The sequence below is a fragment of the Capsicum annuum genome, chromosome 2 (assembly GCF_002878395.1).
Source record: "Capsicum annuum cultivar UCD-10X-F1 chromosome 2, UCD10Xv1.1, whole genome shotgun sequence".
In the NCBI taxonomy this organism is placed as follows: Eukaryota; Viridiplantae; Streptophyta; class Magnoliopsida; order Solanales; family Solanaceae; genus Capsicum; species Capsicum annuum.
Genome location: NC_061112.1, coordinates 9,555,693 through 9,627,781, shown reverse-complemented (window position 1 = coordinate 9,627,781; position 72,089 = coordinate 9,555,693).

The following is a 72,089-nucleotide window of genomic DNA, read 5'->3' as shown; positions in this document are numbered from 1 at the left end:
ACAATTGATGAACCTTGCTATCCAAGATCTCAACTGGGACTTCTTCATAAGATAAAGAATTCGTGATACTCAGTCCTTCAGAAGGAACAACTGAAGATGGATCACTAATGCACTTCCTCAATATGGAAACATGAAAGACTGGATGAACTAAACTCAAACTAGAAGGCAACTCCAGCTCATAAGAAACAATACCAACTCTCTGTAAGATCTCATAAGGACCAATATATCTGGGACTGAGCTTTCGCTTCTTACCAAATCGCACTACCCCTCATGGGAGATACCTTGAGAAAAACCTTATCTCCAAACTCAAACTCCAAGTTTCTATGCCTAACATTCATATAGGACTTTTGGCGACTTTGGGAAACCTTAAGCATCTCCCGAATAAACTTCACCTTTTCCATGCCCTGGTAAACCAAGTAAGACAAAACATATCTGCCTCAACAACCTCAAACCAACCAATATGAGATTTACATCTCCTACCATATAGTGCTTCAAAAGGGGCTATACCAATACTAGAATGATAGCTATTGTTGTAAGAGAAATCTACCAAAGGTAAATGCGCAACCCAATTGCCACCATAATCAATCACACAGTCCCGAAGCATGTCAGAATAGTTCTCCCCACTTGCCCATCCACCTGTGGGTGGAAAGAAGTACCCAGACTAACCTTAGTCCCTAACCCTTTCTGAAAAGATCGCCAGAAGTAAGATGTAAATTATGTGCCACGATCAGAAATAATCAAAACAAACACCCCATGCAGCTTCACAATCACCTGAAGATATAGCTTTGCATAATCCTCCACCGAGAAAGTAGTCTGCACTAGCAAAAAGTGAGAAGACTTAGTCATCCTATCCACGATGACCCAAATCGAATTATATTTATTTTGAGACCGAGGAAGATTGGTAACAAAGTCTATATTGATCACTTCGCATTTTCATTCGGGTAAATCAATTTCTTGATACAACTTTCCTAGCCATATGTGCTCAACCTTACCCTATTGACATACCATGCACATAGCCACAAAATTAGCCGCATCCCTCTGCATGCCATTCCACCAATAGATCTCCTTGAGAACACGATACACCTTAGTCAAGCCGGGATGAACAACATAGATAATTCATGCGCCTCAGCCAAAATCATTTTTGTAAATTGTCAACATCAGGAACATACAAACTCCCTTGGTATCGTAAAGTAACATTACACCAATCTCAAACACCACTACCTTTTTCCCACCAACATTATCCTTGATTTTCAAGATAGGATCTAGCCCTTATTTCTCCTTAATCTCCACACCAAGAAATGATCAAACCATTTCTTGCACCATTGTACCACCATCCTTGGAGTCCAAGAGGCGAACTCCAAGATTAGCCAAGCAGTGAATATCCTTTATAAATTCCTACTTTTCTTCCTCCACATGAGCCAAAATCCCTATGGATAACCTGCTAAGAGCATCAGCAACCACGTTATTCTTACCTAGGTGGTAGTGAAGACTCATATCATAGTCTTTTAAAAGCTCAATTTATCTCATCTACCTATGGTTAAGCTTTCTCTGAGTGAACACATACTGTAGACTCTTATGATCATAAAAGATACCCACACGCACACCATATAAATAATGATGCCATTTTTTTAAAGCAAACACAATCCCCAATAGCTCTAAATCACGAATAGGATAATTCCTCTCATGCACTTTCAACTACTTGGAAGCATAGATAATTAACTTCTTATGTTGCATCAACACACAACCAATACCTACCCGTGATACATCACAATAAATCACAAACCCATCATTGCCTTTTGGAAAAGTCAGAATTGGTGCCAAAGTTAACTTATTGTTCAACTTCTCAAAACTCCCTTCACAAGTATCTGACCAAGAAATTTGAACTTCTTCTGAGTCAACTTAGTAAAAGGAGCAGCTATCGATGAAAAGCTTTCCACAAACCACCTATAATAACCGGCTAAACCTAAGAAGCTCTAAATGTCAGATGGATTTATGGGTCTAGGACACCTCTTTACCAGAGCAACCTTTTGCGGATCCACCCTAATTCCTTTACTAGAAATAATATGACCCAAGAAATTTATAGCATTCCAAAAAAACTCATATTTAGAGATCCTGGCATATAACTGTTACTCATTTTAGGTCTACAACACCACATGAGGGTGATTAACATGATCCACCTCACTCTTTGAATAATCTAGAATGTCATCAATAATCACAACAATGAAGAGATCCAAATACTGATAAAAAACCCTATTCATCAGATCCATAAATGCCACCGGAGCATTAGTCAACCCAAATAAAATTACCAAAAATTCAAAGTTCCCATACCGAGTAAGAAAAGTCATATTAGGGATATCCACCTCCCTAATCTTTAGCTAATGGTACCCAAACTAAAGATCTATCTTAAAAAAGAACTTGATACCATGCAACTGATCAAACAGATCATCTATCCTTGAAAGGGGATACTTGTTCTTGACTATAACATTATTCAACTGCCTATAGTCAACGCACATCCAAAGGGAACACTCCTTCTTGAGCACAAACAACACTGGTGCACCCCATGGAGATACACTAGGATGAAAACATGCTTACAGGTATTTTGTCAAACACATTAAGGCATAATATAACCAAAACCAATTCCAACTACCATTAAACCATTCCCATGCAATCCAATTATCCAAAACCACTATTAACACACATAAAACATAGTTAAAACCATGAAAAATCATAATCAACCATTTAATATTCAAACCCCCAATTCATATTTGAAAACCAAAATCATACAATCAATAAAGTCATGAAAACATTCATAAAAACATGATTCTAGTTAGAATTTACAATGAGGGAAGATGTAACGACCCAAAATTGTCTCTCGGGACGTCACACGGTGCTTAAGGCTAAAAGTAGCCCCAAGCTAACCCTTAGATCTAGTTTTTACCAATAACACTCAATTCCAGATGAAATAGACTCAACACTCGCATAGTCATATCACATGAAAAGAAATACAGGAAAGATACTCAATTCATATGACCACAATACAGAGAAACCTCAACAAAACCACCATACCGAACCCTCAACACATCACAAGAATGATACTAGTCTGACAAAACCTCTATGAATCGAAAACTAGAGAGTCATTCGGACAGGTCCCCAACTGACTCAAAATGAACTGAAGATAAAATATAGTCTTTGAAATACAGAAAATATTTGAAGATCAATCCTCGAACCATGAGGACTCACCACTGCAGAAAACGTACGCAAGGTACTCGAAGAATCACAGATGAGGCTGGGACTGAGCACCTGAACCTACATTATAAGACAATGTAACACATAGACATATTTGTGAATCAGTACTTTGGAATGTACTGAGTATGCGGGGGTGAATGCATATGTATAAAAATAGTACCGATCTTCTTTAATCAAATCATGTATGCAAAATGAGATGACTCACATGGCTTGAACAGGTATAAAATATAAAGCTCATAAATTATATAGAATGAGGCATGCAACACAAATCTCGTGAGTCATCACTCTTTAACCTTAAAAATCAGAAATCTTCTCTTATTCTCAATACCCAAAGGCTAAGGGGCTTTGAACAATACTTCAACTCATGCATATGTCTCATGGAGAGTAAAACCTCTTTAATTCTCAACATTTCATAATTATTTAGAATTCATATACTTGGAATTCGGAATCATATGACTTGGAAACATATTTGAAGGCATTTTATTCATCTTAGGAAAATATCTGATTTCTAGCTTTAGGAAAATCATTCTATCTCAAATGGAAAAGTACTCTAGCTCAAGGAAATAACTTATCTCAAAGCTTTATGAAAAGTAATATATCAAGGTAAGATACTTTTATTTAGAATAATAACCCACCTCAAGAAAGCACTTTAATTAGGGAACAACTTTGCAATTCCACCATTTAGGAAAATAACTCATAGGAAGAGAAAATAAGTATCAAATTTTGAAGTTTAAAAGGGCAAGGAATATTCTCGTAACTGACATAAACCATGCAAGCTACATGGAGTCCAACGTTTTGTCCTCCTAAGGAGGAGACCCCACGTTGGGGAGGAGCGTCATACTCTTTCCAGGGAGTATAACCTAGGTCTAGTGATCACTAAACAAAACTCAGCCTCAGGAACAATCATAATCATCATAAACTCGACCACAGGCCCAACCTACGGTGGCACATAGTTTTGGGGTAAGAAACCGTAGTGGCTTACCCGCTTGGTGCTAAGTACTACTCCCTTTCGATTATCTGCACTCATCTCATAAAAATACACTTTTAGAATAATATCATGGTTCACCATGAACCCAATAATCAAATAAATAATCTCATATGATAATGTAGATTTCAAAGCTTTCGGACCATCAGGTTAATTCATTTCTCAATAATCTTAAAATACTCAAAACATAGGTGCTTATAGCACAAGAGTTCATACTTACAAGTCTCAAATAAGGCTTACTAACCCATAGTTCAATCTCAAGTTAAAGCTTATCAAAAGCATAATATATATATATATAGCATATATATTCATAATCATGTAGAAATCTACGAATTTCAGCAATATATCTGAAAATCTCAATTTAGTCATATGCTTCACCACCTTAAATATTGCAAATATTAACTTATCAAGGAGTAAAATAATAGAGTTTATACCCAGCTATAAAAACTTAAGAAAACATATAGAAATCATGCCATTTAACTCTCAATTTATGGGAAAGATCAAGGTAATGCATTCCATAATAATGGGTGAAAAACACCAATTCAAATTCATATAAAAACCCCATAGATTTCAGAAAAATCATGATGTAAATAAGCTTTTTGGGCACAAGGGCGAAAGGGTTACCCTTGTTCAAAACCCCACATACCATGAATTAGAAGCTTTGGATGAACTCTCACTTTTGGAACTCTATTCTTACTCTTGAATGAGGGTTCTTGAGGCCCTTGACTTGGGAACCTTGAATCTTAACTCAATTTAGAAAATCCATGGTGGATTCTTGAGATTCTTGGAAGAGGTTTTGGATACTTAGGGCTTTTGATGAGAGAAAACTTGAGAAAAAACTCATAGGATGCTTGGAAATGACTTTGATTTGTTGTTTCCATGGTTGTATAGGCTTGGAAAAAGTCCAAAATGCCCCTTTTAACATCTGTACAAAGCTAGAAAAATTAAACTGGGAACCTGATTTAAGGGGTCACCGCGATGCGCCACTTATTGCGATGGCTCACTAGAAATTGACCATTGGCATTATGGGAGTCACCGCGATGCGGAGCCATCGTATTTTCCCACTGGTTGGGACCTGGAACCTCAGCGCGACGCGCCAACATCGCGAAGTTCCACTGGAATTTGAGAATTGTCAAATTGACCCTCTCCGCGATGTACTAAGCACTAAAATGATGCAGTTTTACGACTAGGTCTTAAATTAGCCATAACTTTTTACCCGGGTATCGGATTTGGGCAAATCTTATATCGATGAAAAGCTTATCAGATTTCCCACATGATAGAAGGTCGAAATTAGTGAAATTTTATATGGTTAACACGATACTCACTTAGAAAGATACTTCTCAATTTTTTAGGGCTGAAATCACACCTCACTCGACATGCTCTAAGGCTCAAACTACGAGAAAAATTTGCGGGACCTTACAATATCTCCCCCTTGGGAACATTCATCCTCAAATGTTGCAATTTAGGCTAGGAATATAGGAGAAATAGAGTACACATAGCTGAAACAATTACTAAATGGTTCAAGATCTTTCTAAACTCATGAATACTCCAGGAAAGGCAAGAACTCATACAAGAATAGATGCATAGCTGAACTTTAGATTAGAAGATCTGAATCAAGGAAGAATAGTACCTTTGAATTGATCTAAACTCATGGAAAAGAGGTGTGGGATCTTGGATCGAATGTCTGCTTCTGCCTCCCAAGTAGCACCCTCAAGAGACTGTTCTGCCACAACACTTTGACCAAGAGAACTTCTTTGTTCCTTAGCCTATGGACTTGAAAGTCTAGGATCTCAATAGGAATTTCATCGAAGAAAAGACTATCTTGAATCTCAACACTCTCTAAAGGATCAACAACAACAGAATCACCAATATGCTTCTTAAGCATAGAGACATAAAAGATAGGATGAACGGCTGACAATTTTGAGGGCAACTCAACCTCATAGGCCACTTTACCAACACGGCTCAAGACTCTATATGGTCTAACATAAGGAGGACTAAGCTTTACCTTCTTACCAAACCTTTTCACCCCTTTCATGGGTGAAATCTTCAAGTATACCAAATCACCTAGTTGAAACTCAAGATCTCTCCTCCTCACATTGGCATAAGACTTTTGACGACTTTGAGCTGTCTTCAACCTCTCTATAATCAACTTAACTTTCTCCATAGCTTTAAATACTGCATCTAGCCTAATTATGGCAGCTTCACCCACTTCAAACCAACCTATGGGTGTTCTATACCTCCTACCATACAAGGCCTCGAAACGGTACCATCTCAATGCTAGCATGGAAACAATTGTTATAGGCAAACTCAATCAATGAAATTGCTCATCCCAACTACCTTTGAAATCGAGGGAACATGCTCTCAACATATCCTCCAGGGTCTGAATGGTCCTCTCAGCCTGACCATCTATTTGCGGGTGAAATACGGAACTCAGAAGAACTTGGGTACCAAGACCCTGCTGAAACGCCCTCCAAAACAATCTAGCATAATCCTCAGCCGTATAAGATGTGTGCACGGGCAAGAAGTGTGCGGACTTAGTCAGCCTATCCACAACAACCCAAATAGAATCATAATGATGGCTCGAAAGAGGCAACCCAATCACGAAGTTCATATTCACCATCTCCCACTTCTAAGTAGGTATACCAAACTCTTGCATCACACCACTCGGCCTTTGGTGCTCTACCTTAACCTGTTGACACATTGCACACCTTGCTACAAACTCGGATATATCCTTCTTCATACCATTCCACCAATAGAATTCCCACAAATTGTGGTACATCTTGGTAGTGCCAGGATGAATGGAATAACGTGCGCCATGCACTTCAGCCATAATCCTCTGCCTCAATTCATAAACACACGGGACACATGACCTACCATATAATCTCAACACACCATCTCCCCTTTGGGAGAAAACCTCTAATTTTTGGTCCTTAACTGAATCCTTTAATTTGACCAAACTAGGGTCTCTATCTTGCTTCTCCTTCACTTTCAAAATTAAAGAGGATTCAGAACTACTCTACACCAACGTGCTCCCCTCCGCTGAATCAAGAAATCTAACTCCCAACCTAGCTAGACAGTGTACATCATGAGCTAACTCTCTCTTACCCTCCTCTATATGTGCAAAACTATCCATAGATAATCTGCTAAGGGTATCCGTCACTACATTGGCCTTACCCGGGTGATACAACACACTTATATCATAATCTTTCAACAACTCCAACCACCTCCTCTGCCTAAGATTCAACTCCTTCTGGGTAAACACATACTGCAGGCTCTTATAATCAGTAAACACATTAACGTGGACACCATAAAGATAGTGTCTCCAGATTTTCAAAGCAAAGACCACAGAAGCTAACTCAAGCTTATGGTTCGGGTAGTTTTTTTCATGTGGCTTCAACTGTCTAGGGGCATAGGCTATAACCTTACCTCTCTACATTAACACACAACCCAAACTAACTCTAGAGGCATCACAATACACCATAAAACCATCAGTACATCAGGCAAAGTCAATACAGGGGCAAAAGTAAGTCGAGTTTTCAACTCCTAAAAACTCTTCTGACAGGAATCAAACCACTGGAATTTAACTTTCTTTTGGGTCAATCGGGTCATAGGAGATGCAATGGAAGAGAAACCCTCAACAAAACGATGGTAATATCCTGCTAGATCCAAGAAACTCCTAATGTCGGATGGAGAGATAGTTCTAGGCCAATTTTCATAGCTTCTGTCTTTAGGGGATTGACTCTAATACCTTCGGCCAAAAAAACATGACCCATAAAGGCTACAAACCTTAGCCAGAATTCACACTTACAGAATTTGGCGAACAATTGGTGATCTCTACGAGTTTGCAAGACAATTCTAAGATAATTTGCATGGTCATTCTCATCACGGGAGTACACAAAGATATCATCTATGAATACAATGACAAACATATCAAGGTACTACTTCAACACTCGATTCATAAGGTTCATGAAAGCTATTGGAGAATTGGTTATCCCAAAAGACATGACTAGAACCTCAAAGTGACCTAGCGAGTTTGGAAGGCCATTTTTGGAATATCACATTCCCTCACCTTAAGTTGATAATAGCCGGATCTAAGGTCTATCTTAGAGAAATAACTTGCACCTTGCAACTGATCGAACAGGTCATCAATTCTTGAAAGATGATACTTATTTTTTACTGTGACCTTGTTCAGTTGACGGTAATCCAAGCACATATGCAAAGATCTGCCCTTCTTCCATACGAACAACACAGGTGCGCCCCAAGGAGAAATACTAGGTCTAATGAAACCTTTATCTAAGAGATCTTTAAGTTGATCCTTCAACTCCTTAAGATCTGCAGGTGCCATACGGTATGGCAAAATTGAAAAAGGTCGAGTGTCGGGAAGAAGGTCAATTCAGAACTCCATCTCTCTATCGGGAGGTACCCTTGGGAGATCTTTTGGAAAGACATCTGGAAACTCATTAACAATATTGATTGACTGAATAGTTGGAGCCTCAGACTGAGTGTCTTTGACTCTAACTAGGTGGTAAATGAAACCTTTGGATATTAGTTTTTTGGCTTTGATATAAGAGATAAAATTACTCTTGGGAGATACCGAACTCCCGAACCACTCAATCACTGGTTCATCAGGAAAATGGAACTTGACTACACGGGCACGACAATGTATAGATGCGTAGCAAGAATGAACCAAATCCATACCCAGAATAAGGTCAAAATCTACCATGTCTAACTCTATCAAATCAGCAGGTATGACTCTATATAGCACAGTAATAGGGAAACCTCTATACACTTATTTAGCGATAACTGACTCTCCGAATGGAGTAGAAACTAGGAAAGGCTCGAGAATCTTTTTAGGACTCATTTTGAAATTTACAGCTACAAGTGGGGTCACATAAAAGAGATTTGACCCAGGGTCCAACAACTCATAAACATCAAGACAAAAGACACAGAGCATACCAGTAACAAAATTAGGAGATTCCTCATGGTCACAATGGGGTGGCAAGGCATAGAACCAATTCTAGCGCTAACCGCTAATGGTGCTAGAAGAAGCACCCTGAGCAAGGGCGGAAAGGAGTACCGAAGCTGGTGCACTAGCAGCCTGTGCCTGAGGTCGGGCATCTCTGTTCTCCTGTTTAGAATGAGGATAATCTCTATATCTGTGACCTTGTTTGACTCATCCAAAACAACCTCTCATATCCCCAAAACACTCCCCAAGGTGATTCCTACCATATTTAGCACACGGAGGATAATGGGGCCAGTTACCAACACTGTTCTGTGACCTAGACATGAAAGACCTGCTCCCTTTCTTTGGCTTACCTCTAGGCGCGGGAGCATTAGCTAATGAAGGCACTGGAATAGACGGTCGTCTCTGAAACTAGGGGTGGTTCCCTCCATGGAACCTAGGCTGGCTGAACTCATGCTGCTCAGATCTATCCCTCTTGCTACCCATTATTCTATCTCTTTCTCTAAGTTTATCTACCTCTATCTGTTGGGCATGCATCATCAACCTAGCCAGATCTATATCCTTATGCAAGATCACAGCTCTACACTCCTTCAGTACCATCCCAGAAACACCGATCACAAACTTACTCATACTAGCCCGGGTGCCAGAAATCAAATCAGGAGCGTACTTGGCCAACTGATTGAACTTCAAGCAGTACTCCTTTATAGTCATGGAGCCCTGCCTCAAGTTTATGAACTCCTCAATCTTTGCCTCTCTCATCTCAAGTAGAAAGAACTAGTCCAAAAAGGCATCTTGGAATACTTGCCAAGTCATAAGAGCGGTATTCTCACCTCTACCCTTCTTCCACAATACAACCCAATCATAAGAAATGTCCTTCAGTCTATAGGATGTGAACACAACACTTTCTTTTTTTGAAATCTGCATCACATCAATGATCTGCCTCAGCTCCTCCAAGTATAACTGGGGGTCCTCGTCTACCTTGGACCCATAGAACTCAGGCAGGTTCATTTGCATAAAGTCACGAATCCTAGCTATGGCTACATCACCACCCTACTGATTAGAAACTGGGGCCTGGTTATTGGCCCGAACATTTATGGTGACCGCTTGGGCTAACGCCTGAAAGGCTACCCTAAACTCAGCATGGGACACCATCTCATTCAAAGGATCAACAGGTGGGGGTTTCTCATCTTTATCTCTATGGACATTCGCTCTTCGAGGAGGAATTTTTGAAAAATAAAAGAACATGGATCATTAGATAAGAGGGACAACTATAGGCACGATAGAATCTAAAATAAGAAACAACTTTTTCCTAAAACGTCTTGTAGCCTCTTGCTCATAGATATGGCGCGCTACACACCGATGATCAAGACTCTACTCAATGCGGCTAGTCAGACTCCCTAGGATTCCTTAGAAACCATAGGCTCTTATACCAAGTTTGTAACGACCCAAAATCGTCTCCTAGGATGTCACACGGTGCTTAAGGCTACATGTAGCCCCAAGCTAACCCTTAGAGCTGGTTTCTACCAATAACACTCAATTCAAGATAAAATAGACTTAACACTCGCATTGTCATATCACTTGAAAGGAAATACGGGAAAGATACTCGGTCCATATGACCACAATATAGAGAAACCTCAACAAAACCATAATACCAAACCCTCGACACATCACAGGTATGATACTACTCTAACAAAACCTCTATGAATCAAAAACTAGAGAGCCATTGGGGCAGGTCCCCAACTGACTCGAAATGAACTGAAGATAAAACATAGTCTCTCAAATATAGAAAATATCTGAAGATTGGTCCTCGAACCAGGAGGACTCACCACTGCAGAAAATGTAGGCAAGATACTCAAAGAATCACGGATGAGGCTGGGATTGAGCACCTAAACCTACATTATAAGACAATGTAGCACATAGACATATATGTGAATCAGTACTTTGGAATATACTGAGTATGCGGGGGTGAATGCATATGTACAAAAATAGTACCGATCTTCTTCAATCAAATCATGTATGCAAAATGAGATGACTCATATAGCTTAAACATGTATAAAATATAAAGCTCATAAATCATGTAGAATGAGGCATGCCACACAAATCTTGTGAGTCATCGCTCTTTAACCGTAAAAATTAGAAATCTTCTATTATTCTCATTATCCAAAGGCTAAGGGACTTTGAACAATACTTTCAACTCATGCATATGTCTCATTGAGAGTAAAACCTCTTCAATGCTCAACATTTCATAATTATTTAGAACTCATATACTTGGAATTCGGAATCATATGACTTGGAAACATATTTGAAGGCATTTCATTCACCTTAGGAAAATATCTCATTTTAACCTTTAGGAAAATCATTCTATCTCAAATGGAAAAGTACTCTAGCTCAAGGAAATAACTTATCTCAAAGCTTTATGAAAAGTACTATATCAAGGAAAAATACTTTCATTTACGGAAATAAGCCACCTCAAGGAAGCACTTTAATTAGGGAACAACTTTGCAATTCCTCCATTCAGGAAAATAACTCATAGAAAGGGAAAATAAGTATCAAATTTCAAAGTTTCAAATGGGAAGGGATATTCTTGTAATCGACATAAACCATGTGAGCTATATGGAATACAATATTTTGTCCTAAGGAGGATACCCCACGTTAGAGAGGAGCATCATACTCTTGCCAAGGAGTATAACCTAGTTCTAGTGATCACTAAAAGAAACTCGACCTCAGGCCCTATCATAATCATCACAAACTTGGTATCAGGACTAACCTACGGTGGCACATAGTTTTGGGGTAAGATATCGAAGTGACTTGCCCGCTCGGTACTAAGTACTACTCTCTTTAGATTATTTGCGCTCATCTCATAAAACTCCACTTTTAGAATAATCTTATGGTTCACCACGAACCCAATAATCAAACCGATAATCTGAAATGATAAAGTGGATTTCAAAGCTTTCAGACTATTAGGTCAATTCATTTCTCAATCATCTCAAAATACTCAAAACATAGGTGCTTATAGCACAAGAGTTCATAATTTCACAAGTCTCAAATAGGTCTTACTAACCCATAGCTCAATCTCAAGTTAAATCTTATCAAAAGCATAATATATAAAGCATAAAGATTCATAAATCATATAGAAATCTGGGGATTTCAGCAATATATCTCAAAATCTCAATTTAATCATATGCTTCACCACCTCAAGCATTGCAAAAATTAACTTATCAAGGAGTAAAATCATGGGGCTTATACCCAGCTATAAACACTCAAGAAAACATGTAGAAATCATGTCATTTAACTCTCAATTTATGGGAAATATCAAGGTAATGCATTCCATAATAATGGGTGAAAAACTCGAATTCAAATTCATGTAAAAACCCCATAAATTTAAGAAAAATCATGATGTAAATAAGTTTTTTGGGCACAAGGGAAAAAGGGTTACCCTTGTTCAAAACCCCACATACCTTGAATTAAAAGCTTTGGATGAACTCTCACTTTTGAAACTCTATTCTTACTCTTGAATTAGGGTTCTTGAGGCCCTTGACTTGGTAACCTTGAATCTTAACTCAATTTAGAAAATCCATGGTGGATTCTTGAGATTCTTGGAAGAGGTTTTGGATACTTAGGGTTTTTTATGAGAGAAAACTTGAGAAAAACCTCATAGGATGCTTGCAAATTACTTTGATTTGGTCTTTGCACGGTTTTATAGGCTAGGAAAAAGTCCAAAATGCCCCTTTTAACATCTGTACGAAGCTGGAAAAATTGAACTGGGAACCCAATTTAAGGGGTCACCGCGATGCGCCACTTATCGCGATAGCTCACTGGAAATTGACAATTGGCAATATAGGAGTCACTGCGATGCGGAGCCATCGTTTTTTCCCACTGGTTGGGACTTGGAATCAGTGGGAAATATAGTTTTAGGTTAATGCAAGTTTCAAGCCAAAATTCCATTAATTTGGGAAACCATGTCCTCTATTCAAACCGTTAAAATAATGTACTAATTCAGTCCCAAAATTATCAGTTTAACGCTTGAATAATTAATTTAAAATATGGGACAAGCAATTCAAGTAATGGCAATAAAAATCTATCAACCCAATTCCAAACCAATAATTTAAATCACATGAATATCCAATCAATAATGCCATAATGTAAAATTTAAATTTAGGAAAGAGAAACATGCCAGAAATATTAATGGACTAAAACCTCACCAAAACATCATATTAAACTCCCACAAGATTTTTTATGGTCTAGTCTTTCATAATAAGTCGTATCAAAGTTAGTTTGGGTGACCAATCTCAACCGTCTAAATACTGCTAGCTGTATTAAACTTATGCTATCACTTTTGCAGAACACCTTTGCATAATTAAAATCCCCAATTGTACATAGAATTGTGAATTCTCTAGGATCTTCTTGTTTTCACACAGAAGAATGGAATGTTATTGCATTACAATAGTGCAAGTTATCAAAATTATCATAACTCACAATCGTTTTTTGTCACAAGATCTTTCATAAACTTAGCATAACCAGACATTTTCTCATATTCCTCAACAAAAGTGATGTTCATTGATCATTTCTTCAATATCAAAATAAACTTATGATACTTCCTTTCTTTGACTCCCTTCTTCAATCTCTATGAAAATGGTGAAGAAAGTCATAATGGGAATGAAAATCTATAGGACCTCCTTTTCCCTTAACTTTTTTTCCTCGGTTTCCTTTTCAATAGTTGGCACTACTAAAAAAAGGCCAAAAAAGCGACACCATAAAAAGCGACGAACTGTGTCGCTTTAAAAAGCGACGAGAAAAGCAACACTGTCTGTTGCTTTTTTAGTTTAATTTCAATTTTTATTTCTTTTTTAGTAAAATCGACGGCAAACGTCTTAATATCCGTTGTTTTTTTTCTTGAATTATTGTGCCAACTATTTAAAAAATAATTTATAATTTTTTTATTAATAAATGCAATGGATGGCATCGTAATTTATTTACAAATAATAATAATTAGTTTTTAAAAAGCGACGTAGTCCTTCGATTTTTAGATTTGATTTTTATTTTTATTTATTTTTATTAAAAGCAATGGGCAACGTCCCTATAATTTTTCTTTCTTAAAACATTAATTCTAGAAAAGTGACGTTGTCCGTCGCAATTTATAATCATTTTTAATTTTTATTTATTTTTTACAAAAACTAAATAAAAATTATTTTTTTGAAAAGCGACGTTGTCCGCCTCTTTTTAAATTTAATTTTTATTAAAAGTGACGGACAACGTCGCTAAAATTTTTATTTTTAAAATTATTAATTCTAGAAAAGTGACGATTTCCATCGCAATTTGTAATTATTTTTATTTTTCTTTATTCTTATAAAAAGTGACGGATAGCATCGCTTTTGTATAAAAAATATTTTTTTGAAAGGCGACATTATCCATAGCTTTTTATATTTAATTTTTATTTTTATTAATTTTTATTAAAAGTGACGGACAACGTCACTATAATTTTTATTTTTTAAAATATTAATTCTAGAAAAGAGACGTTGTTCATCACAATTTGTAATTGTTTTTATTTTTTTTTACTTTTACAAAAATCGACGGACAACGTCTCTTTTTTTAAAACTAAAGAAAAATTAATTTTTTGTAAAGCGGTGTTGTCCGTCGCTTTTGAAATTTAATTTTTATTTTTATTTATTTTTATTAAAAGCGACGGACAATGTCGCTATAGTTTTTATTTTTTAAAATATTAATTCAAGAAAAGAGACGTTGTCCGTCGCAATTTGAAAATATTTTTAATTTTTCTTTATTTTTTATAAAAAGCGATGGAAAGCGTCGCTTTTGTTAAAACTAAATAAAAATTAACTTTATGAAAATGACACTGTCCGTCGATATTTGATATTTCTTATTTACTATTTAATAAATAATTTTTATATTTAAAAAAATTAAATATATTCAATTATATATTGAATACATTGATATCATACGATCAATTGATCAAAAAAAAAATATATTATTGAAGTTATAATATAATAATATAAGCTAAATTTAATAATTTTCCATTGTATGTATACAAAACGTTGTATTATTAGGTAATTTATATGTGTATGTGATGTATGTAGTACATATTGTGAATTTTATAGTCAATCAAATATATATATTGAATACATTTATATCATACGATCGATTGATCAAGATAATAATATATTGTAAAAGTTATAATATAATAAAGTAAGCTAATAAATTAAGCGATAATTCAACAGAGTAGAAATAAAATATGTTGTATTACGAGGTAATATACTCGTGTATGTGATGTATATAGTACATATCTTAAAGTTGATAGTCAATCAAATATATATATATATATATATATATATATATATATGTATATATATATATATATGTATATATATATATATATATATGTATATATATGTATGTATGTATAAATACGTATCTCTCGTATAGTGATGTACATAGTAGTTAAAAGCTAGCTAACTAAATCTATATATCCAAATCTTTTGAATAATACGTTAACATCATATGATTGAGGTAATAATACACTACTGAAATTATAATAATGAAGCCAATTAACAGACAATTCATCATATTAATACGTTGTTAACTTAATCGAAATCTCCAATTCAATCTTTTTATAACCGAATTTCTAATCCCAATATGACTCATCTCCTTAATTTTAATCTCAACCATTCATCATATTTGATCAACGGTCAATATTAAAAACAATTTTCACAATTCTTTTTCTTGAAATTAGGGGTGCGCATCGGTCCATTCGGTTTGATTTTATATATTATCAATTTGGTTTATCGGTTATCAATTTTTAAGTAAGTTAAATCAATAATCAAATCAATAAGATATTTTTTTTATTAATTTTTGATTTATCAATTTTTTGTCCTTAGTGGTTCGGTTTTTCGATTTAACCAATAAGAAAATATGCATAAAATAGAAATAGTAACAACTAATTAACAAGAAAAAAAATAAAATCTTAATTGCAGCAAAAATCATACATGATGTGTTTTATTTTATAAGAATATTATTATTTTTCTCATCATTATCACATTTGTTAAAATAGCGGGCCTAATTCAATTCAATTCAATTTCTCAATGTGTTTATTTTCTAGCCATCTTGTACACAATAAATATCAATTTTAACCAAATTGATATTAATTCTATTTTTGAACCATTTTAAAGTAATTTTAATCTCAACCGTTGATCAAAATTGATCCAACGACTGATATTGACACCCAATTTTGACCTCTCGATACTACTTTTAGGCTGTTATTTTCTCAAAGTTATTTGATTTCAATTATTAATATTTTTGTATACATTATTCTTATATTAAATACATATTTATGTGTCACATTCAAAATTTAGAAAAATGCACAAATTATTTTAGTACCATTTTCTTGCATCAAATAGATTTTTGACGTGTCACATCTATGATTTTCAAATATACAAATTATTTTGCAGTATCACTTTTACAATTCATTAATTTGAATATAATATTTCTCCACATAATTTTATTAATATTTTTGTTAATTCTTTTCGTAAATGTGCACACTCACAATTCACAAATGTATTATCCATTATTATTATTATTATTATTATTATTATTATTATTATTATTATTATTATTGTCATCATCATCATCATCATTATCAATGATTTTATATAATAATTTTTTACGTAACATTAATTTGTACATGCTTACTTTATTTTTCGACGTCTTATTTAATTAACAGCCTAGTTCTATTCAATTTATTATAATTATAGCCAATTTGTGACTAATTTAAAATTTATTATAATTATAGCCAATTGTGAACTTGTAACTTGAAAAGGGTTAAGTGTAGTTACTTGAAATTGTGAACTTGATACTTGAAAATGGTTAAGTGTAGTCACTTGAAATGTGTACTAACAACTTTAAAATAATAAAGTATAGTTTCTTGAAAATGATTAAGTATATTGACTTGAAATGTGATTTAGTTAATTGAAAATAGTTAAGTGTAGTGATTTGAAATGTGTACTTATTGACTTGAAAATGGTTAAGTATAGTTACTTGAAATGTCTACTAGTTATTTGAAAATGGTTAAGTCTAATGAAATAAAATGTCAATTATATTTTTGAAAATGGTTTGAGTGTAGTATCTTGAAATATGTACTAGTAACTTGAAAATATTAAGTGTAGTCACATGACATATGAACAAATGACTTGATTTTTATATGTTTTGATGTAAACTTACATACAGATGACATTTGGTGGTGAAGGTGATTGGCCTCGTCCCTGATAAGAGTTCGAAGTCAACTGCTAAAAAAAATCTCGGACACCTGTAGACTCCTATGAAAAAACTTTAGTATTGTTTAAGTGTTTTGGTGATTGTTGGATTAATTATTCAGTGTTTTGTATTTTGGATTTGGTTGTTTTAAGTATTGTTGATTTGAATTGCTTAAATATTTTGATAATGTAGCGCGTTGTATGATTATTTCAGAAATATGTGTTGCATGAGGTTGTATATATTGAATTATATTTTTATTTGGCAGGTGGGATGCAAAAATGCAGATCTTTGCATCCAAAAAAAATATAGAAAAGCGACGGACATGGTCCCTTTTGTTCGTCGCTTTTCTGAAAATTTTTAAAATAAATTAAAAAAAAAGCAATGGCCAGCATCGCCTTTTATTTTCATTATAAAGAACAAAAAGCGACGGCCGACGTCCTTTTTTTTCTTCATTATGAAGAACAAAAAGCGACAACCAACGTTGCTTTTTTCTTTCATTATGAAGAACAAAAAGCGGTGGCCAACGTTGCTTTTTCTCTTCATTATGAAGAATAAAAAGCGACGGCGAACGTTGCTTTTTTTCTTCATTATGAAGAACAAAAAGCGACGACCAACGTCGCTTTTTGTTCATCATGTGTTCTTCACATGAAGAACAAAAAGCGATGCACAACGTTGTTTTTTCAAAAAATAACTAAATTTTTTTCTCTAAAAGCGACACTGTTCGTCGTAATAAAAGCGACGTAGATCGTCGTTTTTAAAAAACAACGTCCCTTTTTTAAAAGAAAAAAAAGCGACGGATTTTAATCGATTTTTCCCAAAAAAGCAACGTTGGCTATTGCTTTGGCATTTTTTTAGTAGTGTGGAGATAGCTTTCCAAATGCATTCTCATCAATAACTCGATTCTCTAATTCGGCAATTTTTTCAACATCAATTATCTCAAGCTTGGTTGTATTATCAATAACTATAAGCATAGGTGGATAGTTAGTCATATTTTCACTTTTAGTGGTCATAACTATGCAGTGACTATTATTCTTCAAATTTTAGACAGTGTTTCTTTGAAATGTTCCTTTTTGACATTTATTTAGTGTTATAGAAATATAGACACTCTGCTACTCAAGTAGCTTAAAATCTATTGAATACGACTCCACCTTCTAATTATCACATATATATTTGCTTGAATCTCCTTAAGACATTTATCAGTTTTCTCTAACCCTTTCAACACTTTTGAATGCATATTTTCCCTCGTAGAATTACTCGAATCAACAACACGGCTCCCAAGAAGAATGTATAATCCACTTATGTCAATCTTTTAATCATTCTTCCTCTTTCAGTCACTATGTTTACCTCTACTTCTATCTTTGTATCCAGACCATTTGTAGTTGTTATCCTTGTAATAGTTTTGACCTTGATTCCCTTGATCAGAGCGCCAATTGTCTTGATTAGACCCTTGCTTTTTGGCTCGAAAAACCACCACCTAGTCATTTTAATACTTCACCTCCTCTTCAAAATTAGAGTCATCATGTCTAGGCACTTTATCTTGTGAACCAATTACATTGACCATCTTTGCCCCCGTTGGTTTAAACTATTTTATAAATAAGTTAAAATTGATCTTCAACTGTGCTACTTCTTGTCTGATCTATCATTTGCTACTATGAAGATGATCCTATCATATAAGTACCTATGGGAACATTAGTGTCCCATATGTGCCAACCCTTATTAATTTTTGTGATTCTATCCAATAACAATGAAGCCTACTCCAAAGTTAGACTCACAATTGCACCTTCTGTCACAATGTTACCGACAACCTTGTTGTTAGCATTCAAAGATCTATAGAAGATTTGAAGCAAGTTGTGATTAGGAATTGTTACAACTTATTCTTAACCTCAACCATGTCTCATATAGTTCCTTAGAATATAGTTGTATGAAGTGTAAATCTCATCTTTCAACTACAACTTCTTAGATGATGTGAAAAATCACTCCAAGATTATATCTTCAACTCCCGTTAGATAATATTGATCTGCTTGGAAACTCCATCACCATAGAATAAGGACTAAAAATTAGATAAACACAACCGATCCAATCCTAAAACATACTCCTCGACAATAATGCTAAAATTTAATGCCGCCCAAATTATACCTTACAATTAAAGTAAAAAACAATCACTGATCAAATATAGAACCCAACCAAGGTTGGGGTTGATTCCTCAGGAAATGGGATAGAATCTTGATAGATGCAATTATCTAAGCTATTAGCAAATTATTTCCAGAAATTAGGGGAACTTGAATATCATTTTTGAAACAATTTGTGAACAAGTAACAATTTTGAAATTCTTCAAGTTATGATCAATAATGGAGAGACACTAAGACTGTGTTCCTTATGATTTCAAAACTCTGTAGGTTCTCTGTACTATTGATCTCTCCTAGTGCTTAGCATGCAGAATCAATATGTTAAGTTCACCTAAATGACTATCCATCCCCTATTAGATGACTATCCTCAATCACTCATCCATATATTATGAATTTTATAATCTAGCCATTATAAAAAATTATAGATTAGCTTTCTCACATCCACGGATCAAGATATTAAGTGAAGGTAAGTAGCTCTAATTCTCAGTTTTTTATTTTCTTTTCCCATTCGCTACACATCATATAAAGCAAGTAAGAATAATATGAGTTCTAACATTGGCCATCATTAGAAAGCAATCAATACAAAGAGAACAATAGCACATTCATAAACATCATTCAAGAATCACCGTGTACTTCTAATTTTACTTTATATTCCATCATGTTTACCACATTCTTAGTTGTAGGGTTCAGTTACTCATAATTACAAGGACACAGTGATAATTCTGGGAACAAAACATGATGATGCACTTACAAGAAGAAGAATAAAACCATGAATCTTAACTATGAATTTATATCTCAAAGCATGTATTTACAACTATCAAGAACAAGTACATGGACTCAAAAGTAGTAATAGAGCGTAAACTAAAACATAAAACCTAACCGGAGTGTTTATACAGAAAAAATAAATCCTATCCTAAATATAATTAGAAAACTAAGTTGTAGTTGCAACAGAGGCTGCGATGAGTCTTAGATATTAGTTATGCCTCATCGCATGCACCCGTAGCCTATTGGCTTATTTTATGCTAGCTGATGATGATCACTGGTGATGACTCGTAGCATTGCCGATGATTTGAAACTCGCTGGTGCTAGCTTGCAGGTAAATTTTCCTAATTGTCCCTTTAATTATGGCACAATGGACCAAAAAAATTTGATTGAATACATAAAGAGATATTTAGTCAAAATTTCTATTTGATTCAATTTCCTACAAAAAAAAAATAGCCTAATTGTCGTTCCCTACCTCAAATGGCCGTTCAACCTAAGTTCTTTCTCAAAATAGCCATTTGGGCAACTTAATTACCTCTAATTTGGTCACTATCAATTTGGTCTTCTTCTTCATTAGTCGAGTGGTCCTTCATCTTCTTCCTTTTTTGCTTTCTTCTTCCTTTTTCTTTTTTTCTTCTTTTATTTTCAATTATTAAAGCTTCATCAAAAGATTGATTTTAAAATTTGATGTAATACAAATGTGAATAGTTTTGAGCAAATTATATCTCAAAAACTTGAAACATTGAGAGGAGTTCAAATCTAAAAGTTGAGACAATTTAGTTAAGGTTTTTATTTAATCAGGATTAAATAGATTTAAGATAATTTTGGTTGGCAAGGTGGGTTTGGTGTCCCAATTATGAATTTTAGTTTTTAATCTCACTTCAATATTAATTACCGACACACTAGTTACAAAAAATGATTCTTCCTCACTGTTCAGTAGTCACTGTTGTGTTTAGTGATTGTAGCAGCCTAACATTCGAGACATTAGGTTCTTCATTGCTCTAGTGGAGAGTATTGGAAATTGATGAGAAAATTTATGATGAATTATATGTTGAACATTCATGTACTAGCCTCAAAACTCTTTGATTAAAAATAAAAAAATCAAAAAAAATATCGGTACATGTTTATACACAATTTATGCAATATCGAGATATGTTTATTCACTATTTATACAATATTGATAAAATTTTATACACATTTATACAAACGATATATTACATATATACTACATGACTATTTATACAATATTAATATATATATATATATACACACACACACCTCTTCAAAATACTTTTTGGTATATTAGATGAAAAGTAATTACTTTATTGTATATATTTAAAATTTTCCTGTTAAGTTAATTAGTATGGTTTCGACCTGAATAGCCTAAACCATTTTTTAAAAATTTAAATAGGGTAAAATGACCGCTTTGTTTTTTAAAAATAAAGATTTGTACAAAGTTCTAAAACTGAGTGATGGCCCAACTAGACTAAGACCGGATTTGAAAGACAAATAGAAGGCGGAAGACAAAAAGAATAACAAAAACAATAGAAAGGAAAGAAAAACATAGAGATAAAAAAACTATTTAAAAAAGGAAAAGCAAATACATGTGTCACTTCATCTTCTTCATCAATAACTGCCATTATCAAATGAAAGGTGAAGTGGAAAGTGAGACAAAATGGGAAGGTGGTTTTTTCTTCATTTAAGCAGATCCAGAAAGTTGTAGTTAAGACGAGTTAGGACTGATTTCACATATGACATTTATAAAGTCTCAAAAGTTCCATGTAAACAAGTTCAAATTAAGACCTCTTCAACTATACTTCAACAGATCTGGACTTCTAAGGAAAATATAAGCACTTATACCCAACAAGATAAAGCCGATTTGGGCTGAAAATATTTTTGTTACCTTATTTTCTCAGCAGGTTGAACTCACAAGGAGCTTATACCACTGCTAAAGAAAGGAAAAACTATAGGTCGATTCTCATCTCTAATGGCTAAGCTCCTCAATGACAACAAACAACTAGTAGATAACTTTTTCAATTGCAATTGATGGCTTTTCCTTGTGTATGCACCTACTTTCTTGTCTTAGAAAATCTGTAACTTATAAACTAAAATCTTTGTTATCATTTAACTTGATTGTAGCAACTTGAAATTCCTATTTTGTAATTTGATGAACTGGAGATAAGAAGATTCTAACCTTGATAATTACTGGCCTTTCTTCATTTGGAACTTTCTATGAACAATTATAAGTTATTTTTTGTATATCTATAAAAAAAATGTGGTTAGCAAAGTAATCCTCTAGCATGTTGTTTCCCTGATTGTATGCTCTACTTCCACGTTCAATTTTCTCTCAAACTGTTAATCCTTTTGATTTCCATAGCAATGCACCAAGGTACCTCTCAACTCCAACTCAACATCATCTTAAGAGTAATATAATAATATTCTAGGACCAAAATAAGTAGATTATTTGATACACAATATTTCAGCTAATTCCCAATGCAATTATTTTAGTCTATAATCTAGAAACACTCAATCTTTTAAATTCTTCAAAAATGAATCACATGAACCATTCCTTATAAAAAAGCACCTATACTTGGACCTAGGTTACCTTTTGAATCTCCATTGGAATTACACTTATAAACATCTTCATAAAGGAATTTCCATATCACCACTTTGTGATTAATAATAGGGGTATAGTCAAAAAAGAATTTCACTAACATAGAAAAATTATTAGGTAAATTCCTCAATCAAGGAAACCTATTAATTGCTAAGTAATGAAGATTTCTATTAGCCTTCATCATCATGCTATAAACATACATCTCACCTCTATGTTTGATAATGTTCCTTTTTCTAAAATTTACCACAATATAAAAGCAAGGACAATATTATACAATGGCCTAAATTTATGGAAGCAAGTAGCATTAGTGTCTTTCAACTGTAAGAAATGTCCTTGCAAACCCTATAACTGTAGCATAGGCAGCCCATAGTCTAGTAACTACTAGAAAAGTGATAAGCAATTTTTCAATGGATTGATGGACTAAAATATCACAACAACAATAACTATCTTCACCTATCAGACCTATCCTCATGATAAATTTACCAATTGGTATGCTTTTTGCACAACCTCCATAAGAAAAAGAAAACTTTAAAAGGAATCCCTTATTCTTAAATAAAACTTATAGTCAAAGGAATCCCTTATTCTTAAATAAAACTTATAGTCATCTTGCATAGTTCCTGGTAGCCTCAAAATTTTCCATTACTAAATTATTAATTTTCTTGAACTGTGTAATATCCACCATAGTTTATCCCATCCATTTGTATTCTATACTACACAAATATCTTTTATAATATGATTGCAAACCTCATCTAGTAACAGTTTATCATGACTCAATTTCCAAGTCATAATGACACCTACATTACCCAACTAGTAGGCAAGCCAAATTATAGCCAGGAACTATAAGTAATAGGCTAAATGGTGGAAATGGTATAAATAGTAGCAAATATACAAGTAAGTACATTACAAGAGATAAGCCATAAGATCATAACATAAGAGAAGAGAAATAAAAAGAGTAATAGCTTCCCACGACCTAGTAATGTTGGTATACGAGCCTATAATACAAAATAATACAAGTACTATTAAGTCAATTTACAATAGTCTTGAAAATGAGAAGACTAGAATAAATAGAAGAAGGAGAAAAGGTCAACTTCAACTCTAAGAGCTTACTCTATCTTTGAACTCTGACCAGCACGAACCATTAGTCAATAGCAATAACTAGAACTCGAATCTGCAACAAAAAGTTACAAAGTATAGTATGAGTACCAAAGCCATGAGTACAGTAGGCATCATTGACCGACTTAGCTAAATCATAATATAAACATAATAAAATGTGATATATCTAAGCTAAGTAAAGGTAGAGGGAAAACTTGGAGTAACGCTCCAAATACTAAAAGTAAATAATTGGAATGATAATAAAAAAGAAATGCATAACTACCACTACATAACTAACCCTCATAAGCTTAAAGGTGAAATAAAGTGACAACCCAACATGGGACCCCATAAACCTGGAGTTAGAAATCAAGGGGAAATAATAACATGAATTATGCTAACTAACCATATCTCAAGATCATAATCATGGAACCTTCCATGTCATAAAATAAAGGACTTAAACTAGTTTCATAACCTTCACAAATACCCTCTCAAAGACAGAACTAAACCAAAAATTATTTCATTATTGTCAAACATGAACCAGAAATTATATCATGAATAATACCAAAATCAAACCTGTCTTAAGGTCATAAATCTCTAGACTTGAATCAAAACTAATATTATCTCTTGTGTATCAATCCAGCCTAATTTTCCATGTATTTTAACTATCTCTGTCACAAGAATATAATTAATTATAATTTACAGATACAAAGAGCTAAAAGTAGTATTGGTCTAAGGTGGGATGAATTATAATACCCAAGCTACACCTTCAATCTGAAGATTATACGGCCGCTCTAAAATATAGTGACCCAACAAAGGTTGGGGTCAAATACTAAGGGAATAGTTGGAACTGTGGCTCTTAACTATTGTAATCAAAGGGAAAATTGGAAAATTAAATGGGAGAATTTTAGTGACAATTTTGAACAAGTAACAAGAATCAACTTCGGTTGTAATTAGTCATAGATGAAAACTAGGATTGTGTTCTACCTTGTTCTCAACTTAATAGGCTTATAGTGCTTTATTGAACCAACCCGATACCTTGCATGAAGAATCTAATAAGTTATGTACCATCAATGGTCTTTTGGACTTGTTGATGGATTTCACCGTTTACCTTTTGAGTCTTAGGATGTCACCATACTAGCCCTTCTCCTGGTCAAAGTTAACTATTACCTTTTGAGTCTCTAGTTATTAGATTATAGTTAACCATCTTACTTAGATAATACCTATTAGTGTGGATCGATAGTTAAACTTTAAGTTACTACTGTAAATATCTTTTCCTAGTCACTACTCCTCTTAGGAGTAAGTAGCAATAATCTAGGCAGGATCCTAACATTTGTAACTGCTAAGAAATCTATTAAAGTAAAGATAATACAACACAAAGATGGTATTTATAGTACATGAGAAAACCCTAAAAATCAAAGCTCAAATGAAAAAGGCCAAATGGATTCAGTGGCCACTTACTTGGGCCACATGCGGTCCGCAAGTACTACATGTGGTCTGCATGTAGACCCAGGTAAGTTCCAGAAAATTTCTTGCACTACTTACTCTCTAGATTTTGGACTTTTGGTAATTACCTTACCCACTTGCAGTTTGCAAGTGCTACATGCAGTCCACATGTAAACATAGGTAAGTGCCAGATATTTTTCTTCAGATTTTTCATTCTCTGGATCTTTAATTCCAGCACTTACCTTAGCAACATACAAACCACAAGTTCTACATGCAGTCCATAAGTGGACATAGGTATGTGCCAGGTCTTCAAATTCATGTAACCAAGCTTCTATACTTCAAGTTGTAGTACATGCTTTGGTCACAACGCCCGGTAAATGTTACAAATGCCCAAGAATTCCCAAATAAGTAGCGAAAAACACCATTTTTTTTATCTTTTTATTAAATGTAACATCCAAAACCTAGTTTCCTACAAAAAAATACCCAAAACACATCATATCTAACAAAACAACCTAAGAATCTTTCATATTTTCATCATTTTTGTCACAACCTAAAGCTACCCACTAGTCGTAACATGGTGCTTAAGGCCACAAGTGACTCCATGCTAACCCATGATCTGATGCCTGCTGTGAGCACAAAATACAATATGACACAAACTTGATATATGGAAGATGAACTGATAAAAGCTCTTTCAGGATAAAATACTAAAACAATACTGAGCATGTCTGAAACTACTGATAAAACTGATAAACAGGTTTGATTATCTAAATATCTGAATATCTAAAGATCTAGTCTGAAAATATCTAAGACATGTGGAGTTGATAGGACAAACCCCCAACTAACTTCAACTGACTAAAACAAAAAAAATAATGAAAATAACTGAACATAACTCGTCCTCTATGGATAAGGACTCACCAGACTATTGTTGCAGGGCACTGGGTTAACTAAGGGTGTCGGGGATCTGAGTGTCCAACCCTATATTGTGAAATTAATGTAGCACAAAAGAGAGTATGTGGGCAGTACTTTGAATGCATAGGTATGTAGGGTAGGGACTAACTAAAAGACATGTTGACACTAAACATGGATGCATGAACATGTTAAAAAATATAAGACCAAGTAAAACATGAGATGAGATAATATGTAAAATTGAATAACTAAAGAAAGATAAATTGTACACTTGGTCATGGAAACCTAATATTATGTGGTTTGAATACTAAAATTAAACTGTGGGAGCTAACTACAATCGATATGCTCCAATCTGAGCTATCGGGGTCCAACTTGTAACCCTAGCTGGAAGAATACTGGTACCTTGCCAAGGGTACCAAAACATGATTGACGATAAGGATCCAAAAGTCTAATGTTCCAAAAAACGAGGGTGTCATACCTCTACTGATAGGGGACCTCTCACAATCTACGGTGCTATCGTAGGTATGTAACTTAGGAACTTCTACTAACGACTCATGCCTAATTGATAGGCGAGCTACTATTCCTGCGTTCACTCGATGCAAAGTTGCTATATGTAGTATTGATGATGAGCATCTAACTTCAAGGGACAAGGTTCCTAGATATGCAAGGTACAATACACCTAGCACGCATCATCTACACAGTTTTGTCTGCTTGTGTAACAAACTTGCAGGTGCTAGTTTGTACTAATTAGGACAGTTGGTCCAATGATCATTCTAGACCTAATCATCACTCAACTATAAAAAAGAAGAGATATCCCTTCATCAAATGAGGTTTTTTCAAATTCTAATGAGTGAATAGAGGCAATAAAAACTCTATTTCAAGATTTCTCAAGCATTGCTTATGTTTTTATCTTTGTAATATGCTAAAGAGTAAGTGAGTATTCTTGAGTGTTGATTTGTAACTGAAATACTTGTGCTTTAAGAGTAGTGTTTTCTTATTAATAGAAGTGCTTAGTTAGAGTTACTAAGTGTTAGACTAATTAGAGTCAATTAGTCCAAAGAAGGTCCTTGGTAGAGTTAGCAAAATAAGCTTATAGTAGAGTTGTTGTAAGGAAAAGGAGCCTAGAGGTAAGCTGAAATCTAGACTGTAATCAAGTGTTTGATTATAGAGGATTTGGAGGTGCTTGTCAGGGCAAGCCCTGGTTTTTCCGTTATTGATTTTTCACAAAAAAGTTCTTGTGTTTTTACTCTTTCTGCACTATCTTTAGTTTTCTACTTTATATTGTTTGACTGCCTGTGATTGACGCTAAGGGGCCTAGTTCTTCACTGTGTAGTGCAACCCCTAAGGGTTTTATCAATTGGTATCAGAGTCAGGTCACTCTAAAAGGTTCACTCGTAGAGTATCTTAGTTAGTATGGCTGCTCCACCCTACCTGTAGAAAGGCAATCAGTCACTAGACCACCTAGATTTAATGGACAATATTATAGGTGGTGGAAAACTAGGATATGTGACTTAATTATGAATGACGATAGTGAGATAATGGAAATTATTCTTGATGGTCCTCATGTAATTGTAAGAGAAATCAAAGAAGGCGATGTTACAAGAATGGTTATAAAAAGGAGGGAATTCAATGATGAAGACAGACAAAAAAAATTGAGAAAAACTACAAAGCAAAGAAACTGCTTGTCTATGGCATAGGACCAAATGAATACAACAGGATTTTAGCTTATGTAATAGCAAAGGAAATCTGGGAATGCTTGAAGATAGCTCATCAAGGAAACACTGATGTGAAGGATTCCAAAGTTGACATACTAACTACCCAATAAGAAACCTTCACCTTGAAAGAAGGAGAGACGATATAGAAAATGCATACAAGATTTACTTCTATTAGTAATGAGCTATACTGCTTAGGTGAAATAATTCCCTTGTACAAATAGGAAAGAAAAATTCTTGGGGTCCTTCTAAAATCCTGGAAAAGTAAAGTGCATGCTACCACTAAGGCTAGGAACTTAAAGACTCTCACCATATATGAACTCATTAGAGACCTGAAAACTCATGAACTCAGAAAACAACAAGGACATGAGAATATGTAAGTAAAAAGGAAGAAATATCTGGCTTTAAAAGCTTCAAGATCAGTGCCAAATGAAGATAACACTGATGTTACCTACTTGGCAAAAAGAATTGTTAAAGCTATGAAAAAAGTGGTCAATTCCAAAAAAGGGGAAGCAGCAGTAGAAAAAGATCCACTATGGAAGTTTGTCACAGCTATGGAAGTCCTAAAAACTTTATTAGATATCCAATACACAAAATGGATTATCAGGATTATCAGAATACTGGAGGAGGCAAATAAAGAGACAAGGACAGGGTCTTATAAAATTAAGAAAATAGGCTATAGCTGATTTTGTAGTTAAACAAGCCTTAGATGGTTGGGGTGACTCCTACAGTGAGTCTGATGAAGGTAAGAAGACTACAGATATTCCCATGCTTACAGTGAAGGATGAGAAAATGACCTTTGTTTTCTTGTTTTCCTTTATACCAGACACTAAAAATGATTAAAACACCCAAGTTTATGGTTATGCTAAGAAAAAGGTCTACAAGCCTCTGTATACTTATTATGAAAGAGACGGACACATAAAAGAAAATTATCAAAGTTGGATAAGAGTTAAGATGAATGGGTCGTGGTACATTCAGCAAGAGAATGCACACTTTATGGGTTTCAAGCCACAGAAAATTATGAAAAGAAACTTTCTACCTAAATGGGCCAAAAGGAATTTGATCAATCCATTGTCCTCCTACTGGGAAATCAAACTAAAGTGGGTTCCCAAATTCAACTTGTGATCAGAGTTCTAGGAATGAGAAAGGGGATTGTAGTTGGAAATAGTTCATTGATAAGTGCTCAAATTTTAAGTCTAGAAGATTTGACTAACCTCTCTCCCAGGAAACTTCATGTGGAAGTATCACATGTTAAACTGGTTGATTTCAAAGGACCTAATTCTTGGCAAAACAAAGATGAAATTTTCAAAGTGAAAAGTACATGGAGCTCTTAATCAGTCAAAAAAGCTATTGATCCCTAGTGGCTATAAAATTTCAAACATTAAAGAATTCATTCTTGATGATTGGAAAGACTAAAAAGTGTAGATGAGAGTGATGTTAATTTAGAATGCCATGTTTAGGATCCACTTCTCAGACCCATTTTCAGAACAAGTTGCGGATCATATGGTGTAATGAATATAACAAGCTGATGCTGAGATTGATCAAGTCAGCTGACCTACTATCAAGTGAATTAGTGTCTCTTCACAAAATTGGTTATGTTTAGAATACAGGTATCATTGGTAAACTTGGTACTTATTCGTCTAACTCAGTATCATACCCTTGTAGGTTTACACCTATGGGAACAACATTAAAGGTGGACGGATATGATAAGCACAAAGCTACTGATTCATTCAAACTAGAGAGGGGCCTAGTCCCATCTCTCAGGTTAGTATCTTATATGTGAAAATTTTGTCTGTTCTGTTAAGAAAAAATCGCATCCCCCTTGTCCTTGTGTCTGAACAAAATTGTCTTATTCAAAAAGAAAAGGTGAGTTACCAAAAAATCTGACATTGGTCATATCTTATTCCCCCATAATACCTTTCCTTATGTTTATTTTTCCCTAAATCCTGCTGAAACCACTTGTTGTTCCATTAAAAAGGAAAATCCAAATCCCAAATAGCACTACTAAGGAAAAAACCTTTTTGATAGTTGAAGCTCTCCCATTATCCTGTTGATCAAAGGATGCTAAGCTTAGTATTGCAAAAAATACCTTCCTAAACCTTCCTGAAGAATATCCCTCTTCTCCTATTCTTTAAAAGTTTAACTTCTTCATCACTCAACCTATCAAATCATCCCTAAATTTTCAAAATTATTCTAATGATGATGTAATAGATGAAACCTAGGTTACTGAAAACATCATCTTTTTATCAATTAGTTTAAGAAAAAGCTTGGTTGATCACAAGAAAACCAATGCAATAAAACATCAAAAAATTTTGGAAAATGGTCTGGAAGTTTTGCTGAGATGAAACTAACTTTTGAGTGACCTAGTCCCAAGAAGAGAGAAGTAGCTTAAAAAGAATCTGTGGTCACTTATACTGGAAGAAAGAATGAAAAAATGAGGTTGTATCTAAGAAAGAAAGAAATAGGTTCTTGAAGAATCAAAAGGTTTTAACTAGAAGGATTTTTTATTCAAACGTATTAGAAGAACCTGGCATGGTGGAACTTGTGGAGCTGGTTAAACATCAAGGGTGGATGCATCTCATGGAAGTACCTATTCCCATTATTTTTGATAAAATTGTCAAGGAATTCTATTTCACTTTGGAATTCTCAAAAGGTAGGATGCATCTGACTGCACAGGTCCAAGGAAAGAAGATAAAGTTGAATAAGAAAACACTGGAAAAGATTTTAGAAGTTCCTATATATGGGGTGAGAACTATCTCGAAGCAGCTTCCTTCAATAGAATCTTAAAAAATGCATCCAAGTTCCATGGGAAATCCGTGGGTGCAGTGAATAGAAAATCACTCAAGAGTGAGTTTCAATCGGTCTTTGATTTGTGAACAAGGTAATTTTGCCTAGGTCACAAAAGAAAAGCATTGCCTCATCCATAGATTTATATGTAATAGAATGCATCAGTAGCTTTGAATTCACTAATCTACCTGTATTGATGATAGAACACATTCACAAAGTAGTTCTTGGAAAGAACGGAAAGCTTGTCATGCCTTATGGATATTAGTTGAATAAGGTATTTGACAAGTTTGGTATTATCTGTGAGAATGGAACAAAAGGGAAGGTACTTTAAATGCTTGAAATTAAGAAATCTATCAAGACATAATATATCAATCCAGGTAGCATTTATCAAAGGGAGCTCATCAAAGAAATAGAGGAACTAAAGGGCACTTTAGCTGCCAAGGATGAAGAAATCAGCAAGCTTCAGGACACAATTCAGCATCTCTCCAATAGAAGACCATATGACAATGAAATACTTTAAATTGAGAACATTTAATTTATGCACTACAATGATACTTATCATACTTATGAATGAATCTCTATTTTGTGCGCTACATTTATTCTCCTTAAATTGCAAAGTTATTCTTCATGTTAGTATTTCCCCAATGGCCATGAGTTAACTAATTTATGATAAATTTACTCTTGGTTTACCGTTAATCCTTTTCAATGATGCCAAAAGGGGGAATACTAAGCAGGTACCAGGTATCAAGTGCTATGTGAAGGTGTTCAGGTATTCTAGGTTAATATGAATGGCATGCTGATAGGGGAAAGTATGTGAGGTGCTGAATAGATGAATAAAGGGAGCCATGTTGACAGGGGAAAGAAATAAGGATTTTGCTGTAAATTACAATAATGGACCAAGTCCCTATGTTGCATGATAGAGGAAGCATGATGATAGGGGGAGTATTCATCTTCAAATGGTAATCACTCTGATTAAATATGATAAATATACACTGATGCTCAAAGTTGAGTGGTTGGTTTGTCATCATAAAAAAAGGGGTAAATTGATATATACAATTTTGATGATGAGCATCTAACTGCAAGTGACTAGATCTGTGGACGTGCAAGGTATAGTACAGCTTGCAAGCACAACCTGCATAATTTTTTTTTGCTTTTGTAACAAACTTGTAGGTGCTATTTTGTATTGATAAGGATACCTAGTCCAATGATCTTTCAATCCCTAATCATCACTCATCTATAAAAAGGAAGAGAATCCTCTTCATCAATAGAGGTTTTGGAAAATCCTAAAGAGTGAAAAGAGGTAGCAAAATCTCCCATTCAATATTGCTCAAGCATTGCTCATGTTCTTATATTTGTAATATGCTGAAAGAGTTAGTGAGTTTTCTTGACTACTTATTTATAACTAAACTACTCATGCTATAAGAGTAGCATTTTTTTGTTAAGAGAAGTTCTTAGATAGAGCTTCCTAAGTGCTAGACTGATTAGAATTAATAAGTCCAGAGAGGGTCCTTCATAGAGTTAGTAAGATGAGCTAGTTGTAGAGTTACTATAAATGAAATGACCCTAGAGGTAGGATGAAATCTAGACTGTAATCAAGAGTTTCATTATAGTGGACTTATAGGTTCTTGGCAGGGCAAGCAGTTTTTTTCCTTTCTGGTTTCCATGTAAAAATTCTTGTGTTTTTTCTCTTTCTACACTGTCTTTAGTTTCCTACTTTATATTATTTGACTGCCTATGTTTTACTCTGAAGGACTTGGTCCTTCACTGTGTGGTGCAACCCCCAAGGGTTCTATTAATTGGTATCAGAGACAGTACTCTAAAAGGTTCACACCTATAGTGTCTTGGTTAATATGGCTACTCCACTCAACCTTGAAGAAAGTCAATCAACCACTAGACCACCTAGATTCAATGGGCAGTATTATGGGTTATAGAAAACTAGGATATTTGACTTCATTATTGCTAAGGATAGTGAGCTGATGGACATTATTCTTGATAGAACTCATGTACCTATAAGAGAAGTCAAGAAGGAGATGTTACAAGAATGGTTAACAAAAGTTGGAGGGAATTCAATGATGACAACAGAAAAAGAATTAAGAAAAAGTACAAAGCAAAGAAAATGTTTGTTTGTGGCATAGGACCAGATGAATACAACAAGATTTCAGCTTATGAAATAGCTAAGAATGGGACTGCTTGAAGATAGCTCATGAAGGAACAACTGATGTGAAGGATTCCAAAGTTCACATGTTGACTACCCAGTATGAAACCTTTACCATGAAAGAATAGAGACAATATAGGAAATGCATCAAAGGTATACTTCTATCACTAATCAGTTACACTGCTTAGGTGAAGTACTTCCCTTGTACAAATATGTGAGAAAAATTCTTGGGGTCTTTCAAAAATCCAGGGAAAGCAAAGTAGATGTTATCACAGAGGCTAGGAACATAAAGACTCTCACCATGGATGAACTCATTGGGAACCTAAAAACTCATGAACTCAGAAAATAACAAGGACATGAGAATATGGAAGTAAAAAGGGATAAATCTGTAGCTTTCAATTCTTCAAGATCAGGGACAAATAAAGATGACACAGATATTGCTTACTTGGCAAGAAGAATTGTTAAAGTTATGAAGAAAAGTGGTCAGTTATTGAAAAGTTAAAGCAGTAGCAAAAATGGAGCCACTATGGAAGTTAGTCACGGATGTGGAAGTCCTGAACACTTCATTATGGTTTATCCAATGCACAATATGGACTATAAGGATTATAACAATACTGGAGATGGAAAAAGAAGAGACAGGGACCAAGTCCCTGTAAAATCAATAAGACAAGTTGCAGTTGATCTTGAAGTTAAACAAGACTTAGCTTGTTGGGGTAACTCTTCTAGTGAATTTGATTAAGGTGAAAAGACTGCAGATGTTTTCATGCTTGCAGTAAAGAATGAGAAAATGACCTTTGATTCCTTGTATGACTTTATAGAAAACATTAAAAATGAACTAGAAAAAGAGGAAGGAACCCAAGTTTGTGGGTCTCAAGGGAAGATTGCTCATGAAGCTAAGAAAAAGGTCAACAATCCTCTATGTATTCATCATTAAAGAGACCGACACATAAAGAAAAATTTTCAAAGATGGATAATTTAAATGAATGGGTCAAGGTACATTCAGCAAGGAAATGCACATTCTATGGGTTTTAACCCAAAAAAATTGTGAAAAGGAATGCTCTACCTAAATGATCCAAAAGGAATTTTATCACACCATTTTCTTCCTACTGGGAACTCAAAATCATGTGGGTTCCTAAATTCAACTTGTGATCATAGTTCTAGGAGTGATAAAGGGGACTATAGTAAGAGATAACTCATTTATATGTGCTCAAAGTTTAACTCTAGAAGGTCTGACTAGCCTCTCTCTCAGTACACTTTAAGTGGAAATGTCATATGTTGAACTTGTTAATTTCAATGAACCTGATCCCTGGCAAAACAAAGCTAAAAAATTTTAAGTAAGAAGTGCATAGAGCTCCTGATCAGTCAAAAAAGCTATTGATCCCTAGTGGCAGTAAAATTTTAGAAATTAAAGAATTCAGTCATGGTGATGGTGATAGACTGAGAAGTACAGATAAGAATGTTTTTAGTTAAGAACGCCAAGTTTAGGGTCTGCTTCTCAAACCCATTTTCAGAACAAGTCGAGGTATTATATGGTGTAATGAATCTAACAAGCTGGTGTTGGGATTGATCAAATCAGCTGACCTACTATCAAGTGAATTAGCGTTTCTTGACAAAATTGGTTATGTTTAGGAGGCAGGTATCCTTGGTAAACTAGGTACTAATTGGGCTAACTCAATAGCATACCCTTATAGGTATACACCCATGGGAATAGCTTTGATGGTAGACTGATGTGATAAGCACAAAGCTGGAGATTCATTTAAATTAGAGAGGGACCTGATCCTATATCTTAGGTTAGTATCTTGTATATACAAATTTTGTCTTTTTTATCAAGAAAGTAAGGTGAGTAACCTTACAAAAATTGACATTGATCATAACCTATTCCCTCAATAGACCCTTCTTTCTATCTATTGTTCCCTATAATCCAACTGAAACTACTCATACTTCTATCAAAAAGGAAAATCTAAATCACAAATAGCCCTACTAAGAAAAGGACATGTCTAATGGTTAATGCTCTTCAATTCTCATGTCATTCAAAGGATACTGATCTTATTATTGTGAAAAATAAACCTTCCTAAAGAACATCCCTCTTCTCCTATTCTTCTAAAGCTTAACTCTTTCATCACTTAACCTGTCAAATCATCCCTAAATCTTAAAAACTATTCTGATGATGTTTTAAGGAATGAAACCTGGGTTACTTAAAACCTCATCTTGTTGTAAATTATTCCAAGAAAAATCTTAGGTGATCACGATAAAACTGATATCAGTAAAATATTTGAAAATTCTTGAAAATAGTTTGGAAGCTTTGTTGAGATAATGCTAACTCTTAAGAGACCTGGTCCCAAGAAGAGAAAAGTAACTAAAAGAGTCTGTGATCACTTATACTAGAAGAAAGAATGAAAAAATAAGGTTCTATCTAGGAAAAAAAGAAACAGGTTCTGGAAGAATCAAAAGTTTTTTACTAGAAGGATTTTTATTCAAACGTATAAGTAGACCTGGTATGGTGGAACTTGTAGAGATAGTTAAATATCAAGGGTGGATGCATCTTATGGAAGGACATGTTCCCACTATTTTTTATAAAATGGTCAAGGAATCCTATTTCACTTTGGCATTCTCAGAAGATGGGATGCATATAACTGAACAGGTCCAAGGAAAAAATATAACGCTGAATAAGAAAACACTATAAAGGATTTTTAAGTTCCCATATATGGGGTGAGAACTATCTCCAAGCAACTTCCCTTATTACAGTTCTTAGCAAATGCACCCAAAGTCAATGGGAAATCATTGGTTGTAGTGAATAGGAAATATCTCAAGAGTGAGTTTCAATTAGTCTTTGACTTTATGAACAAAGTAATTTTGCCTAGGTCATAAAACAAAAGAATTGCCTCATCCACAAATTTGTATATAATGGAATGCCTCAGTAGCTCCAAATTCATTAATCTACCTACATTGATGATGGGACATATTCATAAAGTGGTTCTTAGAAAGAATGGAAAGCTTGGCATGACTTATGGAATTTGGTTGAACAAGGTATTTGACAAGTTTTGTATTATCTGTGAGAATGGAACCAAATGGACTGTGCTTCAAATGCTTGGCATAAAGACATTAGTCAAGACTGAACATGTCAAGTTAGGTAGCATTTATTAAAGGGATCTCAATAGGGAAATAGAGGAACTAAAGGGCAATTTACCTTCCAAGGATGAAGAAATTAGCAAGCTTCAGGAGACAATTCAACATCTCTCCAAAGAAAGTCTATGTGACAATGAAATGCTTAATTTTGAGAATGTTGAACTAAAGAAAAAGGTGTCAATCTTTATTAATGAGGTCCTTAGGTCAAATATAGAGATAAGGCATCTCAACAACAACCTGACCCTACTCCTTTAAACTTTTCCAAGTCTTTCACTTGTTAATCCATTCTAATTCCTATGGCTTTTTCTAAAGAATATTTAATTTATACGCTATAATGAAACTTATCCTACTTATGAATGAATCTTTGTTTTGTGTGTTACATTTTCTCTCCTTAAATTGCAAAGTTATTCTTCATGTTAGTGTTGCCCCAATGGCCATAATTTAACTAATTTGTGCTAAATTTACTCTTGATTTACTGTTAATAGTTTTTAATGATGCCAAAAGGGGGGATACTGAGTAGGTACCAAGTATTAAGTGTTATGTGAAGGTGTTCAGGTGTTCTAGGTGAATGTTAATATCATGTTAATAGGGGGAAGTATATGAGGTGTTGAACATATGAATAAAGAGAGTCATGTTAACTAGGGGAAGAAATAAGGTTTTTGCTACAAATGACAGCAAGGGACCAGGTCCTTGTGTTACATGATGGAGGAAAAGTGATGATCAGGGGAACATTCATCTTCAGATAGTAATCACTCTAATTAAATAAAATGAATATGCACTGATGCTTAAAGATGGATGGTTAGTTTTTCATCATCAAAATGGGGGAAAATTGCTATATGAATTTTTGATTATGAGCAGCCAACTACAAGGGACCAGGTCCTTAGATGTGTAGGGAATAGTACAGTTGGTATGCGTCATCTGCATAGTTTTTCTGCTTGTGTAACAAACTTTCTGGCGCTTTTTGTACTAATTTGGATAGTTGGTCCAATGATCTTTCAAGTGCTAATCATTATTCAACTATAAAAAAGGAAGAGACGACTCTTCATCAAATGAGGTTTTTGGAAATTCTAAAGAGTAAATAGAGGTAGAAAAAACTCCATTTCAGGATTGCTCAAGCATTGATCATGTTCTTATCTTTGTAATATGCTAAAAGAGTGAGTGTTCTTGAGTGTTGATTTGTAACTAAACTACTCATGCATTAAAAGTTGTGTTTTCTTATTAAGATAATGCTTCGGAAGAGTTGCCTATGTGTTAGACTGATTCGAGTTAATTAGTCCAGAGAAGGTCCTTGGTAGAGTTACATAGATAAGCTTGTAGTAGAGTGTCTATAAGCAAAAGGAGCCTTGGGTCAAGCTAAAATCTAGACTATAATCAAGAGTTTGATTATAGTGGATTTATAGGTGCTTGTGAGGAAAATCCATGTGTTTTCCCTTCCTGGATTTCCACGTAAAAAATCGTATGTTTTTACTTTTTTAACACTGTCTTTAGTTTTCCCGCTTTATATTGGTTTTATTCTTTTTATAATATCTTGTAAATTGATTTAAGAATCAAGGTACCCAAGTCAAAAGCTTCAAGAACCCTCACTTAAGTACGAAATAGAGTTTCAAGGAAGCTTGTTCATCTATAAATCATAATCCAAGGTATGCGGGCTTTGAACAAGGGTAAGTCTTTCACCCTTGTGCCCAGTGGCTTGTTTTAAATAAAAAATTTCTGCAATTTATGATATTGCCCATGTAATTGAAGTTAGGGTTTATACCCCTTTACTATTATTTGCAAGATTTTGAGAGTTCTCATGGATTAAGAGCTGAATTTCATAATTTTGTTTATATTTCTATGTCTATTGATGAAATTTATAGATTGTAAGATGATTTATGAGTATATGCATTACCAAGTATGAATTTTAAGATGCTTTGATATGAGACTGATGACTGGGTCAATAGACCCCATTTAAAGATTGTTATTCAAGATTGTTTGTGCTATAAACACCCCTTGGTTAGGTTATTTTCAGATTTTAAATAAAGATTTTCCCCTTTTTGGTCTAAGCTAAGATAGAAGTCCACATTACTTATGAATTAAAGTCAAAAGAAGTATATTTGATCTTTATTGTAGGCCCTTGAATTATTTTAAGGTGGATTTCCTAAAAATTCTGAGCTTAAGTATAGAAGTAGTATTTAGCACTGAGTTGGGTATGATTCTAAGGTCTCATATCCCAGAACTACGTGTCCCATAGGTTTCTAATTTACCCCAAGTGGGTTAAGATAGTGATCACTAAAGTTAAGGTTCTATTCCGATAGCAAGGGTAGAGCAGCTCTCCCCAACGTGGGCAAGACACTGGACTTCATGTGGTTCACATGGTTTATGTCGGTTAGAAGAAACTCCCAAGTGTCCCAAAGTCCTATAATCTCTAAATTTTTAAAGAAAACCCTTATTATCCATTAGATAACAAGTTTTGAAAGCTATTGTTTTAAGATTCATCTTGCTTACAAGGTTTGAGAATAAGATGGAGAACACAAATTTTAGAACTAAGTGTGATGACTCACTGATTTGTACTATATGCTTCAATATACATGATTTATGAGATTCAAATTTCAATTTAACTCAAGCTATGTGAGTCATTCATATCAGCATACATATTTTATAAGGAATGATAAGATTGTTTACTTAAATGCATACACCACCATATACTCAGTACATCCTCAAAGTACTGATCCACATATATGTCTGTGTGCTACATTATCTCATAATGTAGGTTCAGGTGCTCAGTCTTAGTAGTGACAGTGATTATCGATTACCTTTGTCTACACTCCGCAGTTGTTGAGTCCTCATGGTTCAAGGACCTATTGCTCAGATTTTCAATTTTTATTGCTTTCAGTTTAGTCGATTCAGTTGGGGGGTCTGTCCTAATGACTCTCTAGTTCTTGATTAGTAGAGACTTTGTCAGACTAGATTACCAATGTGTTTAGACTTTCAGTATTTTGACTATTTAGAAAAGTATTTCTTTATATTCCATTATGATTTTGATATGACAGTACCACCGTTTTGCTTTATTCATCTCAAAGTAAGTTTTATATGTAGTAGCAGGCTCAAAAGGGTTAGCTTGGGCTACTTTTTACCTTAAGCACCGTGTGACGTTCTAGAATGAGATTTCGGGGCATTACAAGGGCAAAATAAAGATGACACTAATGTTGGCTACTTGTCAAAAAGAATTGTCAAAGTTATGAAGAAAAGTGGTCAATTACAGAGAAGTGGAAGCAGCAGGAGAATAGGAGCCACTATTGAAGTTTGTCACAGATATTGAAGTCTTGAACACTTGATTAAGGATTTTCCAATGCACAAAATAGAATACAAGGATTATCAAAATACTGGAGGTTGCAAAATAAGAGACTAGGACTAGGTCCTTGTGAAATCAAGAAGAAAGGTTGTAGTTGATCTTGCAGTTAAACAAGTCTTAGTTGGTTAGTGTAACTCCTCCACTGAATCTGATGAAGGTGATAAAACCGCAGATATTTCTATGCTTGCCGTAGAAGATGAGAAAATGACCTTTGATTCCTTGTGAGCCTTCATTGAATACATTGAAAATAAACTAAAAAATGAGGAAGGAACCCAAGTTTGTAGGTCTTAAGGGAAGATTTCTCATTATGCTGATAAATAGGTCTACAAGACTTTATGTACTCATTGTGAAAGAGATGGATACATAGAGAAAAATTGTTGAAGCTGGATAAGAGTTAAAATGAATGGGTCAAGGTATATTCAGCAAGGGAATGCACACTCTATGGGTTTCAAGCCGTAGAAAATTATGAAAACAAACTCTCTACCTAAATGGTCCAAAAGGAATTTGATCACACAATTGTCCTCCTAATGGTAACACAAACTTAAGTGGGTTTCTAAATTCAAGTTGTAATAATAGTTTTATGAATAAGAAGGGGATTGTATTCAGAAATGGTTTATTGATAAGTGCTCAACATTTAACTCTGGAAGATATGACTAACCTTTGTCTTAGGACACTTTATGTGGAAGTGTCATATGTTTAACTAGTTGATTTCAAAGAACCTGGTTCCTGGAAAAACAAAGATGAAATTTTCAAAGTAAGAAGTGCGTGGAGCTCTTGATTAGTCAGGAAAGCTACTGATACCTAGTGGCAGTAGAATTTCAAAAATTGAAGAATTCATTCATGATGATAGTGAAAGATTAAAAAGTATAGATGAGGGTGATGTTAATTTAGAATGCCAAGTTTAGGATTTGCTTCTCAGACCCTTTTTCGGATCAAGTCGCAGTATCATGGTGTAATGAATCTAAAAAGATAATGCTGGGATTGATCAAATCAGCTGACCTACTATCAAGTGAATCAGTGTCTCTTCACAAAATTGGTTATGCTTAGGGGACAGGTATCCTTGGTAAACTAGGTACTTGTTGGTCTAACCTAGTATCATACCCTTGCAGGTATACACCTATGAGAATAAATATCACGACCCGAGGATACCCACTAGTCGCGACAATGGTGTTTATGATCACGAGTGACCACAAGCTAGCCTATGAGCTGGTACCTGCTAAGAGCACTGAATAAATATGAACATAACACATGTGCAGAAGATAAACTGGGAAGGTAATGTATATCTGAATACTAAAATACGAAATACTAAATGTCTAAAACAAATGATAAGAACTGATAGTAACTAGCTGACTTTCTAACTGTTTTGTATGAATCTCTGAAATCCTCTAAATTGACTGAGGAGTTAATCGGACAGACCCCCAACTACCACCTACTGACTGAATAAAAATAAAATACTGAAATAACTAAATAAATATAAAATGTCCTGATGGATGAGGACTAACTACTATAGCTACTGGATTACGCTGGGTTGTCTAACTATGGTCAGGAAACTGTGCATCTGAACCTATGGTATAAGAAATCATAGCACAAAGAAGAGTATGTGGTTAGTACTTTAAATGTATTTGTATATGAAATAAGGTCAGGTTGATATACATGGGGTATCTTACATAAAAAATAAGGACTAACTAGATAGCATGAGATATCTGAACATGAATCCATGAAAAGTGTAATATCAGAGAATGCGAGACTAAGAATAAACATATATCTGGAATAGTCTATAAACTGAAATAAAAAAAATCTAATAACTAAATTACTGAAAATCTATATGATTTGGTCAAGCAAACCTGGACTAAAACTATACTGAATACTATATTGAGACTGTAGGAGGTATCATCTAATTGACATGCCCCATTCTGAGCTATTTGAGGTCCAACCTATAACCCCAGTTGGAAGGGTGTCAGTACTGTGCCACGGGTACTAACACTGGTTGTATGGATTCACTAATCTGGTGTCCCGAAGGACCAAGATATCAAGCCTAAACTGACGAGTGACCCCTGAGAGAAAGTCAAGTCTAAACTGGCAGGTGACTCCTCATATCCTATGTTAGCTACGTAGTTTTGGAATGCAGAGACTGCTATTAACGACTCTACCTAACTAACGGGGAAGTCGCCACCCCTACATTCGCTTGGTGCTAAATCCTACTCCCAACTGAACTGACACCGGTACTGAACTGAACTGAACTAAATTCTACTAAATTCTATAAAGTAAATGATAGTGCTCATCATAAATATGAATATATGTGTATACTTATAAGAGTCATGGATTAACTGTTTGAGTACTTGAAAAGCTAAATTTATGTAAATCGCATAGGTATCGTGTGTATATAACCCACCAACACTGAATGGAATCAATAGTAATGCCATATAAAGCCTAAAACCATAGTAGGGGATCATTGTTAAAAAACTAATACTTAGGCATTTCTTCAAGCACATAAGAGTCATGAACTTAGGCTTGGGAATGGGTAAAGCATACGAGAATAACATGATTACAAGACTAAAATCATAACTTAGGAATTCAACGTGAAGATTAGAACATTTAAAACATGTAATGGCTCATCCCACTTGAAAAACACTTATAAACATAACTTGTAATTGTTTCACAAGAGATTCATGGAGATATCTTAATTTAAACATGAAAACTCATAAGTTAAAACCAAAAAGGATTTCTTGAACTCCATGGGTGAAAGGAACCCATGGATGAACATCACACATACCTCACTAGATGATTTTGTGAAGATTATTGGGGATTTCTTGAGGTTTGAATCTTGAATTCCTTGATTCCTAGAGAATGGGTTAGAGTTTGTTCTTGAGGTAGAAGGTGGTTTTCTTGAGATCATTTATGAATAAAGGGGGAAATAATGATCATTGGAGACCTAAATTTCGTATTATGGATGAGTTAGGGTGAGGAAAATTGACCTAAATACCCTTAATAATGAGGAATAAAAGATGGAAAAAGGGGGAAGGGGCACCATGGGCTCCATAGCGGCGGGCTAAGCCTCGCACCGTGGGCTTATCCCAGTGACCTCACTATTTTGCTTCTCAAAATATGCCCCTACGCTCGTATGAAAATTTTGAAACTCACCCAAGACACACCTTGGACAACCCCGATCATGAATCAACTTAAAAATTGACATTCTGAGGTCGGAATAGTCGAAATAAAATCATCAATGTTTAGGAGCCTTAGAAATGACTAAGTCCAACACTTGGTGAAATTATTAAGTCTTGGATCCCTATAACATGCAATCGTAAGTTGAATTGAGCTAGGATCTTACAGGGTATTACAATATCTCCCACTTGGGAAATATTTGTCCTCGAATGAGGCTGGTTAGCTGAGAACACTGGGGAAACTGAGATCATAAATGAATATGTATGACTGGAAACATGATCACATAACTGAGTCTGAAACAAGATACATGAACTAAGTTGAATGTATGCAATGACATGAAATGGATTACATAGCTGAAACTGAGAATGGAAGAGAGTTAATATGAGGAAAATTGTTACCTTAAGCTGAATCTGAGTTCGTAGAGAAAAGATGAAGGTACTTGGTTCTCATATCTACTTTTGCTTTCCAAGTGGCTCCTTAACGGACTGATTTCATCAAAGAACTTTGACCAAGGGAACTTCTTTGTTCCTTAGTCTACGAATCTAACAATCAAGGATCTCAACTGGGATTTCTTCGTAGGAAAGGCTATCCTGAACATCCATAATTTCTAATGGGACAACAACAGCTGAATCACTAATACATTTCTTCAATAGGGAAACATGGAATACTGGATGCACTGATGCTAAATCTGCAAGCAACTTTAGCTCATAAGCTACCTTCCCAAAATGACTTAAGATCTTATATGGGCCAACATAAAGAGGACTGAGTTTCCCTTTCTTGCCAAATCTCTTCACTCCCTTCATGGATGAGATTATCAGATAAACCAAATCACTAACTTCAAAAACAAGATCTCTTCTCCTCACATCTGCATAGATTTTTGGCAGTTTTAGGTTGTTTTTAGCCTCTCCTGAATCAACTGAACTATCTCAATCATATCAGTCACTGCATCTAGCCCTATCAAAGTAGATTTACCTTCCTCAAACCAATCAATAGGAGATCTACATCACCTTTTATAAAGATCCTCAAATAGAGCCATCTGAATACTACAGCAATAACTATTGTTATAGGCAAACTCAATCAAAAGTTAGTGATCATCCTAACTACCTCTAATGTAAATAACATATGCTCTCAACATGTCCTCTAAGATCTGAATAGTCCCCTCTACCTGACCATCTATCTGAGGATGAAAAGTTGTACTAAGATGAACTTAGGTACCAAAACCCTTATAAAAAGCCTTCCAAAAGTGAGAGGTAAACTGAGTACCTCCATCTGATATGTTAAACAATGGAATCCCATACAACCTAACCAACTCTCTATGATAGAGTCTGGCATAATCCTCTGCTGAGTAAGAAGTATGAACTAGGAAGAAATGAGATGACTTGGTTATTCTATATATAATGACCCAGATTAAATCATGTTGGTGACGCATACGAGGCAAACCCATCACGAAATCCATGCTCACCACTTCCCACTTCTAAGTGAGGATATCAAACTCCTATATTATGCCACTAGGCCTTTGGTGTTCAATCTTAACCTACTGATAATTATAATACTTAGTTACAAACTTTGCAATATCTCTCTTCATACCACTCCACCAATAGATTTCCCGCAAGTCATGAAACATCTTAGTGGATCCTAGGTTTATAAAGTATCGTGCACCATGTACTTTTGCAAGTATTCATTGTCTTAAGTCAACAATACTCAGAACAAATAACCTGCCTAGGAAATGCAAGAATCTAACCACTAAAACTTAACTTTCTTTTGAGGAAATCAAGACATAGGGGATGAAATAGAAGAAAACCCCTTAACAAATCGTCTGTAATAGCCAGCCACACCCAAGAAACTCTAGATATCTGATAGAGAGATGGGTCTAGGCCAGTTTCTCATTGCTTTGATCTTCTGAGGATCGACTCTAATGCCATCACCAAAAATAATATGACCAAGGAAAGATACTAATCTTAGCTAAAATTTTCACTTAATGGATTTGGCGAACAACTTATGAGCTCTAAGAGTCTGTAATACAATTTTGAGATGGTCTGGATGATCATTCTCACTATGGTTATAGAAAAGAGAATCATCAATGAAGACTATGATGAACATGTCTAAGTACTGCTTGAACTCTCTGTTCATCAAGTCCAGGAAAACTGTAGGGGTATTCATTAGTCCAAAGGATATAACTAAGAATTTGGAGTGACCATAATGGGTTTTGAAGGTTTTCTTTAGAATGTCACATTCTCTGACTCTAAGCTGATGATAGCTGGATCTGAGGTCTACCATAGAGAAGTAATTGGCACTCTAAAGTTGGTTAACTAAGTCATCAATCCTAAAAAGTGTATGCTTATTTTTTATTGTAACTTTGTTCAACTAATGGTAATTGATGCATATTCTGAGAGAACTATCTTTCTTATGCATGAACGAGACTGGAGTGCCCTATGGGGAAACACTAGGACTGATGAATCCCTCATCTAAGAGATGTTTCAACTGCTCTTCTAACTCCTTAAGCTCAGTTGTAGCCATTCAATAGGGTGGAATAGAGATAGGCTGGGTATCTAGAAGGAGATCTATTCCAAAGTCAATTTCTCTTTTAGGAAGAACTCCGGAAAGATCTTCAGGGAACACTTTTGGAAAAACCTTACTACTGAAACTAACTCGAGATTAGGAGTCTCAAAACTAGAGTCCTTGACTCGAACAAGATGATAAACAAACCCCTTAGAAATAATTTTTCTTGCTTTAAGATAGGAAGCGATCTGATCCCTAAACACAGAGGTGCTACCCCTTATTCAATCACTGATCTGTTAGGAAACTAAAATTAAATGACACTGTTTCTATAGTTAATTGAGGCATAACATGACTGGATACAATCCATGCTAAGAATGATGTCAAAATCAGTCATCTCTAACTCCACGAGGTTAATTGAGGTGACTTTCTAAGATACTATAATCGGGCATTTCCTATATACCCGCCTGGCTATAATAGAGCTACCTACTAGAGTATACACCGAGAAGGGTCCTACTAAAGATTCAGGACTGACACTAAAATTGACTGCTATATAATAAGTCACAAAAGAAAGTGAAGCTACAGGGTCTAATAAAGCATAAACATGAATATAAAACACTTGCAACGTACCCGTAACCACATAAGGAGAACTTTTCTAATCCTACCAAGATTGCATACAATCTGTTCTAGTGCTGACCACTGGTGGCACTAAAAGTATCACCCTGTTGGATCAGACGATCGGCTGGTGATACTGAAGAATTATTTTGGCCCTGTTGCCAATTATTTCTGCCCCTCTGCGCCACCACCATACACTCTCAAATCCTATAGTCTGGATTGCCACATCCAAAACACACATCACTACCAACGTTACACACACCCTGATGATTCCTACCATACTTCTCGCAAAGCAGATTATTATGACTACTATTCCACTACCCTAGGACTTAGAGCTTTGCGCTCTATCCCAACTGTCATTCCTGAACTTTGGCACTAGCTGAAGATGGAAGTAGGGCTAAAATCTTCTGATGGAACTAAGAACAGTTTCCACCCTCTGACCTTTGCTGATAAAATTTAAAACTACCTATTATAGCCTTCTTATTCTATCTTTCTTTCTCTTTAAGCTTCTCTTCCTCAATCTGCTGAGCATAAACCATAAGTCTAGATAAGTCCATATCCTTTATAAACATTGTGGTCCTATACCCCTTGACCACATCATTAGATACACCTGACATAAACTTACTCATTCTATACCTATTATCAGCCACCATCAAAGGAGCATCCCTCACCAACTTAGTGAACTTAAACAGTATTCCTACACACTCATACTACCCTGCTTCAAGTTAATGAACTCTAATATTTTAGCATCCCTTAATTCTAATGAGAAAAACCTATTTAAAAAAGTCATGGTATACTTCTCCTACTCTACAAGCCCTACCTCAGTACCTATATCCTTATTTCACTGCTTATACTAAGTGTGAGCTACATCCAACAATAGATATGTAGACAACTCTGCACTTTCACTCTACGTGAACCCCATAACATCAGTTACTTTCTTGACCATATCAAGAAACTCATATGGATCCTCCTCGGACTTAGATCTTGAAAATAAAGGGGGATTCATCCATATTAAATCCCAAATCCTAACCGCAGCTATATTTGCTACTGGATTAGTTATGGCAGCAGCTCGCTGATTATTTTGAGTAGCTACCCAATGAGCTAAGATAGTGAAAGCAGATCTGAACTCGGTGTGAGAGACATTTTTATTCAAGGGATCTTTCTGAATAGGTGGTGGTGCGGGATGATTCCTGTTCCTCCTTCCTTTGTTTCTTTTAGGAGGCATTGTCTGAAAATGAAATAAAGGATGAGTTAGAAAGTGATTTTTAAATAGATCCTATGCTCATTCGTACGATATGAATACTGAAAGAAGGGAAACTTTTCCTAAACATTATGTTGCCTCATGTCCATAAGTGTGGTGTGATTCACACCCATGTGCATGACTCTACTTAACATGTATTTCAAACTCCCTAGGACACTTTAAAACTTTAGTCTCTGATACCAAGTTTTGTCATGAGTCGAGGCTACCCCCTAGTTGTGATAATGGTGCTTACGGTTATGAGTGACTACAAGCTAACCCATGAGCTGGTACCTACTGTGAGCACTGAATAAATATGAATGTAACACATATGTGAAAGATAAGCTAAGAAGGTAATGTATATCCAAATACTAAAATACAAATTACTAAATATCTAAAACAAATGATAAGAACTGAAAGTAACTAGTTCTCTGACTAACTATTTTGTCTAAATGTCTAAAAGCCTTTAAACTAACTAAAGAGTTGATAGGACAGACCCCCAACTAACTCTGACTAATTGAATAAAAATGAAATACTAAAATAACTGAATAAATATAACATGTCCTCGATGGATGAGGACTTACCACTAAGGCTGCTAGGTTACATTGGGTTGTCTAACTACAGTCTAAAACCTATGCATCCGAACCTATGATATAAGAGATCATTGTGTAAAGAAGAGTATGCAGTCAATACTTTGAATATACTGGTACATGAGATAAGGTTAGGTTGATATACATGGGGTACTGTGCATATAAAATAAGGACTAATTGAATAACATGAGGTAACTGAACATGAATGAATGAAAAGTGTAACATCTGAGAATGCAAGATCATGCATAAACATATATCTGGAATAGTCTATAAACTAAAAAACTACAGTCTAAAAATCTGTATGCTTTGGTTAGGCAAACCTGAACTGAAACTATACTAAATACTATATTGAGACTGTGGGAGGTATCATCGAACCTGCATGTTCAAATGTAAGATAATTGGGGTCTAACCTATAGCCCTAGTTGGAAGGGTGTCAGTACTATGCCATAAGTACTAATACTGGTTGTGTGGATCCGCTAATCTGGTGTTCCGAAGGACAAAGGTGTCAAGACTAAATTGATGGGTGACCCTTGAGAGAAAGTCAAGCCTAAACTGATAGGTGACTCCTCATATCCTAGCTGGCTACATAGTTCTGGAATGCAGGGAATGTTACTAATAACTCTTCCTAACTGATGGGGAAGTCACCACTGCTTCATTCACTCGATGTTGAATCCTACTCCCAACTAGACTAACAGGGGTATTGAACTAAATTAAACTATTCTGAATACTATTATGTAACTGATAGTACTCATCCAGAATATGAATATCTGAGTATACTGATTAGAGTCATGGATTAACTGTTTGAGTATTTGAAAAACTAAATTCATGTAAATCACATAGGTATCGGGTGTCCGTAACCTACTAGCACTAAATGGAATCAACAGTAATGCCATATAAAAGCTTTAGAACCATATTAGGGGATCATTGTTCAAAATCCAACACTTAGACATTTTATCAAACACATGAGAGTCATGAACTTAAGCATGAGAATGGGTAAAGCATGCAAGAACAACATTATTACAAGACTAAAATCATAACTTAGGAATTTAACGTAAATATTACAGCATTTAAAATATGTAATCACTCATCCCACTTGAACAACACTTATAAACATAACTTGTAATTGAATTCACAAGAGATTCATGGAGATACTTTAATTTAAATATGAAAACTCATAATTTAAAACCAAAAGGGGTTTCTTGGACTCCATGGGTGAAAGAAACCCCTAGATGAACATCACACATACCTTACTAGATGATTTATTTAAGATTCTTAGGAATTTCTTGAGGTTTCAAGCTTGAATTCCACGATTCCTTGTGAATGGGTTAGGGTTTGTTCTTAAGGTGGAAGATGGTTTTCTTGAGAGGTTTTATGAATAAAGGGGAAAATAATGCTCCTTGGAGACCTATATTTTGTGTTATGGGCGGGTTTAGGTGAGGCATATTAACCCAAATGCTCTTACTGATGGAAAACAAAAGTTGGATAAAAAGGGGAGGGGACGCCATGGGCTCTATATCAACAGGCTAATCCCCACGCCGCGGGCTCCAGAGTGGCTGGCTAAGCCCCACATGGCAGGCTCCATAGCGGCAGGGTAAACTATGTGCCATGGGTTTATCCTAGTTCCATCACTATTTTACTTCTCCTAACATGCCCATAACCTCGTCTGAAAATTTTGAAACTCACCCGAGATATACCTTGAATAACCCCAATCATGATCAACTTAAAAATTGGCGTTAAGAGGTCGGGAAGGTCTATAATATAATCATCAAAGTTTAGGATCCTTGGAAATGACTAATTTCCAACACTTAGTGAAATTTCTAAGTCTTGGATCCCTTTAACATACATCATGAGCTGAATTGACTTATGATCTTATGGGGTATTACAACAACTTTGAAGGTGGATAGATGTGATAAGCACAAAACTAGAGATTCATTAAAACTAAAGAAGGATCTAGTCCTAACTCTCAGTTTAGTATCTTATATGTGCAAATTTTGATTGTTCTGTTAAGAAAAAGCCACATCCCTCTTGTCCTTGTGTTAGAACAAAATTGTCCTTTATAAAAAGAAAAGGTGAGTCACCTAAAAATCTGACGTTGATCATATCCTATTCCCATATAAAACCCTTCGTTGTGTCTATTTTTCCCTTAAATATAGTTGAGACCACTCGTTCTTCTGTCAAAAAGAAAAATCCAAATCCTAAATATCCCTACTAAGAATATGACCTTTGTGATCGCTGAAGCTCTCACATTCTCTTTACATTCAAAGGATACTAAGCTTAGTATTGTGAAAAATTTCTTCCTAAACCTTCCTAAAGAACATCCATCTTCTCTCTAAAGGAATCCCATATGATAATGAAATGCTTAAAACTGAGAATGTTGAACTGAAGAAGAAGGTGTCAATCTTAACTAACGATGTCCTTAGGTCAAATGCAGAGATAAAACATCTCAATAACCTAAACCTACTCCTTCAAACTCTTCCCATTCCTTCACTTGATAATCCTTTCTAATTCCTGTGGCTTTTTTAAAAGAACATCTAATTTATTCACTATAACGATACATATCCTACTTATGAATAAATCTTTATTGTATGTGTTACATTTATTCTCTTTAAATTGCAAACTTATTCTTAATTTTAGTGTTTCCCTAGTGGCCATGATTTAACTAATTTGTGCTAAATTTACTCTTTTTATACTATTAATCCTTTTTAGTGATACCAAAAGGGGGAATACTGAGTAAGGGCAAGGATCAAGTGTTATGTAAAGGTGTTCTAGGTGAATGTGAATACTAATAGGGGAAATATATGAGCTGTTAAATAGATGAATAAAGGTAGTTATATTGACAGGGGGAAGAAATAAGGTTTTTATGTAAATGACAACAAGGGACTTAATCCCTGTATTGCAAGATAGAGGAAGCATGATGATATGGGGAACATTCATCTTCAGATGGTAATTACTCTGATTAAATGTGATGAATCTTCACTAATGCTCAAACCTGAATGGTTGGTTTGTCATCATAAAAAGGGGGGAAATTGCTATATGTAGTTTTTATGATGAGCAACTAACTGTAAGGGACCAGGTCCCTGGATGTGGAAGTCACAGTACTGCTGGCACGCGTCAACTGTACAATTTTTTTTGCTTACATGACAAACTAGCAGATGCTATTTTGTACTGATTAGAACAACTGATCCAATGATCTTTCAATCCCTGTTCATCACTCAGCTATAAAAAAATGCCTCTTTATTAAATAAGGTATTCAAAAATTCTAAAGAGTGAATAGAGGCAGCAAACTCCATTTTAAGATTTCTCAAGCATTGCTCATATTCTTATCTTAGCAATATGCTAAAAAAGTGTGTGAGTTTTCTTAAGTGTTGATTTGTAACTAAACTACTCATGCTATAAGAGTAGTGTTTCTTGTTAAGAGAATGCTTAGGTAGAGTGTAGCGCCCCGAAAATGGGTCCCGGAGCATCAATGGTTCTTGAGGCTATGAGTAGCCCCAAGCTAACCCTTTGAGCCATTTTCATCCAGTTCAACACGAATCAATGGGGTTTCCATAAATAACCCTCAAATATCAATAGAGTAATCATCATCAAAGAATAAAAGAATTTCAGAAAGATAACAAAATATGACTTATTAGTCAACTCCCAACATCTATAGTAGTCTGACAAACCTCTACGAAAATCAATAAAACCAGCGAGCCATTGAGATATGCCCCAAATGACTCATACTCAGTTATCAAATATAAATAATTCTGTGAAACCAACATCAGACATCACGTCCTCGGAGCATGAGGACTCACCACAACAGAGGATGTAGAACAGTGTGCCCAAAGAATCACTGTCAAACATGGAACTGAGCACTTGAACCTACATTCCGAGAAAATACAACCTACATCCGAAGATATGGGTCAGTACCATGGAAAGAAACCGAGTATATGGGGGTGTATGCAGTTTTATAAACATCATCATCATAAATATTTATAAGAAATATGCAGGATGTATGAAAAACTCACATAGCCCAAAGAAAATCATCATAATCATGAGAGGATGAAATAAGTACAATAACACATGTGAGTCATCATATAATTTGTCAATCACTTTCAGTTCATCAAGAATATCAATTCTCATAATGTAAATATCATTTAAATCTTTTGAAAGAATAACTTTCACAATTCCACTTTCAAATAACTTCACCATTCACCATAGACACAAGGAAACACACACACTAGGAGATCCTATAACCGACATAAACCATGTGAGCTACATTGAGTCCAACGTACAACCCACATTGGGGAGAGCCATCCTATCCTTGCTATCGAAGTAGGACTATCGATATCAAATCCACACAAACTAGTGATCACTATATAAATTAGCCTCAGGCTTACTCCTATGGAGGCACATAGTTCTAGGGAAGTAAGGTCTCTTTATACCTCCCACTCGGTGCTAAAGATTTCTCCCAGACTTATTGCAAATCATTTCAAAGACAATCCACAACAAACAAATTTCAGTAATATATAAATATACATCGAGAGCCATCATGCTTTCCATCTATCAAAATCAACCACGTTCTGGATTTCTTTCATACTCGAGTTCAAAATAACTCTATTAAGATCAAAAGGTCAAGTCATTCAAAGTATCTCAAATATTCAACATCAACATGCTTATAACACACACTTTCTCAAAAAAACACAATTTCCAATGGGGATTCACGACCCAAATATCAAAATCATGATAAATATTGTTCAAGATTCATGCTTTATATCTCCACACATGTAAATTCATCTTTCAAAATCATAAACATCAAGATTTCATAATAATCATCATAAGATATGGGTTCATGCTTCAAATTTGTAAAAATCAAATAAAAATCATGCCTTTGTAAAGAAAATTACTTTTGGGCACAAGAACGAAAGAGAGTTCTTGTTGAAAAACTCAACATACCTTGAATGATGAACTTTAGATCGATACTCATTTTTGAGATGTTAATCGTGCCTTTGAATGATGGTTCTTGGATTTCTTGAACTAGGAACTTGGAATCTTGAATAAATTTGTAGAATTAATGGTGAACTTTGGAGGTTCTCGAAGTTGGATATAGGAGCTTAGGGTTTTCTTTTTGAGGGAATTTGATGAAATATAACATATAATACTTCTAATAGGCTTTAATATAGAGTTTGGACAGATTTTGGGTAAGGGGGAATGACCAAAACACCCCTAAAAATCCAATAATTCTCGAATCTGTCCTTTGGTGGACTGTTTTAATAGTTTGAAGTATCAACCATAACGTTTTACTTTGATATCCAAATTAGATAAAATCAATTTCATTAGAAAGAGGACTCTCATATCTTTCCATTGATATATAGTATCTCACCCAGATCATTGTGTACGAGGAGTTATGATCTTTTGAAGTTGACCCAAAAATTCATTTTTGATAGGCTGAAGTAGATCGACCATAACTTTTTGCTCCAGTAGTCAAATTGGATGAAACCAATTTCATTAGAAAGAGGACTCGCAGAGCTTTTCATTGATATATAGTAGATTACCCTGATCATTATGTACAAGGAGTTATGATCATTTAAAATTGGAGAAAAAATACGTCAAGCCTCAGTACTTTTTCCTACACGTTTTACTGTTCACTACTATTAACGGTTCGATCGGAATGTTCATAACTCGTCGCTCGGGTGTCCGTTTTGGATGATCCACATATCATTGGAAATATTATTCGATACTCTACGTAATGGTGGGTAATAATCTAAGACATTCCGCATAAAAAATTTGTAATTCATTCTAAAAGATAGAACCCAACACGTTTACGCACAAAATTTCAACGAAAAATTTCCTGGGGTATTACATAGAGTTACCTAAGTGTTAGACTGATTCAAGTTAATCAGTCAGAGAGGGTCCTTGGTAGTGAAAGAAACCTAGAGGTAAGCTGAAATTAAAACTGTAATCAAGAGTTTGATTATAGTGGATTTGGAGGTGCTTTTGAGGGCAAGTCGTGGTTTTCCCCTTCCTGTGTTTCCACGTAAAAATTCTTGTGATTATACTCTTTCTGCACTGTCTTTAGTTTTTTAGCTTTATATTGTTTGACTGCCTATGATTGACACTGAGGGACCTGGTCCTTCACCGTGTTGTGCAACCCCCAAGGGTTATATCGTAAGTGTTACTCCCAACTGAATGGCACTCCCAACTGAATGACACTAGTATTATTATTTGTTTAACATGATATGGTACTATACTAATAGCTGCTCAACATGAACATGATGATCTAAATATGATAATAAAACCATGGTCTGACTGACTTATTACTTGATAATAGAATCATGTAAAACCACATAGGTATCGGGTGTTCATAACCCTCCAGCATTGAGTGATATTTAAATACAATAATATCATTGAAAACACTATAAGGAAATTCATGAGTCAAATACCCAAAACATAATAAAATTCACTAAACTGATGAAATCTATGCATTTGTGTATGGAAATATGTTAAATGCATAAGGACAATATGCTCACATGATTAAGTTCATAAATTGATAAATAAAACTTGGTGTTAACTGGACTTACTATGGGTGATTGAAGTTCAAAGCATTTAATAACATAATTCACATGGGGAAACATATTGGCATGGCTTGAATTCAAAACTATTAAAAAATCATGGATTAAATTTATAATTTACATTAATATTTTCATAAAATAGGATAAAGTTCATATTTGAACAAAAAGGGATTTTTGGGACTCAATGGTTTGAAGGGACCTATTGATGAATACCCCACATACTACCTTAACGGCTTGAATCCTTGAAGAAGAAACTTGGAATTAGGACCTTGAATTCTTGAGTCCTTAAGGAGAAACTTGAATTTTTTTTGTTCTTGGGAAAGGAAATGGGTTTTAGGTATGATAACTTATGGAGAATGGGGCAATTGATGCCCTTTTTGAGCTTTAAGTCATCAATTTGGGTGTTTGGTAAGAGGGGAAAGAACAAAATGCCCTTCTTTAAGTTAATAAAAATACTGCAGAAAACATAACCTCCATGTCACGGAGTTTATTACAGAGGCTAACCTCTGTGACACGCTGCTTATCACCATGCTGCACTGCATATCGCAGAGGTCCAGCCTTCATGACAAGACAATATCGTGGAGGCTTACTGCCTCTGAGGTCAAAAATCACCCCGAACCTCTTCTAAAAATTCTAAAATTCTTTTGGATGACACTTTTAACATCCCTAAACATATTTCAACTCAAAAATAAATGTTTCAGACTTGAGAGGGACAAAATAAAATAAGTGGATTCTTGGGGAATTAAAAATGGCTAAGTTCTTAGTACTTAGTGTAAAATTAATGACATAACCCCTTAAACATACGACTAGAAGCTGGAAACGTGTCTCAAATTTTGTGGTAAAATCACCCTCCTGGGATCATTCGTCCCTAAATGAAACTGTTTAAGTTGGGATACTAAGAAATCTAAGATCATACACTGAATACTTATGAGTTGAATCATGATTAATAACTAAACCTAAAACATGATACATAGACTAAACTGAATTCATGAATGCATGCAATGACATGAGGATGGTTGGATAGTTGAGATAGAATTTGAGATAATTACTTAAGGAAACCATTACCTCAAGCTAGATCTGAATTTGTACAGAAAAGATGGCGATACTTGGCTCGCATATCTCCTTCTGCTTCCCAAGTAGCTCCCTCAACGGACTAATTTCTCTACAGAACATTAACCAAGGAAACTTCTTTAATCCTCAACTTACAAATTTCATGGTCAAGGATTTCAGCTAGGACTTCTTCATAGGAGAGACTATCCTTCATATCCATACTCTCTACAGGAACAATAAAAGTTGAGTCACCAATACACTTCTTTAGAAAAGAGACATGAAACACCAAATGCACAGATGGCAAATCTATAGGCAACTCTAACTCATAATCTACCTTCCCAAAGTGGCTTAAAATTCTATATAGGCCAACATATCAGGGACTAAGCTTCCCCTTCTTGCCAAATCTTTCACCCCTTTCATTGGAAAATTTTTAAAATAAACTAAGTCACCAATACCAAATTCAAGAACTCTCCTCCTTACATTTGCATAGGATTTCTAATGACTTTGGGTTGTCTTTAGCCTTTTGTGGATTAACTTAACTTTCTCTATCTTCTCAAACACTAGATTTGGACCTATAAATTGCCCCACCCACTTCAAATCAACCAATAGGAGATATACATCTCCTTCTATAGAGAGCCTTAAATAGAGATATTTGAATACTGGAGTCGTAGCTGTTATTGTAGGAAAACTCAATCAAAGGTATGTGGTCATCCCAACTACCCTTGAAATCAATAACATAAGCCCTAAACATGTCTTCTAAAGTCTGAATAGTCCACTCTGCCAGAACATCTGTCAGAGGATGAAAATTTATATTGGGATGGACTTGGGTACCTAGACCCTTCTGAAAGCCTTCTAAATGTGAGAATTTTGAAAACTCTTCTCGCAAGAATATGACCACTAGAATTTGACTTTTTTTTGGGTTAGTCGAGACATAAGAGAAGCAATAGAATAAAACCCTTCAACAAAACATCTGTAGTAACCATCTAACCCAAGAAACTATTGATATCTGATGGAGAGATAGGTCTAGGCCAGTTTCTTACTGCTTTGGTCTTTTGAGGATTGACACGAATGCCATCACCGAAAATGATGTAACCAAGAAAACATACTAATCTTAAACAAAATTTGCACTTGCTAAACTTAGTAAATAACTAGTGATTTTTAAGGGTCTGCAACACAACCCTCAAATGGTCTGCATAATCACCTTCACTACGGGAATAAAAGAGAATGTCATCTCTGAAGACTATGACGAACATGTCTAAGTACTACTTGAACACCCTATTCATCAAATCCATAAAAGTTGTAGGAGCATTTATTAGTCTATAAGACATAACTTGGAATTCGAAGTAACCATATCGAGTTCTGAAGGTTTTCTTCAGGATGTCACATTCTCTGAATCTAAGATGATGATAGCCAAATTTAAAATCTATCTTAGAGAAATAAACTTCACCCTAAAGTTGGTCGAACAAGTCATCAACTCTGGGGAGAGCAAACTTATTCTTGATAGTGACTTTGTTCAACTGATGGTGGTCGATGCATATTTTGAAAGAACCATCTTCTTTGCATACAAAAAGGACTGGAACACCCCATAGAGAAACACTAGGCCTGATGAAACCCTTATCTAAGAAATCTTTCAGTTGTTCCTTCAATTTCTTAAGCTCAACTGGAGCCATTCTATAAGTTGGAATTAAGATAGGCTGGGTATCTGGGAGAAGATCTATTCTAAATTTGATTTATCTTTCGGGGGAAACTACGGGAAGATCTTCAAGGAACACTTCTGGGAACTCATTCACTACTAGAACTGACACAAGACTCGAAGTTTTAGAATTTAATTCCTTGAATCGGATGATATGGTAAATACATCCCTTGGATATCATCTTTCTTACTTCAAGATAGGAAATAAACTGACTCTTAGGCACTGAAGTACTACCCCTCCATTTAACAACGAGATTATTAGATAACTAGAAATGAATAATTTTATTTCTACAATCAACTAATGCATAGCAAGAGTGGAGACAATCTATGCTGAGAATAACACCAAAATCAGTCATCTCTAACTCCAAAAGGTCAATGAAAGTAACTTTATGAGACGCTGTGACCGGGTAATTTCTGTATACCCATCTAGCTATAATAGAACAACTTACTGGGGTAGACACTGAGAAAGGCTCTGCTATTATCTCGGGAGTGATACCAAATTCTACAGCAATATAATGAGTTACAAAGAAAAGTGAAGCTCTAGGATCTAAAAATGCATAAACATGAATATGGAAGACTCATACATACTTGTAACTATATTAGGAGAACTTTCCCAATTATGTCAATTTTAGAGAGAATAAAGTCGGTTCTGATGCTGCCTACTGGTGGCACTAGAGGTGGAACCCTACTGAGTAGGGCAACTTCCTAGTGCTGGTGAAAAATTAGTTTGGCCCTCCTAACAATTATTTTTGCAATTCCATATCCCAAAAGAGCAATCATTTATCCTATGGCCTAACTTGCTACATCCAAAGTATGCATCACTACCTGCTCTACACTCACCCTAATGATTCTTACCATACTTCCTGCAAAGCAAATTATTGTGACCACTATTTATACTACCTTAGGACTTAGATCCTGGCGTCTATCTGTATTGTCCAGGATTAACTTAGGCACTAGTACACTAGTTGAAGATGGAGCTAGAGCTAAAATTTTTTAGCAAAGCTAAGAACAATTTCTGCCATCAGACCTCTGCTATGAGAATTTGAAGCTACATGTTCTTGCCCTCTTATCTCCCTTTCCTTCTCTTTAAGATTCTCCTCCTCAATCTGCTAAGCATGAACCATTAGCCTAGAAAGGTTCATCTCCTTAATCAACATGGGTGTTCTACACTCTTTGACAGCACTATCAGACACACCATACACAAACTTACTCATCCTAGACTTAGAGTCAGCCACCATAGTTGGAGCATACCTCACCAACTATGTGAACTTGAGTGAGTACTCCTTCACACTTATGTTACCTTACTTCAAATTGATGAACTCCTAAAATTTAGCCTCCTTCAACTCAAGTAGAAAGAAGAGGTCTAAGAAACCCGTAGCAAACTCCTCCCACTCTATAGGTCCTACCTCAATACGTCTGTCCTCCTTTCACTACTTGAATCAAGTATTCGCCACTCCTTACAACTAATAAGCAACTAGGTCAGCACTCTCACTCAAGGTGACACTCATAATATTGGTCACCTTCTACACACAGTGTAGAAACTTCTGTAGATCCTCCTCAAACTTGGATTGAGAAAATACCAATAGATTTATTCTAGTAAAGTCTAAGATCCTAGTTATAGCTATATTCATCATTGGATTGGCTGGTGCAATAGCCTCCTAGTAATTTTGAGCATCTATAAAATTGGCCAAAGTTTTGAAAGCAACTCTGAACTCAGCGTGGGAAACATATTTATTCAGGGGAACTTCCTGAACAGGTAGTTGTGCGGGTTGATCCATATTTCTTCTTTTATTATTGATTCTGGGAGGAATTTTCTATAAACATATAAAGGAAGAGTTAGAAAAAAGAGTGCTCATGCTCCTTCGCACGACATGAATATTGAAAGAATGGAAACTTTCCTAAAATGTCTCATAGCCTTTTTCTCATAAGTGTAGGACACTTTACACCCACGCACAAGACTCGACTAAATGTTGCTTTCATACTTGCTAGGATAATTTAAAACCTTAGGATCTGATACCATATTTTTTTACGACCCTAGGCTACCCTCTAGTCGTAACACATTGCTTAAGGTCACAAGTGACCCCAAGCTAATCCATGATCTGGTACCTACTGTGAGCACTAAATACAATAATGATACATACATTATATATGAAAGATGAAAAAATAAAAGATTTTCCAAAATGAAATATTGAAACAATACTTAGAATGTCTAAAACTACTGATAAAACTAATAAACATGTCTGACTATTTGAATATCTAAAGATCTAGTCTGAAAGCCTCTAAGACATATGGATTTGTTTGAACAAACCCCCAACTAACTCCGACTAACCAAAATAAAAAAATACTAAAAATAACTGAACAAACTTATCCTCGATGGAGTAGGACTCACCAAGACTACTATTCTGGGGCACTGAGATGACTAAGGGCAATTGAAGAATTGAGCATCTAAGAATATATTATGAAATCAATATAGTGCAAAAGAGAGTATGCAGTCAGTACTTTGAATATACTTTATGTGAGGTAGAGACTAACTTAAATACACGTAGACACTAAACATGGATGCATGAACATGTGAAAAGAATGTAAAACCAAGTAAAATATGAGCTGAGATAATTTTTAAAACTAAACAGTTGAATACTGATAAACTATACACGTGGTCATGCAAACCTGATCTTATACGTTCTCAATACTGAAATGAGACTATGGGAGCTGACTACAAACAACATGCCCTAATCTGAATTATCAGGGTCCAACCTGTAACCCCAATTGGAAAGGTGATGGTACTTTTCAAAGGGTACCAACACATGACTGGCGATGTGGATCCACAAGGCTAATATCTTGATGAATAAGGATGTCATGCATCTAGGAATGGGGTACCCCTCATAATATATGGTGGTATCATAGGTATAGAATGTAGGGACTGCTAAAAATGGCTTATGCCTAACTAACGGTAGAGCCACCATCCCTATGCTCACTCAGTGCTAAGTGTTACTCCCAAATGAATAACACTGGTATTATTATTGGTTTAACATGATGTGGTACTGTACTGATAAATGCTCAGCAAGAACATGATGGTCTAAATGTGATAATAAAACCATGGTTTGACTGACTTATTACTTAAAAATAGAATCATGTAAAAACACATTGGTATCGGGTGTTTATAACCCTACAACACTAAGTGATACTTAAATGCAATAATATATTTAAAACATTCTAAGGAAATTCATGATTCAAAGACCCAAAACATAATGCAATTCACTAAACTAATGAAGTCCATTTGATTATGAAAAGATATTAAATGCATAAGGAGAATATTCTCACATGACTAAGTTCATAAATTGATCAATAAAACATGGTATTAACTGGACATGGTATGGGTGATTGAACTTCAAATCATGTAATAACATAATTCATATGGGGAAACATATTGGTATGGCTTGAATTTGAAACTACTAAAAAATAGGGATTAAATTCATAATATACATTGATATTTTCATAAAAAGGATAAAATTCATATTGGAACAAAAAGAGATTTTTGAGACTTAATGGGTGGAAGAGACCCATTGATGAATACCCCACATACCTTAGCATCTTGAATCCTTGAAGAAGAAGCTTGGAATTAGGACCTTAAATGCTTGAATCCTTAAGGAGAAACTTGAATAATTTTGTTCTTGGGAAAAGTAATGGGATTTACATAGGATAGCTGGTGGAGAATAGGGAAATTGATGAACCTTTTGAGATTTAATTCATCAATTTGGGTGTTTGGAAAGATAGGAAAGACCAAAATGCCCTTCTTTAAGTGTAATACCCCATATTTTTGTGCTAGAATTCTAACCGTGGTTCCTACGTGTCTAAGCTCTAATCCAAGTGATTCTCACATGAATACAAGTTGCATGACCATTATCCTAGTCTATGGAGTAGTTTAGAGATGGAAAATGTTTATAGCAATGACCTAGAACAAGGTTGAGCTTAGACCAATTGATTCATCCAAAGTTTGACTTTGATTCAACAAGGGTCAAATTCAAAAGTAAATATCTCTTAATATTCATGGAATTTCTCATCTCAAGACCTATCAAATTGTAGATAATTTAATTATCTTTTCAACGATATCAATTTTGCAAAAATTCGATACCCGAGCGAAGAATTATGCCCATTTTTATGAAAATCAATAAGGGTGTACGATGGGTAATGCGCCGCCCAAGCAAATGTGTGCGATTGGGAGTGTGAGGCACACTTAAATGTCTTCCATAAGGTGTACGATGCATACCTTAAGGTCTGCCATAGGTTATGCACCGCATACCTCACTTCCAAGTGCCAAAAATACCCCTCTATATGTCTATAACATGGGACTAAAACTCCCACAACATCAAAATAAGTTTACTTTCTCTCAAAATCACCAAGAACAACCTTTAGGGTTTTAACATAAGAACCCCAATAGCTAGAGATTCAACCGTGAGAATTCTATAATTTTTATAAATTCGAAATCCCTGTTACGAAGGCTACGAGGGACACCCAAAAGCTCATAAATAGCATTACGTTATTCGGAAAGTCATTCAAAGCTTCACGTTTAAGGTATGTGGGGTTTTTCAACAAGAACACTCTTTTGTTCTTGTGCCCAAAAATACTTTCTTTTACGAAGTTATGGATTTCATATGTTTTACTATGATTTTGAAGCATGAACTTATACCCTATATTGATTATCATAAGATTATGATATTTTTTATATTTTAGAAGCAAAATTATATGATAATTATTATATTTTGTGCCTTATAACTGAATTTTCTAGATTTTGAAGGGATTTATATATGTTTATGATGTAAAGCTTGAATTTTGATAAGTTTTAATGTGATATTGAGACATGAGTTTTGAACTCAATTTGAGATTGTTGTTTTTGAGAAATCATGTATTATAAACATCTTGAGTTTGAATGATTTGAGATGATGAAGAAGCTTTGACCTTTCGGTCATAAAAAGGGGTGTTTTTAAATTTGAGATGAGAAAAGAAATCCACTTTTATTGATTATTATGAAAGGGTAGCGTGATGGCTCCTGTTATGAATTATTGAACTTTTTATTAGTGAATTTTCTTTTGAAAAGATCTGAGCTAAGTCCGAGAGTAGTCTTTAGCACCGAGCGGGAGGTATAGCTATTTTGGTACTTCTCTAGAACTACGTGCCCCCATAGGATGTGAGCCTAAGGCTATTTATATAGTGATCACTAGTGTGTGGATTGATGATTTAAGATCATACTCCGATGGCAAGGAATAGGGCGACTCTCCCCAATGTGGGTAGAACATTTGACTCCATGTAGCTCACATAATTTATGTCGGTTGTAAGAGACTCCCAATATGTGTATGTGTATTCTCCTATCTAATATGAAAAGTCTTATTCTTCTATCTGAGATGAAAACATATTTGTTTGAAAGACTGAGTTTGAGAAAGTCATTGTTTTCAAAAGATTTAATAAACATATATTCTAAAGAGAATTGTTATGAGATTTGATTACTTTAATAATTTGGAATCGAGATGCAAGTGAATTGAGATTTATTATGATGACTCACATGTTTCACCTGATATATTTTACTCTCTTATGATTATGATGAATTTAATTCGAGCTAAGTGAGTCATTTATATCAGCATGCATAATTTTATAAACTGTGATAATGTTAAGATATTATTTTATATATGCATTGTACCCCCATATGCTCGGTATGTTTCCATAGTACTAACCTACATATTCGTATGTGGAATAAATTTTCTCAGAATATAGGTACAAGGTATAGTGTATATCTTCAGATCCAGCCAGTTCACGGCATCCAGTCAGCAGATGATGAGTCCTTTTGATTCAAGGGCTTGAGTTAGTTATACAGTTCGAGAAGTATTGTATTTTCTTTATCTAGCCATATTGAGTTGGGATAGTCGGGAGTCATTACCCAGCTACCTATAGTCAGTACTAGTAGAGGCTTCATAGACAGTCAGTAGAAGTTGATGTATTCCATTTCAATTTTGGATGTAAAAGCGGAGTTGTAATCTTATAAATTTAGTTTTGTATCTATCATATTCAAAAAAAGTTATTTTTTGCAAATTTGTATAGATTTATACTTTTTGTTCAGTTGCATATGAGTTATGCCAGTAGTTGGGTTAGCTTGGGGTCACTTGTGATCCTAAGCACCATGTGACATCTCAGGACCCGATTTCAGGGAGTTACAAACTTGGTATCAAAGCATAGAGTTCAAGTGTCCTAGGGTGTCTATGAAGTCGTGTCTAGTAGAGTCTTGCAGAACGGTACGGATTCGTCTATACTTTTCTTCGAGAGGCTACTGGGTATTTAGGAAATGTCTCTATTCTTTCAAGTCTTAAATCGTGCTATAGAAAAGTTCTCTAAGAAACTTATACAGATTCTCATCTTACTCTAGTCAGGCCATCTCTGCCTTATATCTAAGGTATCAAAAACAGTTGAGCTTAATTCTCCATAGATAGTTATGGAATTATAAGAGAACTACAAAAGCATCCTATCAGTACTTTTGAGTTCCGAAAACTAAAGTGCTTTATCAGCCCTGTAGAAATCAGGCACACAACCTGAGTCAGATGTGCTTTCAAATTTCTCCTCATAATTTATAATGATAATCTATACTTCTCTACCTATGTTCTTGAAGTAACATGTTCAGCAAGTTCCAGTTTCTCCCTAGATAATGCTTTTATAATTGCTAGCAGAAGTTTCAGAAGTTTCATAAAGTGGCTTGAGAGGAGCCTTTTAGTGTGTTATAAGTCCCTCAGATTTGAATTTATACCCTTGTTCTTTTGAGTTATTCAATTAAGACAGAGTAAGGTGTATTCTTAGATCATTGAATACTGTGTGTCAAGTTTCTATCTCTTGTATTATGTAATCTTGTTATCATTGTGTTTGTGAAAAAACAAAGTCTAGTGAAGCCGTATGGGGCCTATTTTGATTCACTAGCATAGTTGCTTTGTTATTCATCTAATTTTCTTGTTCAAAATACTAAACCAAAGTCTAGTGAAGCCGTGTGAGGCCTATTTCGATTCACTAGCAAATTGTTGTTTATCTTATTATTTTTGTGTTGGTTGAAAGTTTGTGTTTAGAGTGGTAGTGGTGAGAAAAGTGGTAAGGGCAATTTATTGAATATATATAGAAGAATCTTTTTGCATATGATTGAGTTAGTAATAAAGTGCTATGTCATTGTGTATTAGTTTAGCAGAAGGTAGAGAATGAGTTATTTGTTAAGGTGAATTATAGTTAGCTTGGAGTATTAAAAGAGTTGTTGATGGTATTTTCTATACTAGAAAAGTGTAGGTTTTGATGGAAGTACTTGGTGGGTAACTGTAGTTAATTTATGCTTTCATGAGATTGCAAGGAGAAGTTTAGTTAAAAGTTATAGAGCTATGAAAGTAACTTAGGTGTGAAGATGGGTAAATAGTAATAATGTGAAGAAGGAGAATATGTTAACGGATTATGAATAATATAGGCCATATGATTATGATCGATTGTCATTGTGTACTAGTTTTTCTTAATGTTATGTTATATAGTTTTTAAGTGAAAATTTTGTGTGAGATTGGGTTATAAATCATGTTTAGCTCTAGATATTAAGTTTGAACAGTTGATGGTTCAGTTATTGATGCTAGTTATATGGAGGTGATCTAGTAGGCCTGAACAGTGTATGCAAGAGTGTAAGATCATATGTTCGTAATTAAGTATGGTGTAGTGGTGTGCACAAGGTTCTATGGGGCTGAATTATTTTCAAGGATTATTGCATATTGTGGGGTTAGTAGTAACGTTGAGTTTCTAGGTGGAGAAAGGCTAGTTAGATAATTTATGATGTTCTTGATAGCTAAGTTAAGGAGTTATGATTGAAGATGTTGAGCCTTTTTAGTATGATTATTATTCTCATGGTTTGGAAAAAAATATAAGAATAGAGATGTGATCTTGGTAGTTTATGATTATGTGATTAGAGATGTAGGTATGGTTTCAAATGAGAGTGTAAGTCTTTGATGATGATTATTGAACCTAGAAAGTTAAGGATGTCATATGGATAGGTTATTCAAGAATGAAGTTGGTAAGTTCAAAATTAGTTTATTCTTGTGAGTTTAGCATTTATGTGTAGATAATAGAATGATGAAATTATGGCTTAATTGAATATGGAGTAGAACATCATACTTAGAATACTAGCTTTGACCTTAGGGGGAGATGGTTAGTGAAGAACCAAATTGAGTTTTGAGAATTAGATTGTGATACATGTCAATAATGAGTTATGATGAGATAGTGATCCCTTCTTACTCTAGAGTATTCCTTGGATTTCATTCATTACCACACCAAATCTATCACTTGCTTGACAAATCCATGCCACAGGCTTATACTTATACCTATCATGTATGCTTATCCCATTCTTAGCTTTTAGCAAGCATGTAATACCCTCACTCTATGATTCGAGTTATCTCTTATGAATTTATGAAATCCAGTCTTATGTTGAATAGCTCATGATAAGTATAAACGCATGTTTCAGAGTATGACCAGTTTTTAAACTCATAATACTAGTGAAGTTCGCATTATATCATGCATGTCCTCAGCTTAGATTTCTTTAATGAATCCATGCCTTTGATATTTTGTTCCTTAGGACAAAAATAAGTGTTAATGTTATGTATTGTAGTTTTCGTGCTTCTGGTTCATATGTGTTAGCCCTTCGGTGACCTCTTCCTATGTTAAGATAGTGGTGATGATAGTGGATAAGCAATGGCTTAGATGTGAGAGAGTTGATGACCCTCATTAAGAAAGATTATTTATGCTTTTCTATCTAAGGCTAAAGTGTGAAGTAAGATTGAGGCCAAGTCTTTGATACATGTCATGGTTAGTTAGAAATTGTGTGTATATTTTTAAGAATAGTGCAAGAAAATTGTGGTTGATAAAGGTTTAGAGAATATGCAACGTATGACTTTAGGGGTATTTGCCTTAAAGTTATATGTAATTTTTAATGATAGGCTTGAATGTCATGTTGGGTGTAAGATGATGAATGCAATATGCACTACTGAATCCATATCAAGAGTTTTAAATTAGTCATTGAAGTGGTAAGGCATGTTATGCTTAGGGTATGAGCATTAAGAAGATATAGAATATCGAACCTTGTGGTTTAGACTAGTATTGTGGTTTGGCATGTTGTATCTTGTGATTTAGTGTTAGGCTTGATCATGGTGAGAGAACTTAGTTTAGTTTAGACCTTAGTAGAAAGATTTCACAGTGCCAATATGAGAATTATAAGTTGAATCAAATGAGAATGGTATTTAAGGGGAATAGTATAGTTGAGAGAGCATTTGAGAAGTGATGCTAAGCTTGAAAGTGAGAAGTTGAGTTGCCTATGGTCTAGCAATCCTATCCTAGTTTATGAGTTATATAATTATATTCCATACTGTAGAGTTATATCAATGTTGTAATTCCTTAGTCAAATGTCTTGTTCAGAGCATGCCCAAAATTCTTTGCTCCCTAATGTCAATAGAATTTCGTAAAAAAGTGCTAAAGAAATACTCCATTTGAGTATGGGTAGTCAGTATGATCCCGTCCATATAGCCTGTAATCTAGTTTAGCAAGCAAGGAGATAAGCTCCTATAGATTCTTAATTTCTCAGCTAGTTTTACTATCCGCAGTCTTATACGTATGTACATTCCAAGAGGCAATGTGTTTGTGTCCAATTAAATTATGAATTCATCTCAGTTCATGCATCAGTTTCAGTTTCAGATATTAAGTCATGATTCAGTTTGTAAGTATCATGTGTAGTATCACAGTCTCTTCCTAGTATTTTCATCAAATTATTATCATTCGGGGATGAACGATCCCAAGAAGGGGATGTTGTAATACCCCGAGTTTTCATAATATAAACCTCTCATCCTTTCTCATGAGATCAGATCCAGTGCAAAGTAGTGGTTACTCATAAGTTGACACTCTTGTTTCTATCTTAGCCATATAGTTATTTTTCTTGAGGATTCATGCACTTGTAGACCAGTTCAGTAGCTCATTATTCTTGAGATCCAGTGATTCAGTTCTATCAGTTACACATGGTAGTTTAAAGACTAATATTCCTCTGTGTTTTAGGTTAATTATCCATATTCAAGGATGAATGTTCCCAAGGGGGAGATAATGTAATACCCTGTATTTTCGTGCTAGAATTCTAACCGTCATTCCTGCGCGTCTAAGATCTAATCCAAGTGATTCTTATGTGAATACAAGTTGCATGATCATTATCCTAGTATATGGAGTAGTTTAGAGGTGGAAAATGTTTATAGCAATGACCTAGAACAAGGTTGAGCTAAGACCAATTGATTCATCCAAAGTTTGACATTCGATTCTACAAGGGTAAACTTCAAACATGAATATCTCTTAATATACATGGAATTTTTAATCCCAAGACCTATCGAATTGTAGATAATTGAATTATCTTTCCAACTATACCAATTTCGTAAAAATACAATACCCAAGCGAAGAGTTATGCCCATTTTTGTGAGAGACAATAAGGGTGTGCGATGGGCAATGCGCCGCCCAATCAAATGTGTGCGATGGGAGTGCGAGGCACACCTAAATGTCTGCCATAAGGTGCGTGATGCACACCTTAAGGTCTTCCATGGGTTGTGCGCCGTATAACTCACTTCCAAGTGCCAAAAATACCCCTATATATGTCTATAACATTGGATTAAACTCCCACAACATCAAAATAAGTTTACTTTCTCTCAAAATCACCAAGAAAAACCTTTAGGGTTTCAACATAAAAACCCCAATAGCTTGAGATTCAACCGTGAGAATTCTATAATTTTTACATATTCGGAATCCCTATTACGAAGGCTATGAGGGACACCCAAAAGTTCGTTAATAGATTTACATCATTCAGAAAGTCAATCAAAGCTTCAAGTTTAAGATATGTGGGGGTTTTCAACAAGAACACTCTTTCGTTCTTGTTCCCAAAAATACTTTATTTTACGAAGTTATGGATTTCATATGTTTTACTATGATTTTGAAGCATGAACTTATATCCTATATTGATTATCACGAGATTATGATATTTTTTATATTTTCAAAGCATAATTATATGAGAATGATGATATTTTGTGTCTTATAACTGAATTTTCCAGATTTTGAAGGGATTTATATATGTTTATGATGTAAAGCTTGAATCTTGATAAGTTTTAATGTGATATTGAGACATGAGTTTTGAACTCTATTTGAGATTGTTGTTTTTGAGAAATCATGTGTTATAAACACCTTGAGTTTGAATGATTTGAGATGATGAAGAAGCTTTGACCTTTCGGTCATGACAGGGTAGCATGATGGCTCCCGTTGTGAATTGTTGAACTATTTATTAGTGAATTTTCATTTGAAAAAATTTGAGATAAGTCCGAGAGTAGTCTTTAGCACCGAGTGGGAGGTATAGCTATTTTGGTACTTCCCTAGAACTACGTGCCCCCGTAGGATGTGAGCCTGAGGCTGATTTATATAGTGATCACTAGTGTTTGGATTGATGATTTAAGGTCCTACTCCGATGGCAAGGAATAGGGCGACTCTCCCCAACGTGGGTAGAACGTTGGACTTCATGTAGCTCACATGGTTTTATGTCGGTTGTAAGAGACTCCCAATGTGTGTGTGTGTATTATCCTATCTAATATGAAAAGTCTTATTCTTCTATCTGAGATGAAAACATATTTGCTTGAAAGACTGAGTTTGAGAAAGTCATTGTTTTCGAAAGATTTAATGAACATATAGTCCAAAGAGAATTGTTATGAGATTTGATTACTTTGATGATTTGGAATCGAGATGGAAGTGAATTGAGATTTATTATGGTGACTCATATTTTTCACCCAATATATTTTACTCTCTTATGATTATGATGATTTTAATTCGAGCTAAGTGAGTCATTTATATCAGCATGCATAATTGTATAAAATGTGATGATATTAAGATATTATTTTATATATGCATTGCACCCCCATATGCTTGGTACGTTTCCATGGTACTGACCCGCATATTCGTATGTGGGCTATATTTTCTCGGAATGTAGGTACAAGGTATAGTGTACATCTTCAGATCCAGTCAGTTCGCGGCATCCAATCAGCAGGTGATGAGTCCTTTTGATTCAAGGGCTTGAGTTAGTTATACAGTTCGAGAAGTGTTGTATTTTCTTTATCCAGCCGTATTGAATTGGGATAGTCGGGAGTCATGACCTAGCTACCTATAGTCAGTACTAATAGAGGATTCATAGACAGTCAGTAGAAGTTGATGTATTTCGTTTCAGTTTTGGTTTTAAAAGCAGAGTTATAATCTTGTAAATTTAGTTTTGTATCTATCATATTCAGAAAAGAGTTATTTTCTGCAGATTTGTATAGATTTATACTTTTTGTTAAGTTGCTTATGAGTTTTGCCAGTAGAAGAGTTAGCTTAGGGTCACTTGTGATCCTAAGCAGCGTGTGATGTCTCGGGACCCGATTTCGGGGCGTTACATTAAGTTAATGAAAATACTGCAGAAAACACAGCCTCCATGTCATGGAGGTTATCACGGAGGCTATCCTCCGTGACATGCTACTTACTGCAGATGCTAACCTCCATGACACTCTGCATATCACGGAGGTCCAGCCTCCGTGACACACCAATATCGCGGAGGCTTACTTCCTCCAATGTCTAAAAATCACCAGGTTAAATAAAAAAACTAAGACTTTAAACTCAAATCTAAAATAATGAACCTTCAACCTCCAATTCCTATTTGAACAACCTTTAATTTTTATTAATCTATTTGAATCATTACTAAACTAAAATAGCTTACTCAATCTCGATGATTGGAACCTCTATCAAAAAGTCAAAAACTCTTCTGGATGATCCTTTTAAAATCCATAAACAAATGTCAACTCAAAAATCAATGTTTTGAACTCGGGAGGGACAAAATAAAATCCTTGAATTCATAAGGTCTTAAAAAGGCTAAGTCCTTTATTCTTAGTCTAAAACTAATGACATGGACCACTTAAACATGCGACTAGAAGCTGGAAATATGTCTAAGATTTTGCCAGAAATTACTATTTTAAGCATTGAAATTGCTATATTTCTATAGCACATCAACACCCTAAACTTAGAATGTTTGCATGTCCTCAGGCAACACAACAAAATAAAACAAAAATTAAATAAAACATGACACTTAATTACAGAATCTAAGCTATTCAAGGCAGTCAATCAACACTTTAAGCTCCAACTGCAATACCCTCTATTATTTGAAATTTTCAAAACCAACTGTGTATAAACATGAAGCACAACAATGTGACAAAATTAGACTAAGGTATGGCATTATATTAGTAACAGACAACCATGCATATATATACATGTTAAACTTCCTAAAAAAAGAAAGAAGCTTTTAATATAAGTTATGTGCCCTCACAACAACAAGATCCCACTCAATTAAAAGAAATAATGCATGTTTATATAGTGAAATTCAAAAGACACTCGCATTCAAAAGAGAAGTTCCAATCAATATTTATCAAATAACATAGGCTTGCCCTTATTTTCTTTACCTTAGTTTTCGGGCAGTCAAGTTCATAGGGTTTTATTCAACTTCTAATGTAGGCTTGGGGGTTTGGTATAGTACAGATGGACATATCAAGTGACTAATTATCCTTGGATCTACAATACTCTTGGGGTCCATACTTAACCAATTTCCTTTTTATTCCACCCTTATTTCTCCTTTTTTTATTCTTTATACATTTAGGTTAGAAATGGTCTTTATTCTTTCTTTTTCACTTTTTCACAATATTTCTTTTTTTTCTTTTTAATTTGCTTTTTACCACACCAATCCCTACTATATTTTTCTCTCATTTTACCCTTCTACATACTCCCTTTACATTACACACCCCTATGATAGCCACCCTCAACTTAGGCAATTTGTATGTCCAAGGAGGAATAAGCCAAAATAGGTTATTTTAACACAAATGGAAAGGTGAAAGTTGTAACAAGAAAAATAGGCTATAAGGCTAAAACTTAGGGATCAAGGGATACAATTCACAAATGGAAGTCCATTTAGGCTAAAAGTAGACTAAGATCAAAAGCGTCATATGATCTTTTTCGAACCAAGTCTCCTACTACCTAGGCAAGACTAACCGGGCCAGTTCTAGATTTAACCCATAATGGGAACTAAATAGCATCTCACATACACATGGCACAGATTCAATATTACAAGCTATTACCAAATTTGGTTCATGCAATTGTTAGCAACTGATTATCATGTCCCTAATACCAATGCCATAAAAAATCTACAGTACTCATACATTGATATATCCACACAGTTCTACAATAATTTTAGAGGGGTATCATTTTTTCAAAAAAATAATCAAAAACCTGACAACTGCCCTAAATACTTAAAAATCTTCTAATTAAAACACAAAAACACAACATAATACAAAACAAAACACAATATGAAACAAATTTTTTACCTAGACATGTCCATTCTACAACTATATCGCGAATGACAGGAAAAGAATCACAACAAAAAAAATATGCAACGGCTATAGTTTTCCCCACCCCAACAAAAAGATTGAGCATTGTCCCTAATGCACAAAAATAAAGTAAAATAGTGGAAATTTAGAATATACGTGGGATGCACTGTGTCCGAGTCATTGACATCCCCCAACGGGGGTATATCCTTTGGCAGAGGTGGTGGTGGTGATTCATTACTAGAAAAGGCACCCACTGCTATATCAGCATGTCTTTACCTCTTAAAAATGCAGTCTCTACCTGCTCATATGGCATATCTGGATCCTACAAGTCCCCTTTCAACCTCTTTTGGTCTCAAAAATAGGGGCTACCTCATTATACCCCAAAAAAAAGTCAAAATATATGCGACCAGGTGGAGGCGACCACTGAACAACTGGGGTATGATAGGAGGGATGACATTCATATGGCTCTATGTGAGAGAGCGCACCACTGCACTCAAAGTGTCTATCTTCTCTCTAATGCCTCCTAGAGTCGACACCTCAATCATTGTAAACTTGTCTACCATACATCTCTCAAAGGAACTAATATGCAACTGTAGAGTAGCACATAGCTGTGACATAGCAGCTATGTGACCAAACTCCTATCTAACCTCTATTTCTCTAGTCTATTTGAACCTATGGCTAGATCTGCTTATACAGAGTTGCCGCTTCTATCTCTACATTCTTA